Source organism: Telmatherina bonti (assembly GCF_933228915.1).
Source record: "Telmatherina bonti genome assembly, chromosome: 4".
In the NCBI taxonomy this organism is placed as follows: Eukaryota; Metazoa; Chordata; class Actinopteri; order Atheriniformes; family Telmatherinidae; genus Telmatherina; species Telmatherina bonti.
In genome coordinates this window covers 37,814,040-37,882,588 of record NC_136622.1, presented here as the reverse complement: position 1 = coordinate 37,882,588, position 68,549 = coordinate 37,814,040, and the positions used below count along the sequence as shown (strand labels likewise).

At 50.6% G+C, this 68,549-nt stretch overlaps 1 protein-coding gene across 1 annotated transcript; it reads left to right on the top strand.

The window, feature by feature from the left end:
* Positions 1–21,240: 21,240 nt before the first annotated feature.
* LOC306754591 (A-type voltage-gated potassium channel KCND1-like) lies at positions 21,241–44,225 on the top strand (the record flags this gene model as incomplete). The annotated part of the gene is made up of 6 exons (XM_079238608.1): positions 21,241–21,308; positions 23,865–24,027; positions 25,903–25,986; positions 30,624–30,719; positions 38,950–39,200; positions 44,018–44,225. 6 exons carry the CDS (start codon positions 21,241–21,243, stop codon positions 44,223–44,225), a joined length of 870 nt encoding a protein of 289 aa, XP_079094734.1.
* Positions 44,226–68,549: the final 24,324 nt, after the last annotated feature.

Below are 68,549 nucleotides of genomic sequence, written 5' to 3'. Positions count from 1 at the left end.
ACCAGGAAGGAAAACCTCCATCAGGACCAGAACCAGGAGGGAAAACCTGCATCAGAACCAGAACCAGGAGGGAAAACCTGCATCAGAACCAGAACCAGGAGGGAAAACCTCCATCAGAACCAGAACCAGGAGGGAAAACCTCCATCAGAACCAGAACCAGGAAGGAAAACCTCCATCAGAACCAGAACCAGGAGGGAAAACCTGCATCAGAACCAGAACCAGGAGGGAAAACCTGCATCAGAACCAGAACCAGGAGGGAAAACCTGCATCAGAACCAGAACCAGGAAGGAAAACCTCCATCAGAACCAGAACCAGGAGGGAAAACCTGCATCAGGACCAGAACCAGGAGGGAAAACCTGCATCAGAACCAGAACCAGGAGGGAAAACCTGCATCAGGACCAGAACCAGGAGGGAAAACCTGCATCAGAACCAGAACCAGGAGGGAAAACCTCCATCTGGACCAGAACCAGGAGGGAAAACCTCCATCAGGACCAGAACCAGGAAGGAAAACCTGCATCAGAACAAGAACCAGGAGGGAAAACCTCCATCTGGACCAGAACCAGGAGGGAAAACCTGCATCAGAACCAGAACCAGGAGGGAAAACCTGCATCAGAACCAGAACCAGGAGGGAAAACCTCCATCTGACCAGAACCAGGAGGGAAAACCTCCATCAGGACCAGAACCAGGAAGGAAAACCTCCATCAGGACCAGAACCAGGAGGGAAAACCTGCATCAGAACCAGAACCAGGAGGGAAAACCTGCATCAGAACCAGAACCAGGAGGGAAAACCTGCATCAGAACCAGAACCAGGAAGGAAAACCTCCATCAGGACCAGAACCAGGAGGGAAAACCTGCATCAGAACCAGAACCAGGAGGGAAAACCTGCATCAGAACCAGAACCAGGAGGGAAAACCTCCATCAGAACCAGAACCAGGAAGGAAAACCTCCATCAGAACCAGAACCAGGAGGGAAAACCTCCATCAGGACCAGAACCAGGAAGGAAAACCTCCATCAGGACCAGAACCAGGAGGGAAAACCTGCATCAGAACCAGAACCAGGAGGGAAAACCTGCATCAGAACCAGAACCAGGAGGGAAAACCTGCATCAGAACCAGAACCAGGAGGGAAAACCTCCATCAGAACCAGAACCAGGAGGGAAAACCTGCATCAGAACCAGAACCAGGAGGGAAAACCTGCATCAGAACCAGAACCAGGAGGGAAAACCTGCATCAGAACCAGAACCAGGAAGGAAAACCTCCATCAGAACCAGAACCAGGAGGGAAAACCTCCATCAGGACCAGAACCAGGAAGGAAAACCTCCATCAGAACCAGAACCAGGAGGGAAGACCTCCATCAGAACCAGAACCAGGAAGGAAAACCTCCATCAGAACCAGAACCAGGAGGGAAAACCTCCATCAGGACCAGAACCAGGAAGGAAAACCTCCATCAGGACCAGAACCAGGAGGGGAAACCTGCATCAGAACCAGAACCAGGAGGGAAAACCTGCATCAGAACCAGAACCAGGAGGGAAAACCTGCATCAGAACCAGAACCAGGAAGGAAAACCTCCATCAGAACCAGAACCAGGAGGGAAAACCTCCAACAGGACCAGAACCAGGAAGGAAAACCTCCATCAGGACCAGAACCAGGAGGGAAAACCTCCATCAGGACCAGAACCAGGAGGGAAAACCTGCATCAGAACCAGAACCAGGAGGGAAAACCTGCATCAGAACCAGAACCAGGAGGGAAAACCTCCATCTGGACCAGAACCAGGAGGGAAAACCTCCATCAGGACCAGAACCAGGAAGGAAAACCTCCATCAGGACCAGAACCAGGAGGGAAAACCTGCATCAGAACCAGAACCAGGAGGGAAAACCTCCATCTGGACCAGAACCAGGAGGGAAAACCTCCATCAGGACCAGAACCAGGAAGGAAAACCTCCATCAGGACCAGAACCAGGAGGGAAAACCTGCATCAGAACCAGAACCAGGAGGGAAAACCTGCATCAGAACCAGAACCAGGAGGGAAAACCTCCATCAGAACCAGAACCAGGAGGGAAAACCTGCATCAGAACCAGAACCAGGAGGGAAAACCTCCATCTGGACCAGAACCAGGAGGGAAAACCTCCATCAGGACCAGAACCAGGAAGGAAAACCTCCATCAGGACCAGAACCAGGAGGGAAAACCTGCATCAGAACCAGAACCAGGAGGGAAAACCTGCATCAGAACCAGAACCAGGAGGGAAAACCTCCATCAGGACCAGAACCAGGAAGGAAAACCTCCATCAGGACCAGAACCAGGAGGGAAAACCTCCATCAGAACCAGAACCAGGAGGGAAAACCTGCATCAGAACCAGAACCAGGAGGGAAAACCTCCATCTGGACCAGAACCAGGAGGGAAAACCTCCATCAGGACCAGAACCAGGAAGGAAAACCTCCACCAGGACCAGAACCAGGAGGGAAAACCTCCATCAGAACCAGAACCAGGAGGGAAAACCTGCATCAGAACCAGAACCAGGAGGGAAAACCTCCATCAGAACCAGAACCAGGAAGGAAAACCTCCATCAGAACCAGAACCAGGAGGGAAAACCTCCATCAGGACCAGAACCAGGAAGGAAAACCTCCATCAGGACCAGAACCAGGAGGGAAAACCTCCATCTGGACCAGAACCAGGAGGGAAAACCTCCATCTGGACCAGAACCAGGAGGGAAAACCTCCATCAGGACCAGAACCAGGAAGGAAAATCTCCATCAGGACCAGAACCAGGAGGGAAAACCTGCATCAGAACCAGAACCAGGAGGGAAAACCTCCATCAGAACCAGAACCAGGAGGGAAAACCTGCATCAGAACCAGAACAAGGAGGGAAAACCTCCATCTGGACCAGAACCAGGAGGGAAAACCTCCATCAGGACCAGAACCAGGAAGGAAAACCTCCATCAGGACCAGAACCAGGAGGGAAAACCTGCATCAGAACCAGAACCAGGAGGGAAAACCTGCATCAGAACCAGAACCAGGAGGGAAAACCTCCATCAGAACCAGAACCAGGAGGGAAAACCTGCATCAGAACCAGAACCAGGAGGGAAAACCACCATCTGGACCAGAACCAGGAGGGAAAACCTCCATCAGGACCAGAACCAGGAAGGAAAACCTCCATCAGGACCAGAACCAGGAGGGAAAACCTGCATCAGAACCAGAACCAGGAGGGAAAACCTGCATCAGAACCAGAACCAGGAGGGAAAACCACCATCTGGACCAGAACCAGGAGGGAAAACCTGCATCAGAACCAGAACCAGGAGGGAAAACCTGCATCAGAACCAGAACCAGGAGGGAAAACCTGCATCAGAACCAGAACCAGGAGGGAAAACCTGCATCAGAACCAGAACCAGGAGGGAAAACCTGCATCAGAACCAGAACCAGGAGGGAAAACCTCCATCAGGACCAGAACCAGGAAGGAAAACCTCCATCAGGACCAGAACCAGGAAGGAAAACCTCCATCAGAACCAGAACCAGGAGGGAAAACCTCCATCAGAACCAGAACCAGGAAGGAAAACCTCCATCAGGACCAGAACCAGGAGGGAAAACCTGCATCAGAACCAGAACCAGGAGGGAAAACCTGCATCAGAACCAGAACCAGGAGGGAAAACCTCCATCAGAACCAGAACCAGGAAGGAAAACCTCCATCAGAACCAGAACCAGGAGGGAAAACCTCCATCAGGACCAGAACCAGGAAGGAAAACCTCCATCAGGACCAGAACCAGGAGGGAAAACCTGCATCAGAACCAGAACCAGGAGGGAAAACCTCCATCTGGACCAGAACCAGGAGGGAAAACCTCCATCAGGACCAGAACCAGGAGGGAAAACCTGCATCAGAACCAGAACCAGGAGGGAAAACCTGCATCAGAACCAGAACCAGGAGGGAAAACCTCCATCAGAACCAGAACCAGGAGGGAAAACCTGCATCAGAACCAGAACCAGGAGGGAAAACCTGCATCAGAACCAGAACCAGGAGGGAAAACCTCCATCAGAACCAGAACCAGGAGGGAAAACCTGCATCAGAACCAGAACCAGGAGGGAAAACCTCCATCTGGACCAGAACCAGGAGGGAAAACCTCCATCAGGACCAGAACCAGGAAGGAAAACCTCCATCAGGACCAGAACCAGGAGGGAAAACCTGCATCAGAACAAGAACCAGGAGGGAAAACCTGCATCAGAACCAGAACCAGGAGGGAAAACCTCCATCAGAACCAGAACCAGGAGGGAAAACCTGCATCAGAACCAGAACCAGGAGGGAAAACCTCCATCTGGACCAGAACCAGGAGGGAAAACCTCCATCAGGACCAGAACCAGGAAGGAAAACCTCCACCAGGACCAGAACCAGGAGGGAAAACCTCCATCAGAACCAGAACCAGGAGGGAAAACCTGCATCAGAACCAGAACCAGGAGGGAAAACCTCCATCAGAACCAGAACCAGGAAGGAAAACCTCCATCAGAACCAGAACCAGGAGGGAAAACCTCCATCAGGACCAGAACCAGGAAGGAAAACCTCCATCAGGACCAGAACCAGGAGGGAAAACCTGCATCAGAACCAGAACCAGGAGGGAAAACCTCCATCTGGACCAGAACCAGGAGGGAAAACCTCCATCAGGACCAGAACCAGGAAGGAAAACCTCCATCAGGACCAGAACCAGGAGGGAAAACCTGCATCAGAACCAGAACCAGGAGGGAAAACCTCCATCAGAACCAGAACCAGGAGGGAAAACCTGCATCAGAACCAGAACCAGGAGGGAAAACCTCCATCTGGACCAGAACCAGGAGGGAAAACCTCCATCAGGACCAGAACCAGGAAGGAAAACCTCCATCAGGACCAGAACCAGGAGGGAAAACCTGCATCAGAACCAGAACCAGGAGGGAAAACCTGCATCAGAACCAGAACCAGGAGGGAAAACCTCCATCAGAACCAGAACCAGGAGGGAAAACCTGCATCAGAACCAGAACCAGGAGGGAAAACCTCCATCTGGACCAGAACCAGGAGGGAAAACCTCCATCAGGACCAGAACCAGGAAGGAAAACCTCCATCAGGACCAGAACCAGGAGGGAAAACCTGCATCAGAACCAGAACCAGGAGGGAAAACCTGCATCAGAACCAGAACCAGGAGGGAAAACCTCCATCAGAACCAGAACCAGGAGGGAAAACCTGCATCAGAACCAGAACCAGGAGGGAAAACCTCCATCTGGACCAGAACCAGGAGGGAAAACCTCCATCAGGACCAGAACCAGGAGGGAAAACCTGCATCAGAACCAGAACCAGGAGGGAAAACCTCCATCAGAACCAGAACCAGGAGGGAAAACCTGCATCAGAACCAGAACCAGGAGGGAAAACCTGCATCAGAACCAGAACCAGGAGGGAAAACCTCCATCAGAACCAGAACCAGGAGGGAAAACCTGCATCAGAACCAGAACCAGGAGGGAAAACCTCCATCTGGACCAGAACCAGGAGGGAAAACCTCCATCAGGACCAGAACCAGGAAGGAAAACCTCCATCAGGACCAGAACCAGGAGGGAAAACCTGCATCAGAACAAGAACCAGGAGGGAAAACCTGCATCAGAACCAGAACCAGGAGGGAAAACCTCCATCAGAACCAGAACCAGGAGGGAAAACCTGCATCAGAACCAGAACCAGGAGGGAAAACCTCCATCTGGACCAGAACCAGGAGGGAAAACCTCCATCAGGACCAGAACCAGGAAGGAAAACCTCCACCAGGACCAGAACCAGGAGGGAAAACCTCCATCAGAACCAGAACCAGGAGGGAAAACCTGCATCAGAACCAGAACCAGGAGGGAAAACCTCCATCAGAACCAGAACCAGGAAGGAAAACCTCCATCAGAACCAGAACCAGGAGGGAAAACCTCCATCAGGACCAGAACCAGGAAGGAAAACCTCCATCAGGACCAGAACCAGGAGGGAAAACCTGCATCAGAACCAGAACCAGGAGGGAAAACCTCCATCTGGACCAGAACCAGGAGGGAAAACCTCCATCAGGACCAGAACCAGGAAGGAAAACCTCCATCAGGACCAGAACCAGGAGGGAAAACCTGCATCAGAACCAGAACCAGGAGGGAAAACCTCCATCAGAACCAGAACCAGGAGGGAAAACCTGCATCAGAACCAGAACCAGGAGGGAAAACCTCCATCTGGACCAGAACCAGGAGGGAAAACCTCCATCAGGACCAGAACCAGGAAGGAAAACCTCCATCAGGACCAGAACCAGGAGGGAAAACCTGCATCAGAACCAGAACCAGGAGGGAAAACCTGCATCAGAACCAGAACCAGGAGGGAAAACCTCCATCAGAACCAGAACCAGGAGGGAAAACCTGCATCAGAACCAGAACCAGGAGGGAAAACCTCCATCTGGACCAGAACCAGGAGGGAAAACCTCCATCAGGACCAGAACCAGGAAGGAAAACCTCCATCAGGACCAGAACCAGGAGGGAAAACCTGCATCAGAACCAGAACCAGGAGGGAAAACCTGCATCAGAACCAGAACCAGGAGGGAAAACCTCCATCAGAACCAGAACCAGGAGGGAAAACCTGCATCAGAACCAGAACCAGGAGGGAAAACCTCCATCTGGACCAGAACCAGGAGGGAAAACCTCCATCAGGACCAGAACCAGGAAGGAAAACCTCCATCAGGACCAGAACCAGGAGGGAAAACCTCCATCTGGACCAGAACCAGGAGGGAAAACCTCCATCTGGACCAGAACCAGGAAGGAAAACCTCCATCAGGACCAGAACCAGGAGGGAAAACCTCCATCTGGACCAGAACCAGGAGGGAAAACCTCCATCTGGACCAGAACCAGGAGGGAAAACCTCCATCAGGACCAGAACCAGGAAGGAAAACCTCCATCAGGACCAGAACCAGGAGGGAAAACCTCCATCAGAACCAGAACCAGGAGGGAAAACCTCCATCTGGACCAGAACCAGGAGGGAAAACCTCCATCAGGACCAGAACCAGGAAGGAAAACCTCCATCAGGACCAGAACCAGGAGGGAAGACCTGCATCAGAACCAGAACCAGGAGGGAAAACCTGCATCAGAACCAGAACCAGGAGGGAAAACCTCCATCAGAACCAGAACCAGGAGGGAAAACCTGCATCAGGACCAGAACCAGGAAGGAAAACCTCCATCAGGACCAGAACCAGGAGGGAAAACCTGCATCAGAACCAGAACCAGGAGGGAAAACCTGCATCAGAACCAGAACCAGGAGGGAAAACCTCCATCAGAACCAGAACCAGGAGGGAAAACCTGCATCAGAACCAGAACCAGGAGGGAAAACCTCCATCTGGACCAGAACCAGGAGGGAAAACCTCCATCAGGGCCAGAACCAGGAAGGAAAACCTCCATCAGGACCAGAACCAGGAGGGAAAACCTGCATCAGAACCAGAACCAGGAGGGAAAACCTCCATCTGGACCAGAACCAGGAGGGAAAACCTCCATCAGAACCAGAACCAGGAGGGAAAACCTGCATCAGAACCAGAACCAGGAGGGAAAACCTCCATCTGGACCAGAACCAGGAGGGAAAACCTCCATCAGGACCAGAACCAGGAAGGAAAACCTCCATCAGGACCAGAACCAGGAGGGAAAACCTCCATCTGGACCAGAACCAGGAGGGAAAACCTCCATCTGGACCAGAACCAGGAAGGAAAACCTCCATCAGGACCAGAACCAGGAAGGAAAACCTCCATCTGGACCAGAACCAGGAGGGAAAACCTCCATCTGGACCAGAACCAGGAGGGAAAACCTGCATCAGAACCAGAACCAGGAGGGAAAACCTCCATCAGAACCAGAACCAGGAGGGAAAACCTCCATCAGAACCAGAACCAGGAGGGAAAACCTCCATCTGGACCAGAACCAGGAGGGAAAACCTCCATCAGGACCAGAACCAGGAAGGAAAACCTCCATCAGGACCAGAACCAGGAGGGAAAACCTGCATCAGAACCAGAACCAGGAGGGAAAACCTCCATCAGGACCAGAACCAGGAAGGAAAACCTCCATCAGGACCAGAACCAGGAAGGAAAACCTCCATCAGGACCAGAACCGGGAAGGTAAACCTCCATCAGGACCAGAACCGGGAAGGAAAACCTCCATCAGGACCAGAACCGGGAGGGAAAACCTCCATCTGGACCAGAACCAGGAGGGAAAACCTGCATCAGAACCAGAACCAGGAGGGAAAACCTGCATCAGAACCAGAAACAGGAGGGAAAACCTCCATCTGGACCAGAACCAGGAGGGAAAACCTGCATCAGAACCAGAACCAGGAGGGAAAACCTGCATCAGAACCAGAACCAGGAGGGAAAACCTCCATCTGGACCAGAACCAGGAGGGAAAACCTCCATCAGGACCAGAACCAGGAAGGAAAACCTCCATCAGGACCAGAACCAGGAGGGAAAACCTGCATCAGAACCAGAACCAGGAGGGAAAACCTCCATCAGGACCAGAACCAGGAGGGAAAACCTCCATCTGGACCAGAACCAGGAAGGAAAACCTCCATCAGGACCAGAACCAGGAAGGAAAACCTCCATCAGGACCAGAACCAGGAAGGAAAACCTCCATCAGGACCAGAACCGGGAAGGAAAACCTCCATCAGGACCAGAACCGGGAGGGAAAACCTCCATCTGGACCAGAACCAGGAGGGAAAACCTGCATCAGAACCAGAACCAGGAGGGAAAACCTGCATCAGAACCAGAACCAGGAGGGAAAACCTCCATCTGGACCAGAACCAGGAGGGAAAACCTCCATCAGGACCAGAACCAGGAAGGAAAACCTCCATCAGGACCAGAACCAGGAAGGAAAACCTCCATCAGGACCAGAACCAGGAAGGAAAACCTCCATCAGGACCAGAACCGGGAGGGAAAACCTCCATCTGGACCAGAACCAGGAGGGAAAACCTGCATCAGAACCAGAACCAGGAGGGAAAACCTGCATCAGAACCAGAAACAGGAGGGAAAACCTCCATCTGGACCAGAACCAGGAGGGAAAACCTGCATCAGAACCAGAACCAGGAGGGAAAACCTGCATCAGAACCAGAACCAGGAGGGAAAACCTCCATCTGGACCAGAACCAGGAGGGAAAACCTCCATCAGGACCAGAACCAGGAAGGAAAACCTCCATCAGGACCAGAACCAGGAAGGAAAACCTCCATCTGGACCAGAACCAGGAAGATAAAACTCCATCAGGACCAGAACCAGGAAGGAAAACCTCCATCAGGACCAGAACCAGGAGGGAAAACCTCCATCAGGATCTTTATATTTCTGCTTTTCTGATTGATTGTTGATCTTTGGCGATTTAAACTCTCTTATTGGTGGAAAGTTTCTGTGATTGGTGGAAAGTTTCTGTGATTGGTGGAAAGTTTCTCTGATTGGTGGAAAGTTTCTGTGATTGGTGGAAAGTTTCTCTGATTGGTGGAAAGTTTCTGTGATTGGTGGAAAGTTTCTCTTATTGGTGGAAAGTTTCTGTGATTGGTGGAAAGTTTCTCTGATTGGTGGAAAGTTTCTGTGATTGGTGGAAAGTTTCTGTGATTGGTGGAAAGTTTCTCTGATTGGTGGAAAGTTTCTCTGATTGGTGGAAAGTTTCTGTGATTGGTGGAAAGTTTCTGTGATTGGTGGAAAGTTTCTGTGATTGGTGGAAAGTTTCTGTGATTGGTGGAAAGTTTATCTGATTGGTGGAAAGTTTCTGTGATTGGTGGAAAGTTTCTGTGATTGGTGGAAAGTTTCTCTGATTGGTGGAAAGTTTCTGTGATTGGTGGAAAGTTCCTTTGATTGGTGGAAAGTTTCTGTGATTGGTGGAAAGTTTCTCTGATTGGTGGAAAGTTTCTCTGATTGGTGGAAAGTTTCTGTTATTGGTGGATAGTTTCTGTGATTGGTGGAAAGTTTCTCTGATTGGTGGAAAGTTTCTCTGATTGGTGGAAAGTTTCTGTGATTGGTGGAAAGTTTCTCTGATTGGTGGAAAGTTTCTGTGATTGGTGGAAAGTTTCTCTGATTGGTGGAAAGTTTCTCTGATTGGTGGAAAGTTTCTGTGATTGGTGGAAAGTTTCTGTGATTGGTGGAAAGTTTCTGTGATTGGTGGAAAGTTTCTCTGATTGGTGGAAAGTTTCTGTGATTGGTGGAAAGTTTCTCTGATTGGTGGAAAGTTTCTGTGATTGGTGGAAAGTTTCTCTGATTGGTGGAAAGTTTCTGTGATTGGTGGATAGTTTCTGTGATTGGTGGAAAGTTTCTGTGATTGGTGGAAAGTTTCTGTGATTGGTGGAAAGTTTCTGTGATTGGTGGAAAGTTTCTCTGATTGGTGGAAAGTTTCTGTGATTGGTGGAAAGTTTCTGTGATTGGTGGAAAGTTTCTGTGATTGGTGGAAAGTTTCTCTGATTGGTGGAAAGTTTCTGTGATTGGTGGAAAGTTTCTCTGATTGGTGGAAAGTTTCTGTGATTGGTGGAAAGTTTCTGTGATTGGTGGAAAGTTTCTGTGATTGGTGGAAAGTTTCTGTGATTGGTGGAAAGTTTCTCTGATTGGTGGAAAGTTTCTGTGATTGGTGGAAAGTTTCTCTGATTGGTGGAAAGTTTCTGTGATTGGTGGAAAGTTTCTGTGATTGGTGGAAAGTTTCTCTGATTGGTGGAAAGTTTCTCTGATTGGTGGAAAGTTTCTGTGATTGGTGGAAAGTTTCTCTGATTGGTGGAAAGTTTCTGTGATTGGTGGAAAGTTTCTCTGATTGGTGTTTGACAGGATGTGAGGTCTCTTAGCAACATAGTGATGATATTGATCCTATTTTAGGATAGAAATGTGATGATTGGATCATCATGGATATCAGCTGCAGTGTAAAACATTCGTGGTTAGTTCAGTGTCCTTCATAAGTGTGGGAGATTGGAGTGTTATGGTTGGACCTGAGCTTCAGCAAGAGGAGGCTCCTCATCCAGTTCAGGTGACAGCTGGATCCGGTTTCTTCCCACCGGAAACCATTTTCATATCTGATACGAGAAGACAGTAATGGCCCGTGTGTGTGTGTGTGTGTGTGTGTGGGTGTGTGTGTATGTGTGTGTGTGCATGTGTGTGTGTGTGTGCTGCTTTTAAATATTTATGCTGGGTCCGACTGTGTGTAGACAGAAATAGAAAGGATGAGGAGAGGATTCAGAGAGGAAGAGGAAATTTAAGCTTTCTAAAAAAAACGCTGCTCCTGGAGCCAGCGCTGACTATTATCTGGATAACCGAGTTATCGCCATGGAAACCAGTTTACAGGGTGTTTTGGGGGGTGTCTAAATGTAGTTTGTGGTTAAAAACCTTGTAAACCTGCTGAACACTGCAGAAACAGTTTTGTGATGGAGTCCCTGTAGGTACCGTCCATCGTTATGTTGCAGATGTGATGAAACCAACAACCACCATCTTCCAGTCACTCATGAATTTCCTGAACATCAATCTGAAAACTTTATGAAAACTAACGTCACTAAAATCCTCTTCGTCCCTCCGACCGTTTTAACGCTTCGCCCTGAGAGGATGAGTCGCAGAAAACGTCTGGAAACTACTGATAGAAGGGACCAGGAACCATCCTGGACCGGACCGAATCGGACAGAACCGGACCAAACTAAAAACCAAAACTTCTCTGAGGTGGTCTATGTTCATGGATTACATCAACAAGTTTTATATGTAAAAATTCCTCTTCGTGTTTAAAATGATCCTGATGTCCCGAGATCTACGGAGAACCGAAGATTCAACACCTGTTTTCTCACAGATGTTCCCCCTGCTGATACAGAACCCAGTTCTGACGGGACGGACAGAACCCGGTTCTCTGACGGGACGGACAGAACCCGGTTCTCTGACGGGACGGACAGAACCCGGTTCTGACGGGACGGACAGAACCGGGTTCTGACGGAACGGACAGAACCCGGTTCTCTGACGGGACGGACAGAACCCGGTTCTGACGGGACGGACAGAACCCGGTTCTCTGACGGGACGGACAGAACCCGGTTCTGACGGGACGGACAATACCCGGTTCTCTGACGGGACGGACAGAACCCGGTTCTGACGGGACGGACAGAACCGGGTTCTCTGACGGGACGGACAGAACCCGGTTCTGACGGGACGGACAGAACCCGGTTCTCTGACGGGACGGACAGAACCCGGTTCTCTGAAGGGACGGACAGAACCCGGTTCTCTGAAGGGACGGACAGAACCCGGTTCTCTGACGGGACGGACAGAACCGGGTTCTCTGACGGGACGGACAGAACCCGGTTCTGACGGGACGGACAGAACCCGGTTCTCTGACGGGACGGACAGAACCCGGTTCTCTGACGGGACGGACAGAACCCGGTTCTCTGACGGGACGGACAGAACCCGGTTCTGACGGGACGGACAATACCCGGTTCTCTGACGGGACGGACAGAACCCGGTTCTGACGGGACGGACAGAACCGGGTTCTCTGACGGGACGGACAGAACCCGGTTCTGACGGGACGGACAGAACCCGGTTCTCTGACGGGACGGACAGAACCGGGTTCTCTGACGGGACGGACAGAACCCGGTTCTGACGGGACGGACAGAACCCGGTTCTCTGACGGGACGGACAGAACCCGGTTCTCTGACGGGACGGACAGAACCCGGTTCTCTGACGGGACGGACAGAACCCGGTTCTGACGGGACGGACAGAACCCGGTTCTCTGACGGGACGGACAGAACCCGGTTCTGACGGGACGGACAGAACCCGGTTCTCTGAAGGGACGGACAGAACCCGGTTCTCTGAAGGGACGGACAGAACCCGGTTCTCTGACGGGACGGACAGAACCCGGTTCTGACGGGACGGACAGAACCGGGTTCTCTGACGGGACGGACAGAACCCGGTTCTGACGGGACGGACAGAACCCGGTTCTCTGACGGGACGGACAGAACCCGGTTCTGACGGGACGGACAGAACCCGGTTCTCTGAAGGGACGGACAGAACCGGGTTCTCTGAAGGGACGGACAGAACCCGGTTCTCTGACGGGACGGACAGAACCCGGTTCTCTGACGGGACGGACAGAACCCGGTTCTCTGACGGGACGGACAGAACCGTTTGATCTGAAGCTGTAAATCAGGAGCCAGAAGCTGAAAATAACTTTTCTTCGTCCTGACGGGGATCCTCTGACTCAGCAGATTTTTATATTTTATGTTTAATTTGTTTTGATCAATCTGAGTATAAAACATGAACACCGACGGTGGGACACGATGAAATAATGTGCAGCCGGCTCCTGAAGCCGGACTGGGAGCCGGTTCTTGAAGCCGGACTGGGAGCCAGTTCCGGTTCCTGAAGCCGGACTGGGAGCCAGTTCCGGTTCCTGTAGCCGGACTGGGAGCCAGTTCTGGTTCCTGAAGCCGGACTGGGAGCCGGTTCCTGTAGCCGGACTGGGAGCCAGTTCCGGTTCCTGTAGCCGGACTGGGAGCCAGTTCTGGTTCCTGAAGCCGGACTGGGAGCCGGTTCCTGTAGCCGGACTGGGAGCCAGTTCCAGTTCCTGAAGCCGGACTGGGAGCCAGTTCCGGTTCCTGAAGCCAGACTGGGAGCCAGTTCCGGTTCCTGAAGCCGGACTGGGAGCCGGTTCCTGAAGCCGGACTGGGAGCCAGTTCCGGTTCCTGAAGCCGGACTGGGAGCCGGTTCCTGAAGCCGGACTGGGAGCCAGTTCTGGTTCCTGAAGCCGGACTGGGAGCCGGTTCCTGAAGCCAGACTGGGAGCCGGTTCCTGTAGCCGGACTGGGAGCCAGTTCCGGTTCCTGAAGCCGGACTGGGAGCCAGTTCCGGTTCCTGAAGCCGGACTGGGAGCCAGTTCCGGTTCCTGAAGCCAGACTGGGAGCCAGTTCCGGTTCCTGAAGCCGGACTGGGAGCCAGTTCCGGTTCCTGAACCCGGACTGGGAGCCGGTTCCTGAGATCTGGTCCCACAGAAAGGGGTTTCCAGGAGTTCTCCGACAGGAAGGTTTTATTAGACAACAGCAGGACAGAATCAGGAAGGCTGTTGTGATGCTGTCAGCGCGGAGGAACCTCCCACACTGACCTTTCTGCTCACCGCTCTAAACTAATTTCTATTGGGTAACTGTCCCTCTATTAGATTGTGATTGGCTGGCTGCTCTATTCCAGGTGGGAGATACAGATCGGGCTGCTGGCTGAATTTGCTGACTCAGCGCCACCAGATCGGTATCTGTTCTGGTCGGAGACGGCTCGTCTCTTCCGTCTTCGTTTCCCAGCTCTGAGACAAACTCCCGAATCCATCTGTAACTTTCCGGTCGTCGTTGATCCTCGTCTGCCTTCGACTCCGATAGATTTCCTGTCTGTCTGCTTTTCCGTATCGCAGCTCAACGCAGGATGATGAAATATTTAACTCTGAGTAGCTCAGAATAACCGGGCTGACTTGAGACTTCCTGTATTTCCACAGATGACTGCAGGGCTGCAGTACTGCAGGGTGAGTGCCTTGCTCAAAGGCTTGGCTTAGGTTTCTGGTTCAGAGGATCAGATGCTTCAACATCCGTTTCCGTGTCATCAGACACTGAAGTTTCAGCCATGTTGGTTTTATGTTTTACACGGTCATGTGATGATTTCTTTTCACACTGACAAACAAAGTTATTCTGTCCAGATCAGAATTTTCATTTATCCTAATTCAACGTTTTATTTTATCAGGAAAAGCAACTTCCTGATACTTATTTGGAAGTAATTATCAACAGAAAGCACAAGTTATGGTTTTATTCTGGTTAATTCCATCATGTTTGCTGGATATTTTACCAGGTAAACCATTTTAAAACCATCCATCCATCTTCTGCCGCTTATCCGGGGTCGGGTCGCGGGGGCAGCAGCCGAAGCAGGGAAGCCCAGACTTCCCTCTCCCCAGCCACATTTGCTAACTCTGCGGGGGGGATCCCGAGGCGTTCCCAGGCCAGCCGAGAGATATAATCCCTCCAGCGTGTCCTGGGTCTTCCCCGGGGTCTCCTCCCAGAGGGACGTGCCTGGAACACCTCACCAGGGAGGTCCAGGAGGCATCCTGACCAGATGCCCGAGCCACCTCAACTGGTTCCTCTCGATGTGGAGGAGCAGTGGCTCTACTCTGATCTCCTCCCGGATGACCGAGTTCCTCACCCTCTCTCTAAGGGAGAGCCCGGCCACCCTGCGGAGGAAACCCATTTCAGCCGCCTGTATACGAGATCTTGTTCTTTTGGTCACGACCCACAGGGGTCCGGTACCCCATACTCCTGGAGTACCCCTCACAGGAGCCCCCGGGGGACACGGTCGAACGCCTTCTCCAGGTCCACAAGGCACATGTAGACTGGTTGGGCAAACTCCCATGCCCCCTCCAGGACCCCAAAGAGGGTATAGAGCTGGTCCACTGTTCCACAACCAGGACGAAAACCACACTGCTCCTCCTCAATCCGGGATTCGACTATCCGGTGGACCCTCCTCTCCAGGACCCCTGAATAGACCTTACCAGGGAGGCTGAGGAGTGTGATTCCCCTGTAATTGGAACACACCCTCCGGTCCCCCTTCTTAAAAAGGGGGACCACCACCCGATGCCATCTGATGCCAGGTGTACATATAGACACTCTTATGTTGGAACATGGTGTTCGTTATGGACAATCCATGACGAGCACAGAAGTCCGATAACAAAACACCATTTGGGTTCACGGGGGTGGGGGGGGACCATGCCTCCCAATCCCTCCCCTCCAGGTGAGGGGAGGGATTGGGATTGCTTGGGATTGCTCATCACATGAGCATTGAAATCCCCCAGCAGAACAATGGAGTCCCCAGAAGGAGCACCCTCCAGCATATATATATATATATATATATATATATATATATATACACACATTGTGTGTGTTTTCTTTTTCCTCTGCCAGCTTGGGGACTTCGGAGTTCCTCTGTGAGGACGTTTCGGATCGACCTGCGACAACCATGAGTTCAAACGAAGCTCCAAACTGCAGAAAAACATAATTAAAGTGTTAAACGGATCAATAATGAGACACTTTACCTTCCGTCTGATCTCTGGAGATTTACAGACACAGATTGTCGCTTTGCAAACATCCGTCTTTTCTCACACTTTGCTCCTGACCTTCTCTCCTCCTCCTCCTCCTCCTCCTCCTCCTCCTCCTCCTCGCCACTGGCTCGGTGTCAAGCCTCCACTCCATGCTTTGTCCTCTTCCTGCTGCAGGACAGTCTTGGCTCCAGCAGCTGCAGATAATGACCCCAGAGGAAGAGGAGGATGAAACAGGAGATGAGAGAGGAATGGAGGAGAGAACAGAAAGGGCAGGAGAGTGGAAGGAAATGGAGTGAACGTAGAGAAGGAGGAGGGAGTTAGGAGGAGAAAGACAATATGAACTTTGTAATGCCTCGCTCGGCTAACCAGCTACAAGCCCTCTAATGCTGCCATCCATTATTCAACATTAGTAGCTCCCAGCGCGCACACACACACACACACACACACACACACACACACCTCAGCTGGTTTAATCGTGTCTCTTCAGACACGTCAACATTTAAACACAGAAAAGTTGATTTTTACCGACCTCTGCTGTCAGGTTTACCTCCTACAGCTATACTGGTCCCAACATCCCCATAATGCCCCCCCAGTTCCCCCAGTTCCCTCCCAACATCCCCATAATGCCCCCCCAGTTCCCCCAGTTCCCTCCCAACATCCCCATAATGCCCCCCCAGTTCCCCCAGTTCCCTCCCAACATCCCCATAATGCCCCCCCAGTTCCCCCAGTTCCCTCCCAACATCCCCATAATGCCCCCCCAGTTCCCCCAGTTCCCTCCCAACATCCCCATAATGCCCCCCCAGTTCCCCCAGTTCCCTCCCAACATCCCCATAATGCCCCCCCAGTTCCCCCAGTTCCCTCCCAACATCCCCATAATGCCCCCCCAGTTCCCCCAGTTCCCTCCCAACATCCCCATAATGCCCCCCCAGTTCCCCCAGTTCCCTCCCAACATCCCCATAATGCCCCCCCAGTTCCCCCAGTTCCCTCCCAACATCCCCATAATGCCCCCCCAGTTCCCCCAGTTCCCTCCCAACATCCCCATAATGCCCCCCCAGTTCCCCCAGTTCCCTCCCAACATCCCCATAATGCCCCCCCGGCACAAGTACCGGACCCTCTGCAGGTACCAGACCCTCTGCGGATACCGGACCCTCTGTGGGTCCTCGACCCTCTGCAGGTACCGGACCCTCTGCGGGTCCTGGACCCTGAGTAGGTACCGGACCCTCTGCGGGTACCGGACCCTCTGTGGGTCCTGGACCCTCTGCAGGTACCGGACCCTCTGCGGGTCCTGGACCCTGAGTAGGTACCGGACCCTCTGCGGGTACTGGACCCTCTGTGGGTCCTGGACCCTCTGCAGGTACCGGACCCTCTCTCAGTTTGCAGACCAGTTTGGGACTGGACCATCTGGACCACAAGGCCAGGTTGAGGTCCATTAAAGCTGCAGTGTGTTGGTTCTGATTCTGGACTCAGAGCTCCTGGAGGTTTTATGTGAGCGTATCTTATATCAGAACCGTTCAACTGGTCGGTCAGACTGCCATCCCTCCAGCGGAACCGGAGTCTCCTGGTCTGGCCTCTGAGCCTGAAGACGTCCAACAGAGTCTGCGGGAGTCAGACAGTGTCCAGGAAACTTTGCTCTGATCAATAATTCTGCTTTTCTCTGCTGATGTTCTTCTCAGTGCGGCTCTGAACTCCGCCGTCACTCAGGCCGCAGGAACAACTGCAGCACAAGCAGGCGCCATCATTCTTTCTGCGTCCGTCCGAGTCTCGACTTCTCCAGGAAACCGGTTCATCGTCTGGAGTCTGGCTGACTGAAATGATCCACAACAGAACCAAAAAAGTTCAAATCCACCAGAAAGTTAACCAGTAACCCTCAAAGCCACAAGAATCTCATCTGATACGGACATTTTTCATCACGTCACGGTAAAAGCTTGGGTTGAACGCAATAAGAACCGCGTCTGCTGCCTCCTGGTGGCCACATGTAGCACTGCAGTAGTTTTAACGGTGATGAAATAAAATTTACTTTTGTTTATACAGCTTAAATATTCGTTAAAAGGGCCCAAAATAGGCCTCGGATACAAAGAAAAGTCTTAAAATTCACTTTTAAAGAATTCAGTTTTTGATTTTTTTTTTTTTTACTGTAAAATTAATTAAATTAAAATTAGTTTGTGAGTTTTCTGAAGAAAATCTAAAATATTTTTCTCATTAGAATATTTAATCATCAGTGAAACTGAACTTATTTATTTAACTTGCTGTTGGTTTGAATGACTTATAACTTTTCATTATTACTAGTAATATGCAACATATTTAAGAAATAATCATTTCTTTTATTTGTTCATTTTTCTATATCGCTAAGTCCAGTTCAGTCTCATTGATGGGGGGTGGGCATAGCGTCAAAAATTATTTAAAAAATAATAATAATGTCCCTCTTAGGACTAATTCAATATTTATATTGTTTTATTATTCATAAAGACATATATGTATATTTCATTGTGAATAAAATCTTATAAATATTTAATCTGTCCTCTGAGGGAAAATATGTTTTTTGCCTGATTAAAAGTCAATGATTATAATTTAAATTACAATTTGTTGTATTTTTATTTTGGTTGAAAAACAAAAAAAATTTCTCATGAAAATGAAAGAAACAAACTACAGTTTTCTGCAAGTGTTCCACCAATCAGGGAGCTTAAATGGATGGAAATAGCCAATCAAGAGCAGCCATAGATAAAAGTAGCAGCTAAGTTGGAGTTGGTTTTATCAGGATAGCAGGTAAACAGTGGCCTGAAGAACTGGAAATGACAATTTTATCTTGAGAATCTGATAAACTGGAAACTTTGTGTCTGACTGGGATGAAAAGGCTTCAGATTCTACAGAATAGTTTAGAACTAGGAACTATAAACTAGGAACTCTAAAGTAGGAAGTAAGAACGACTCCATGTGAATTAAAAACTAGAAGTTGTGTCCTGTGGGTCCCTGATGCTGTTTCTCACATCCTGACTCTGAATAAACTGAATAAATCTGTCAAGTAAACTTGACGAGTCTGTGAACCTGCTGGGTGTTGGTCTCTTTAGAAACCACCTCATTCTTCAATCTTTACACATCCCCGTCAATTACTGGTTCCATAAACGGAAGCTTGTAAGAAACGAATTCCAGATGTTATCAACAAGGTAAACAGCTGGCAGATGTTCTGCTCGGCTTGGATGTCAACCCGACACGGTTCTGCTTTTACATCCATTTTGCAATCCCAGGTCTGAGACAATGGAGAAGTCTCTTCCAACTTCACAGTCTCCTCCCACCTCATAGTCTCCTCCCACTTCACAGTGTCCTCCCACCTCATAGTCTCCTCCCACTTCAGAGTCTCCTCCCACCTCATAGTCTCCTCCCACTTCACAGTGTCCTCCCACCTCATAGTCTCCTCCCACTTCAGAGTCTCCTCCCACCTCATAGTCTCCTCCCACTTCACAGTGTCCTCCCACCTCATAGTCTCCTCCCACTTCAGAGTCCCCTCCCACCTCATAGTCTCCTCCCACTTCACAGTGTCCTCCCACCTCATAGTCTCCTCCCACTTCAGAGTCTCCTCCCACCTCATAGTCTCCTCCCACTTCAGAGTCTCCTCCCACCTCATAGTCTCCTCCCACTTCACAGTGTCCTCCCACCTCATAGTCTCCTCCCACTTCACAGTCTCCTCCCACCTCATAGTCTCCTCCCACTTCACAGTCTCCTCCCACCTCATAGTCTCCTCCCACTTCACAGTCTCCTCCCACCTCATAGTCTCCTCCCACTTCACAGTCTCCTCCCACCTCATAGTCTCCTCCCACTTCACAGTCTCCTCCCACCTCATACTCTCCTCCCACTTCACAGTCTCCTCCCACCTCATGGTCTCCTCCCACTTTGAGTCTGGTAGTTTGCTCGTCCTGGAGCCTTGGAGGTGCCCGGACCCACTCCGAGTCTGGTAGTCTGCTCGTCCTGGAGCCTTGGAGGTGCCCGGACCCACTCCGAGTCTGGTAGTTTGCTCGTCCTGGAGCCTTGGAGGTGCCCGGACCCACTCCGAGTCTGGTAGTCTGCTCGTCCTGGAGCCTTGGAGGTGCCCGGACCCACTCCGAGTCTGGTAGTCTGCTCGTCCTGGAGCCTTGGAGGTGCCCGGACCCACTCCGAGTCTGGTAGTCTGCTCGTCCTGGAGCCTTGGAGGTGCCCGGACCCACTCCGAGTCTGGTAGTCTGCTCGTCCTGGAGCCTTGGAGGTGCCCGGACCCACTCCGAGTCTGGTAGTCTGCTCATCCTGGAGCCTTGGAGGTGCCCGGACCCACTCCGAGTCTGGTAGTCTGCTCGTCCTGGAGCCTTGGAGGTGCCGTTGCAGTTCTTGAAAAGGAGCTGAAAATGTCTTTCAGCCGTTTCATGTCTGATGTTTGGTGTGGTGTAGTATTCATGTTGGGTAAGAGAGGAGACATGTTGCTGGAGTTTTGGGGGAGGAATGTTGTCCCATTCTGGTCTGATGGAGGATTCTAGCTGCTCATGTCAGTAATTTTCATCCGTTCCCATCCCATGCATACAGAGATTCCTCCAGAATCATCTTTCTGACGTGTCCGATTTGCCTAAATAGTTGTTATTTGTACCAGTTGCTTTTCCAGTGTTTTGTTGCTTCTGTTCCAGTTTTACAGACATAGAACAGAATAAATGCATTTTAAACTCCGAAGGCGATATCCAGGCGAGCGGTCGGGACTTCATAAAAAGCTGAAATGAACTTGTGGTTTTAAAGCTGAATGACGAGATATGAGATGAGGTCGTGACCTTTTCTTGTAAAGGATTCAGATGTAATCCAGCAGCTCGTATCTGATTTACTGCAGCTGCTGCGGATTTGCATATCAAGGAAATAAAGAGGAGAAATGGAGGAAAATTTAAACTCTTCATTAAAGACTCAATAAAAGTAATAATAAGTCTGGAAGTTGTTGCAGAGCAGTAATCACCTCAAACAGACGTTCAGCCTTTCAGGCTTCTGACTGGAAACTGGAACGGTTTTAAAACTAGTCGTTGGATTTACTGCTGCGAGGACGTGAAGGTTCCCAGGATGGACGTCTCACTTGACAGCTGATGACGGGGACTGAAAGGACAAGTCCAACAAAGACCTGAAGCCACCGACGATGATGTCAGGGTGACAACGTCCAAACCAGGACCTGAGATGCAGCTGGACCTTCAGTTGATCAATCAGCCGACGTCTCTTCACACATGGTCTCCATGGAAACGTGGCTGTCAGGGGGAAAGGCTGAGGCCACTGAACCCAGAACTGGACCTCGACGGCTCTTGTGGGTCTGGCCCATAGACTGTATATAAAAGATGGGCGGAGCCTCCGTGACCTCACCCGTAGGTTTCTGAAGAGCTGAACTGAAGCTCGGTGGGCGGTTCCTACCATCGCCATCATGGCAGGGGCATGCGTGTTGTCTCACCCGGAAAATACAAATATGGGCAAAGAGGTGGAGCTGAGAGGGGGCTGTGAGCGTCATGGTGGATGATTGACATCAAGCGAACTCAGAGCTTTCTGTAGCTAAGAGCTAATCGTGCTAACCCGGAGATAACAGGAGCTAACCAGCTAACGGAGGTAAGCGGGCTAAAGCTAAGTCATGTTGTTAACCGGCTAAAAACCGCGGTTGTTCTACGTTCTTCTGACTTGAAGCGAGAGATCAGGTATCTGTCAATCAAAAGGACACGCCCCTAAATATGCCGAACTTTGAGGTTAAATTACTTTTAAACGGGCGAGTTAGAAAAGAATTCACTCCCCCCACAGTTGTCATGAAGGTAAACCTGACCTACTAAACCTAAAATGGATTTTTGTACCAGGCTGTAAACATGTTTATTCCTGCTGTAAACATGTTTATTCCTGCTGTGAAGTTGGTCTTTTTAACATGGGAGTCTGTGGGGATTTGCGCTGTTTCTGAGCCCCTAGTGGATGAAGGGAGAACTGCAGTTTTATGCACTTCTGCATAGGCTTCACTTTTAACCGCCGGAGGTTGCCGCTTGGCCTGGTCTCCAGAGCCAGGACCAAAATAAATGTGCAAATCATTTACTTAATTTCCTGTAATAATGTAGAAGCGACTCGTGACCCCCTTCAACCTTCTGAACCACTTCATTAAACTAACTGTTCATAATCCAGGTAATTAAAAGCTGCTTGACTCTGCAGACACGTCCGGAGGAATTATCTAATAAAGTCCTGCAGAGTAAATCAGCTAAACGGCAGAACGATAAAGATTCTTCATGGTCTGATCTGAACTGAAGGAGACTGGACGAGCTCTTTGTACAGTAAAATACGGAGGTTTGAACTCTCTGTGTGTCTGAGCTGAATCATATAAACCCTCCTGGCTTCCTGCCTACTCGCTAATCTCCTCCTCCTCCTCGTCTTCCTCGTCTCAGTACCTGTGATTTATGGCTCAGTACAATGAAAGGTGAAGGCCATGTGAGGCAGCGAGCAGCTGCGAGACAGTAAAACTCTGCAGCGTCCGTCTGTTTAATGATTCCTACATCTGAACATGAGACCAACACGGATGTCTCTGATCTCCTGCTTCTGTTGTGTGAAGGCTGAGTTGGAAATGATAAATATCGGGTGATTTATCAGCAGCATATCCACCGTTGGCTGCTTCTGGACTCGGACAGAAATTATTTTCCAGGGTTTTCTGAGAAATCCAACCTCATGGACTCCTGTAGGAACACCGTATCATGATCCTCTGATTCTGTATGCAACGCTAAACATGAAACTTTTTAAAATCCATTTCTTAAAATGGTTTTGCGCCTTTTTCATACATATGTGTGAACATTTCTTTTGTGAATAATGAAGTCAAATAGATCTTTAACTATGTCAAGCTGGTATTTCTTCTGTTTCTGTTCCCAGATGTTAGCTGCTGATTTTCCCAGATGTTAGCTGCTGTTGTTACAGATGTTAGCTGATAATGCTACAGATGTTAGCTGCTAATGATACAGATGTTAGCTACTGTTGTTACAGATGTTAGCTGCTGTTATTACAGATGTTAGCTGCTAATGTTACAGATGTTAGCTGCTAATGCAACAGATGTTATCTGCTGATGTTACAGATGTTAGCTGCGAATGTTACACATGTTAGCTTCTGATGTTACAGATGTTAGCTTCTGTTGTTACATATGTTAGCTGCTAATGCTACAGATGTTATCTACTGATGTTACAGATGTTAGCTGTTAATGTTACAGATGTTAGCTGCTGATGTTACAGATGTTAGCTGCTAATGTTACAGATGTTAGCTGCTGATGTTACAGATGTTAGTTGCTAATGATACAGATGTTAGCTGCTGTTGTTACAGATGTTAGCTGTTAATGTTACAGATGTTAGCTGCTGATGTTACAGATGTTAGCTGCTGTTGTTACAGATGTTAGCTGCTGTTGTTCCAGATGTTAGCTGCTAATGTTCCAGATGTTAGCTGCTGATGATACAGATGTTAGCTGCTGTTGTTACAGATGTTAGCTGCTGATGCTACGGATGTTAGCGGCTGATGTTGGAGATGTTAGCTGCTGATGTTGGAGATGTTAGCTGCAGATGCTACAGATGTTAGCTGCTGATGCTACGGATGTTAGCTGCTGATGTTGGACCTGTTAGTTGCAGATGCTATAGATATTAGCTGCTGCTGTTGGAGATGTTAGCTGCTGATGCTACAGCTGTTAGCTGGTGATGTTGATCTGCATGTAGTATCTGTAAATGTTTTCCAGTAACATAACTGGACCAGACTTTGGGCCTGAAGTTGAGCATGTTAGAGTCCGTTTGGTTTGGCTTTTGATTCTGAGATGCCGACAGACCATCAAAGGAACAGATGTTTAGAAGTTTGTTTATTCTTTTCTCTGCAGGTATGGTGACATGGTTCCAAACACCATCGCAGGGAAGATCTTCGGTTCCATCTGCTCTCTCAGTGGTGTCTTGGTGATTGCTCTGCCGGTGCCCGTCATCGTGTCCAACTTCAGTCGGATCTACCACCAGAACCAGCGAGCAGACAAGATGAGAGCACAACAGGTTCCATTCTTACACTTTCTTACAGAAACTTGTTTCTTACAGAAACCGAGTCCAGGTCAGGGTTAGTAGAACCAATCACAGCTGGTTCAGCCTAAAGGGGCAAACAGAAGTCAGGATGGTGAACTTGGACCAGCTGGTACCTGACCACCATAAAAAAAACACTTTGACTCGGTCCATCGACCCAAACCTCGATGACTGAGTTTTCCTTGTCGTTGAAACTGTCTCTGACGGCAGTGACATTAAAGACGAACAGAATGAGTCCAAGCTGGCGACTGATGTTCGGTACCAGATGTTTCAGCAGACCTAAAGAGGTCTGATGGGGTCCAGGGGTCATTGGGTCAGGTCTGGTGGAACCTGACCTATGTGGGAGGTGATACCTCCGGACCTTCGAGACCAATGTCCTGCCAGTTTTAGATGTTTCCCTGCTGCAACACACCTGTTGGACCTCCAAAGACAAAGTTTTGCACAAGCCTGTAAAAGAACCGTTCATCTGAAACAGGTCTTCGCAGCAGGGAAACATCTAAAACCTGCAGGACACCAGTCCAGTTCTACAGTCAGACTGTAAATAAAAGATCTCCAGACGGGACTTAAACCTGCGTTATGACGATATTACTGTAAACTTCAACAAGTTACAAAGAGTTTCATGTCTGAGGTTTGTCTAGAAACAGAAAATGTGTCTGAATTCATCTGTAAATGTTTTAAATTAATAATAAATCTGATTTTTAACAAATAAACACAGAAACCAACATTTCCAGCAGACATGCTGATTCCATGGTGGTTTAATGCGGCCTGAAGGCAACATCAGCAATCGCCAGCATTTTAACTACTGTTTTACCATTCATTTATTCTTTGTTGTTAATGTTTATTTCATACAACAAAATAAAATACTTTTAATTTTTTGACACAAACAAAAGGAAACAGGAAGAAGAATAATCTTGAATAACCTGCATATTTTCTGGCTCAAACAAAGAAAAACATCAACCAGTCCATGTAGTTCATCGCAGTGCCGACCATAAACCCCGAACATCAGCTGAAATATTCAGCAATCTGCTCATGTCTGACTTTTTTTTTAACTACGTTCACAAATCTTTGTTTTCTAATCTTTATTGCACGATGGTATTTAGTCTTGCCGTAATATTTGCACAGCGTTTAAACACAGTGTCTGATCGTCGACAGAAACACACTTTAGTTTGAGCACAATCTGTTAAATGTGCCGATAAGGCATTATCTTCTGAAACAAGAGTAAATCATGTTGTCAGAGCTTTGGGTAAAGCTCTTTGTCAGCTTTCCATAATACCAGTAAGATCCACGTAAATTTTGGCCACTAGAGGCGCTAAGCAGGAAACGTCCCACACGCCACGTCCCAAACTTAAACCATGCGTGACTTTCACAAGAAAAAAAACATGAATCATAAACTGCTAAAAACTGCACATCTCTCCTGTACCTCCGTTATCTCGGAAGAAAAAGGTGGTGTCATCTGCGAAGAACAGAAACGGGGACATTTAGGATCCTTCACTGACGGTATTAATAAGTAAAACGTAGCGAAAACGGAGCCGTGTGGAATCGCACATTTGACTTTTATTTTCAGAATTTTGTCCATTGAAATAATCCAAAAGTCCAAAAAAGGCTTTAGTCATGTGACAAATTCAAGTGTTGTGATTGGTTTGTTGTGATTTCTGTCCTTTTCAAAATAAAACCTGACTGAAATGTGAAGCATGTTAGAAACGTCATGTGTTCAGCGAAGGGTTAAGATGTCGGGAGACGCTGCAAACCTGGAGGTCTGCTGTAAATTCACCTGACAGATGATGAGATGAGGCTTCGCTGCATGTGTGTGATGTGCTGACGCTGCTGTTCTCCTGCCTTCCTGTCTGACAGAAAGTGCGTTTGGCTCGGATCCGCATGGCGAAGAAAGGAACAACCAACGCCTTCCTCCAATACAAAGAGGACCGCGCCATCGGGGTGAGACATCCTGACAGCTGATTGTCTCTCAGGATTCAGCAGGACAGACATGTTAGCTGCTGCACAGAGATGGAGGGATGGAAGAGAAAGGGAGACAAACGTCTCCGTCGCCGTGGGAACATGTGAACATGTCTCCAGTCAGACGTGTTTACATGAACCTGGAAGAAGAGTTTATGTGCATCACGTTTGAACTAAATAAGTCAGGAAATAGTAGAAGAAGAACTGTGACATAAACAAACATGGCTGTGTGTGTTTTTATCACCAAGATACTGACTGGAGTTGCTGCTTTTAAAAGCATGATGTATTTGTGTCGCACACGGAGATCTTCTCTGTTGCTCCTGCAACGATTTGCATGAGATGTAACGTTTTTTTTTAATCAACTTTATTGATGAAAGCGAAGAGGACAACAGAAGCCATAGCATAAAGTGCAGCATTATGACAACAGACGTGACCAGGCAGGACCAGGAATGCATGAAGTAGTTCCAGAAATCCTGGGAATGAGTCCAAACGAAGCGACAAAAACTGCTCTGACTGAAGCAACGTCGTTGGGGGATAAAGAACTTCATGGAAATCTCCGCTGTTTCTAATATAACGGAAAAATAAACATCGCAAGCTGTGTTACCGTTAGAAAGTTTAGCAAAATAATCTGGAGGTTAACCTAACCTGAATAACCTGACGAGGTTTGATGAGAACTGGTGGTTCTGCAAGGTGTGGAGGGGTCGTCCTCCAGTTGAATGATCCACGGTGGTCTTTTCTTTCCCCCAACAACCCGCGGGGGTTCACTGCTAGCTAACAGCTAACAACTTTGCTACGTTTTTAGCGTGACGAAGTTCATTACATCTTCTCTGACTTGTAGATAAACGGTTTCTTCTTCATCAGATGAAGAGGATGATTAGAAAAGAGATGCTTTTACGCTTTGGACACGTTTCCAGCGTCACGTCGGTCTTCCTCAGGAACGTCATCCATGTGGAACCTGCTGGACTTCTGCTGGCTGTACCGCCACCTGTGTCTTTATAAAAAAACTCCCTTGAGTCACGCTTTCGTTTGGATGCGGTGCGGGACCCAATTTTGGTAAAATACGTATTTATGGAGGCAATATTTGATTTTTGCTGATAAAAAGTCAGATAATTTGCATTCCGTAGCTTTAATGCGCTTTTTAAACAAAGTTTGCTGAAGCGTGATCGGACCATGGAAGTTATATTATCAGGATAATAAACATAAAATCTGAAAGTCACCAGATGTTTTTCTTTCATCACTTTCTGCTTCAACATTTTACACTCAACCCGAGATGGTTTGCAGAAGTTTTCCGATCTGACCGACGGTCTTCACGATGTTCCTGCCGAAGCGGCTGTGAAGCAAACAGACGTTTAAATCTGACGAGCTTTTCCAGAATCTCTCCGAGGACGAGACAGGAAAAGGGGATTACGCTCCAGGTGGAGAGAATAGATTTCACACACAGACCTCCATTGGTATTGTTGAGCCTTAATCCCTCTGAAACAGGACCGGGGGACGAGGCTGGATTACAGAGTGCATGATGAGGGTGAGGAAGAGGAGAGAGAGGAAGAGGAGGAAGGCAAAACTAAGAGGATGAAGAACGTAGATGAGACAACGCAGCAAGGAAAAGTGACAGAAACTCAGATTAAATCCAGACGGGGAAACTTGAGAAACAATTAAACACCGAAAATAGTCTCAGGTTACTTTCATCATTCCCATCACAGTCTTCATCATTCCCATCACAGTCTTCATCATTCCCATCACAGTCTTCATCATTCCCATCACAGTCTTCCTCATTCCCATCACAGTCTTCATCATTCCCATCACAGTCTTCATCATTCCCATCACAGTCTTCCTCATTCCCATCACAGTCTTCCTCATTCCCATCACAGTCTTCATCATTCCCATCACAGTCTTCCTCATTCCCATCACAGTCTTCCTCATTCCCATCACAGTCTTCATCATTCCCGTCACAGTCTTCATCATTCCCATCACAGTCTTCATCATTCCCGTCACAGTCTTCATCATTCCCATCACAGTCTTCCTCATTCCCATCACAGTCTTCATCATTCCCATCACAGTCTTCCTCATTCCCATCACAGTCTTCCTCATTCCCATCACAGTCTTCCTCATTCCCATCACAGTCTTCATCATTCCCATCACAGTCTTCCTCATTCCCATCACAGTCTTCATCATTCCCGTCACAGTCTTCATCATTCCCATCACAGTCTTCATCATTCCCGTCACAGTCTTCATCATTCCCATCACAGTCTTCCTCATTCCCATCACAGTCTTCATCATTCCCATCACAGTCTTCATCATTCCCATCACAGTCTTCCTCATTCCCATCACAGTCTTCATCATTCCCATCACAGTCTTCATCATTCCCGTCACAGTCTTCATCATTCCCATCACAGTCTTCATCATTCCCGTCACAGTCTTCCTCATTCCCGTCACAGTCTTCATCATTCCCGTCACAGTCTTCATCATTCCCATCACAGTCTTCCTCATTCCCGTCACAGTCTTCCTCATTCCCGTCACAGTCTTCATCATTCCCGTCACAGTCTTCATCATTCCCATCACAGTCTTCATCATTCCCATCACAGTCTTCATCATTCCCATCACAGTCTTCATCATTCCCGTCACAGTCTTCATCATTCCCGTCACAGTCTTCATCATTCCCGTCACAGTCTTCCTCATTCCCATCACAGTCTTCATCATTCCCGTCACAGTCTTCCTCATTCCCATCACAGTCTTCATCATTCCCATCACAGTCTTCATCATTCCCATCACAGTCTTCCTCATTCCCATCACAGTCTTCATCATTCCCATCACAGTCTTCCTCATTCCCATCACAGTCTTCATCATTCCCATCACAGTCTTCATCATTCCCATCACAGTCTTCATCATTCCCATCACAGTCTTCATCATTCCCATCACAGTCTTCATCATTCCCGTCACAGTCTTCATCATTCCCGTCACAGTCTTCATCATTCCCGTCACAGTCTTCATCATTCCCATCACAGTCTTCATCATTCCCGTCACAGTCTTCATCATTCCCATCACAGTCTTCCTCATTCCCATCACAGTCTTCCTCATTCCCATCACAGTCTTCATCATTCCCGTCACAGTCTTCATCATTCCCGTCACAGTCTTCATCATTCCCGTCACAGTCTTCCTCATTCCCATCACAGTCTTCATCATTCCCGTCACAGTCTTCCTCATTCCCATCACAGTCTTCATCATTCCCATCACAGTCTTCATCATTCCCATCACAGTCTTCATCATTCCCGTCACAGTCTTCATCATTCCCATCACAGTCTTCATCATTCCCATCACAGTCTTCATCATTCCCATCACAGTCTTCATCATTCCCGTCACAGTCTTCATCATTCCCGTCACAGTCTTCATCATTCCCATCACAGTCTTCATCATTCCCGTCACAGTCTTCATCATTCCCATCACAGTCTTCATCATTCCCATCACAGTCTTCCTCATTCCCATCACAGTCTTCCTCATTCCCATCACAGTCTTCATCATTCCCGTCACAGTCTTCATCATTCCCGTCACAGTCTTCATCATTCCCATCACAGTCTTCATCATTCCCGTCACAGTCTTCATCATTCCCGTCAGTCTTCCTCATTCCCATCACAGTCTTCATCATTCCCGTCACAGTCTTCATCATTCCCGTCACAGTCTTCATCATTCCCGTCAGTCTTCCTCATTCCCATCACAGTCTTCATCATTCCCGTCACAGTCTTCATCATTCCCGTCACAGTCTTCATCATTCCCATCACAGTCTTCATCATTCCCGTCACAGTCTTCATCATTCCCGTCACAGTCTTCATCATTCCCGTCACAGTCTTCCTCATTCCCATCACAGTCTTCATCATTCCCATCACAGTCTTCATCAGTCCCGTCACAGTCTTCATCATTCCCGTCACAGTCTTCATCATTCCCGTCACAGTCTTCATCAGTCCCATCACAGTCTTCATCATTCCCATCACAGTCTTCCTCATTCCCGTCACAGTCTTCATCATTCCCGTCACAGTCTTCATCATTCCCGTCACAGTCTTCCTCATTCCCATCACAGTCTTCATCATTCCCATCACAGTCTTCATCATTCCCGTCACAGTCTTCATCATTCCCGTCACAGTCTTCATCATTCCCATCACAGTCTTCATCATTCCCGTCACAGTCTTCATCATTCCCATCACAGTCTTCATCATTCCCATCACAGTCTTCCTCATTCCCATCACAGTCTTCATCATTCCCATCACAGTCTTCATCAGTCCCGTCACAGTCTTCATCATTCCCGTCACAGTCTTCATCATTCCCATCACAGTCTTCATCAGTCCCATCACAGTCTTCATCATTCCCATCACAGTCTTCATCAGTCCCGTCACAGTCTTCATCATTCCCATCACAGTCTTCATCATTCCCATCACAGTCTTCCTCATTCCCGTCAGATTTCCTCATTCCCATTCATGGAGAATATGGAAAACACGTGCACAACATCCATGTTGCACATTTTCTGGAGAAATAAGCTTTTTTCAGAACTGCATGACAAAGCAGAAGTGGTTGTTTAGGATGTGAAATCGTCTCCATCAGGACGTGAAATGATTGATTTGTTGTGTTTTCAGGACCGGGACAGTGACAGCACGGCTCTGTGTGTGAAGAACCGGTCCGCTTTCGAACACCAGCACCACCACCTGCTGCACTGCCTGGAGAAGACCACGGTGAGCTGCTGTCTGGAACATCTTTAATCTCACGGAAACATTCCGTTGTGAGGCGTTCAGGTTTAACCAAGCTGAGCATCCATGTTTACGCTCATATCCTGATAAACTTCCAGTCAAACAGGGAAATACTCCAGCTGGCTTAGGCTTGGTTTGGTGAGGTGCAATGAGAAATTCTTAAACGGCAGCAGGAGGGTTTGCTGAACACAGACTTAGGTTTTATTATTCTGCTCTCCCTGAGCCGTCACCTTATCGTGGTGGAGGGGTTTGTGCGTCCCGAAGATCCTAGCAGCTATGTTGTCGGGGGCTTTATGCCCCTGGTAGGGTCACCCATGGCAAACAGGTGTCTAGGGGAGGGACCAGACCAAGCACGGCTCATAGACCCCTATGATGACGACTAACCTGGGCATGAATGTTCCCTTGCCCGGACGCGGGTTACCGTGACCCCCCTCTGGAGCCAGGCCTGGAGGCGGGGTACGAGAGCGAGCATCTGGTGGCTGGGCCTTCGCCCATGGGGCCCGGTCGGGCTCAGCCCGAAAGGGTTACATGGGCCCCACCTCCCGTGGGCTCACCATCTGCGGGAGGAGCCGTAGGGGTCGGGTGCAGTGTGAGCTGGGCGGCAGCAGGAGGCGGGGACCCTGGCGGTCCGATCCCCGGCTGCAGAAGCTGGCTCTAGGGACGTGGAACGTCACCTCTCTGGTGGGGAAGGAGCCTGAGCTTGTGCGCGAGGTTGAGCGGTTCCGACTAGATATAGTTGGACTCACCTCGACGCATGGCTTGGGCTCTGGAACCAGAACCCTCGAGAGGGGCTGGACCTTCTTCCACTCTGGAGTTGCTCATGGTGAGAGGCGCCGAGCAGGTGTGGGCATTCTCATCAGCCCCCAGCTTGGTGCCTGCACGTTGGGGTTTACCGTGGTGGATGAAAGGGTAGTTTCCCTCCGCCTCCGGGTGGTGGGACGGGTCCTGACTGTTGTCTGTGCTTATGCACCGAACAGCAGTTCAGAGTACCCACCCTTTCTGGAGTCCTTGGAGGGAGTGCTGGAGGGTGCTCCTTCTGGGGACTCCATTGTTCTGCTGGGGGACTTCAATGCTCACGTGGGCAATGACAGTGAGACCTGGAGGGGAGTGATTGGGAGGCATGGTCCCCCCCCTCTGAACCCAAATGGTGTTTTGTTGTTGGACTTCTGTGCTCGTTATGGATTGTCTATAACGAACACCATGTTCCAACATAAGAGTGTCCATATGTACACCTGGCATCAGGATTCCCTGGACCACAGTTCAATGATCGACTTTGTAGTTGTATCGTCGGACCTGCGGCCACATGCCTTGGACACTCGGGTGAAGAGGGGGGCGGAGCTTCAACTGATCACCACCTGGTCGTGAGTTGGCTCAGATGGTGGGGGAGGAAGCCGGTCAGAGCTGGCAGGCCCAAACGTGTTGTGAGGGTCTGCTGGGAACGTCTGGCTGAGTCCCCTGTCAGAGCGAGCTTCAACTCCCACCTTCAGCAGAGCTTCGAACATGTCCCGAGTGAGGCGGGGGACATTGAGTCCGAATGGGCTGTGTTCCGTGCCTCTATTGCTGAGGCGGCCAGCCGGAGCTGTGGCTGCAAGGTCGTTGGTGCCTGTCGTGGCGGTAATCCCAGGACTCGTTGGTGGACACCAGCAGTGAGGGATGCCGTCAAGCTGAAGAAGGAGTCCTATTGGGCCTTCTTGGCCTGTGGGACTCTGGAGGCAGCTGATGGGTACCGGCGGGCTAAGCGGCATGCGGCTTCGGCTGTTGCCGAGGCAAAAATTCGGGCATGGGAGGAGTTCGGCGAGGCCATGGAGAAAGACTTCCGGACGGCTTCGAGGAGATTCTGGTCCACCATCCGGTGGCTCAGGAGGGGGAAGCAGTGCTCCATCAATACTGTGTACAGTGGAGATGGGGAGCTGCTGACCTCAACTCGGGACGTTGTGGGTCGGTGGAGGGAATACTTCGAAGACCTCCTCAATCCTACCAACACGTCTTCCCATGAGGGAGCAGAGCTGGTGGACTCAGGGGTGGACTCTCCTATCTCTGGGGCTGAAGTCGCTGAGGTGGTTAAAAAGCTCCTTGGCGGCAAGGCTCCGGGGGTGGATGAGATCCGCCCGGAGTTCCTTAAGGCTCTGGATGCTGTGGGGCTGTCCTGGCTGACACACCTCTGCAGCATCGCGTGGACATCGGGGGCAGTACCGCTGGATTGGCAGACTGGGGTGGTGGTCCCCCTTTTTAAGAAGGGGGACTGGAGGGTGTGTTCCAATTACAGGGGAATCACACCCCTCAGCCTCCCTGGTAAGGTCTATTCAGGGGTCCTGGAGAGGAGGGTCCGCCGGATAGTCGAATCCCGGATTGAGGAGGAGCAGTGTGGTTTTCGTCCTGGTCGCGGAACAGTGGACCAGCTCTATACCCTCTCTGGGGTCCTGGAGGGGGCATGGGAGTTTGCCCAACCAGTCTACATGTGCTTTGTGGACCTGGAGAAGGCATTCGACCGTGTCCCCCGGGGGCTCCTGTGGGGGGTACTCCGGGAGTATGGGGTACCAGACCCCCTTGTAAGGGCTGTCTGGTCCCTGTACGACAGGTGTCAGAGCTTGGTCCGCATTGCCAGTAGTAAGTCGGATCCGTTTCCGGTGAGGGTTGGACTCCGCCAAGGCTGCCCTTTATCACCGATTCTGTTCATAACTTATATGGACAGAATTTCTAGGCGCAGCCGAGGTGTTGAGGGGATCCGACTTGGTGGCCTCAGGATTGGGTCCCTGCTTTTTGCGGATGACGTGGTCCTGTTGGCTTCATCTGGTCGTGATCTCCAGCTCTCGCTTGAGCGATTCGCGGCCGAGTGTGAAGCGGCTGGGATGAGAATCAGCACCTCCAAATCTGAGACCATGGTCCTCAGCCGGAATAGGGTGGATTGCCCTCTCCGGGTCGGGAGTCAGGTCCTGCCTCAAGTGGAGGAGTTTAAATATCTCGGGGTCTTGTTCACGAGTGAGGGAAGGATGGAGCGCGAGATCGACAGACGGATCGGTGCGGCGTCTGCAGTAATGCGGACTCTGCACCGGTCTGTCGTGGTGAAGAAGGAGCTGAGCCAGAAGGTGAAGCTCTCAATTTACCAGTCGATCTACGTTCCTACCCTCACCTATGGTCATGAGCTGTGGGTCGTGACCGAAAGAACGAGATCTCGTATACAGGCGGCTGAAATGAGTTTCCTCCGCAAGGTGGCCGGGCTCTCCCTTAGAGATAGGGTGAGGAGCTCGGTCCTCCGGGAGGAGATCAGAGTAGAGCAGCTGCTCCTCCGCATCGAGAGGAACCAGTTGAGGTGGCTCGGGCATCTGGTCAGGATGCCTCCTGGACGCCTCCCTGGTGAGGTGTTCCAGGCACGTCCCTCTGGGAGGAGACCCCGGGGAAGACCCAGGACACGCTGGAGGGATTACATCTCTCGGCTGGCCTGGGAACGCCTCGGGATCCCCCCCGCAGAGTTGGTAAATGTGGCTGGGGAGAGGGAAGTCTGGGCTTCCCTGCTTAGGCTGCTGCCCCCGCGACCCGACACCGGATAAGCGGCAGAAGATGGATGGATGGATGGATGGATATTCTGCTGTCTTCTCTGTAGTTTTTACAGAAGGTTAAAAGCTGACGGCATCTCCTGAGTTGGGCAGAAAAATACAAATAAAAAACCTTTCAGCATTTTCCTGTGGGCTGCATGCGGTCTTTTGATTGACAGGTACCTGATCTCCCGCTTCAAACAAGCAGAATGAAGGTTTTTAGCCAGTTAACAGCCGTAGCAGCATTAGCTTTAGCCCAACCCCTGTTAGCTGGTTTGATAGATGTCAATCTTACTTGGCATCACACCTCCAAGAAACCTACGGCTGACATCACGGAGGCTCCACCCATCTTTTATGTTACATAAACTCCGGTGGACCTACCCCTCATGTCCTGTCTGTGGACCAGGTGTACAAACTGATTTAAAGCAATGTGTGTTGAGCAGATGTGTGCAGAGCTTGTCCTAGTCTGAGACAAGCGTGTTGCAGCAGGGACACATGGAAAACCTGTAGGACACCGGCCCTGGAGGACCAGGCGCAGAGACCCCTGGACTCTCTGAGGGCCAGGCGAACGGGGCAAGAGCCTTGTGGAAGAGTCGGGTCAAGGCTCCGTCCAGCAGGGACTAAAACAGCACTGACGTCAGAAATGAAATGAAAAATACTTTATTGATCCCCGAAGGGAAATTCAATATTGTAGTAGATAATAATTAACTAGAGGAGGTCTTGTTCCGGAGGCTGATGGCTGCTAGCAGGAATGATCTTCTGTATCTTTCAGTCTTACATCGGACCTGAAGAAGCCTCTCACTGAACACACTTTGTTGTTTCATCACTGTGTTGTGGAGAGGGTGTGAAGAATCCTCCATCATCTTCATCAGCTTGTGCAGCATTCTTCTTTGGACAATCAGCTCCAGCGGCTCCAGAGTTACTCCAAGCACAGAAGCAGCTTTCTGGATCAGTTTGTTGATTCTCTTCAAGTCTCTGGTTCTGATGCTACTACCCCAGCAGATGCTGCAAAGCTGACTGCACTCTCCACAACAGACTTATAGAAGATATGCAACATCTTGGTGCAGACGTTAAACCATCTCAGCTTCCTTAAGAAGTACAGTCTGCTCTGACCTTTCTTGTAGATGTAGTCAGTGTTGCATTTCCAGTCCAGTTTGTTGTCCAGCTGAACTCCAAGATACTTGTATTCCTCCACCACCTCCACCTCCTCTCCCAGGATGGAAACAGTGCTTTGTTTATTCTTCTTCCTCCTGAAGTCAACAATCATCTCTTTTGTTTTGCTGCTATTTAATATGAGATGATTGTCACCGCACCATTTAACAAACTGACTGACCAGTTCTCTGTACTCTGCTTCTTGTCCATCCCTGATACACCCCACAACTGCAGAGTCATCAGAGTATTTCTGCAGACGACAGGACTCAGAGTTGTACTGGAAGTCTGAGGTGTACAGAGTGAAGAGGAATGGCCAGAGTACAGTTCCTTGTGGTGCACCAGTGCTGCTGACCTCCATCTCAGACACACAACCTTTCAGTCTCACAAACTGGGGTCTGTTTGTGAGGTAGTCATAGATCCAGGTGGTTGTGGAGGAATCCACCTGGAATTTATGGAGCTTCTCACATAACAAAGCAGGCTGAATGGTATTAAAAGCACTGAGAAATGAAAGAACATGACCCTCAGAGTGCTGCCTGAATGGTCCAGATGAGAGTGTGCTCTCTGGAGCAGGTATATGATGGCATCTTCAACCCCAAGTCCATTACGATATGCAAACTGGAATGGGTCCTGAAAGGTGTTTACTTGCTGGTTGAGGTGAGCCAGTAAGAGTCTCTCCAGGACTTTCATGATGTGAGATGTCAGGGCAACTGGTCTGTAGTCACTTGGTTCAGCTGGTTGTGTTTTTTTAGGCACTGGAACAAGGCAGGAGGTTTTCCACAGCACTGGGACTCTATTTAGTCTCAGACTGGTGTTGAAAAGGTGCTGGAGAATCGGACATAGTTGTTCTGAGCAGGTCTTGAGAACTCTGGGACTGACACCATCTGGACCTGCAGCCTTGTTCTGGTTCAGTTTCTCAAGTTGCTTCTTAACCTGATTGCAGGAGACAAACAAGGTGGAGGTCTCAGGATGTCCTGATGTGGAGGGAGATGAAGCTGTGTTCTGGTCCATGACTGAGCTGCAGGGTGACAGATTGGAGGCGTGACAGGAAAGCAGTGGGCTTATGGAGGGTGTGTGGTCTGTTGGGCTGGAGGTAGGGGGTGAACTGAACCTGTTGAAGAATATGTTCAGCTCATTAGCTCTGTCCAGACCTCCATCACGCTGGTCCCCCTTTAACTTGAAGCCGGTGATCTTCTTCATTCCAGACCACACATCCCTCAGGTTATTCTGCTGGAGCTGACTTTCTAACTTCTTCCTGTAGTCCTCCTTGCACTTCTTAGTTTGGGTTTTAAGTTGTTTTTGTGTTGCCCTCAATAACTCCCTGTCTCCATCCCTGAAGGCTTTCTTTTTGATGTTCAGCAGCTTTTTCAGGTCACTGGTGATCCAGGGTTTGTTATTGGGGAAGCACCTCACTGTTCTTGTTGGGACGATGCTGTCCACACAGAAGTTTATGTAATCTGTCACACACTCAGTCATGGCGTTGATGTCGTCTCCATGAGGTTCACAGAGGACGTTCCAGTCTGTAGCCTCAAAGCCTCCTCTAGGAGCATCTTCAGCTTCAGCAGACCAGATTTTGATAGTCTTTGTGATGACTGGTTGCTGCTGAACGATGGGCTTGTAGGTGGAGGTGAGAAGAACCAGATTATGGTCAGATCTTCCTAAAGGAGGCAGGGCAGAACAACTGTATCCATGATTCATATTTGCATAAAATAAGTCCAACATCTTATTTTCTCTGGTGGAGCAGCTGACAAACTGCTGGAATGTTGGTAGAGTTGCAGAGAGGGAGACGTTGTTGAAGTCTCCGGAGATCACCATGAATGAGTTTGGATGCTGTGTTTGTAGCCGAGCAACGACGGAGCTGATGACGTCACAGGCTGTGTCTGGTGCGGTACCAGGTATTATATAAACCGCTACCAGAATAACACAGGTAAACTCTCTGGGTAAATAATATGGACGGAAGCTCACAGCTAACAGTTCCATGTCCCTTGTGCATATCTTGTCCTTGACAGTAACATGTCCAGGATGACACCAATGCTGGTTAACCAGCACTGCAATTCCACCACCCTTTAGCTTTCCGCTGTGTTGTCTACTGCGGTCTGCACAGACCGTTTTAAAGCCCGGTACAGACACATTACAGTCAGGGATGTGTTCATGCGGCCATGTCTCGGTGAAACACATAATACTGCACTCTCTGTATTCTTTCTGAGACCTTGTTAGCATCTCCAGCTCGTCCATTTTGTTAGCTAGCGATCTCACATTACCCATGACGACGGTCGGGAGAAATGGTTTAAATCTCCATCGCTTTCTCCTCTGTCTCACTCCCGCTCTGCATCCTCTTCTCTTTCTTTTCAACTCCATCAGGATTTCATGTGTTGTTTTGCTGATAAACCTGATTTGGGAGAGGTTAAACAGTTGATCCTGATTGTAAAGTCTTTCTTTGCTATGGAGACTCATCATAACAAGTCTTGAGAGAACCAAAAATATGCAGAAAAATCTTCCTTGCAGCACACCCTCCGAACCGGCATGAAATCCTCAGAAAAAACTACCTAATTTGAGGTAATATCTATGTGAAAAGAGTTTGTACTTTTAAAAAAATCAAGATAGCAAGTCAAAGCTACTACAGTTTGCTGCCAACAGATGGCGCAATCTAGAATAGAACCTAGAAACAACTCAGAATGAGCTCAAATCCATTTTTAACAAAGTAGTTTGCTGCAGATCTCTTTCAGATCCAGACCTTTCTTCTTCTGAGCAAGCCGCTCTCCCGTTTTCCTGCTTTAGCGGTACACAGAACTGGACCCTACTTTCAGCCCTGGTGATGGGTGGAACACCATGCAGGGTATCGTTAGCTTCATCGTGTCATACTTCTTCCATTGTAACGGTTGTAAATGTCGGACTCAGAACAATGGCCATTGACAAACGGAGCGAAAGAATATCTGTAATAATGGAAATGATGCTGAAGCTCTGGGAATGGGACCATGCCAGGAAGGCCACTAAACTGAGATGACAGGATGCCAATGTGGTTTGGTCTCGGAGTAAAACAGTCATTTATAGGCTCAAGGATTCTTTGATGTTAAATTTCACTCACGATTTTACATTAAGGGGCTGGAAGGAATAAATCCCGATCCAGGTCCATATCCAGTTAGAATCAATTCCAGGAGGGGCCAGAGGCAGAGAACAGGGTCAGGGTCAGATTCAGAGTGATACAGCAGGTTATAAAAACATGCTAGAGATCAGAAGTCAAACAGGCTTACAGATGATCTGGCAGAGAACTGAGGGCTTCATGGTGCCTAAAAGAGGAGTAGAACAGGAGAAGTGGATTGTTTTGATTGATGTTCACTGCAGTCACAGGAAGTATGCCCAAATAGGGCATGAGACAGGGAGGCAGCCCGAAACCATGACACTCATCAAGACACATATATCGATGTTTTACTTTTGTTTGAGAGAAGTACAGAAAAACGTTGGCTGCAAACATTTATTACTGAATCACAACAAGAATAACGTGGACCCCCCCTACCCCGCTCTCTTCCTTACAGAACCACGAGTTCACAGACGAGATGACCTACAGCGAGGTGTGTATGACAGAATCGGTAGGCTTCAGGACCAGTCGTAGCACCTCCCTGTCCAGCCAGCCAGGAGGGCAGAACAACTCCACCGGATGCTGCCCCCGCCGAGCCAGGAGGAGAGCCGCCATGCGACTCGCCAACTCCACGGTGTCCGTAAGCCGAGGCAGCGTCCAGGAGCTGGACACCCTGCACGTCAAGACCACCGCCATCCCACCACAGACGTAAGCACACATGCTGCAAACACACACGCTGCAAACACACATGCTGCAAACACACACGCTGTAAACACACACGCTGTAAACACGCACGCTGCAAACACACACGCTGCAAACACACACGCTGCAAACACACATGCTGCAAACACACACGCTGTAAACACACACGCTGTAAACACACACGCTGTAAACACACACGCTGCAAACACACACGCTGCAAACACACACGCTGTAAACACACACGCTGCAAACACACATGCTGCAAACACACACGCTGCAAACACACATGCTGCAAACACACACGCTGCAAGCACACACGCTGCAAACACACACGCTGTAAACACACACGCTGTAAACACACACGCTGCAAACACACACGCTGCAAACACACACGCTGCAAACACACACGCTGTAAACACACACGCTGTAAACACACACGCTGCAAACACACATGCTGCAAACACACACGCTGCAAGCACACACGCTGCAAACACACACGCTGTAAACACACACGCTGTAAACACACACGCTGTAAACACACACGCTGTAAACACACACGCTGCAAACACACACGCTGTAAACACACACGCTGCAAACACACACGCTGCAAACACACACGCTGCAAACACACACGCTGCAAACACACACGCTGCAAACACACACGCTGTAAACACACACGCTGTAAACACACACGCTGCAAACACACACGCTGCAAACACACACGCTGTAAACACACACGCTGCAAACACACATGCTGCAAACACACACGCTGCAAACACACATGCTGCAAACACACACGCTGCAAGCACACACGCTGCAAACACACACGCTGTAAACACACACGCTGTAAACACACACGCTGTAAACACACACGCTGCAAACACACACGCTGTAAACACACACGCTGTAAACACACACGCTGTAAACACACACGCTGCAAACACACACGCTGTAAACACACACGCTGCAAACACACACGCTGCAAACACACACGCTGCAAACACACACGCTGCAAACACACACGCTGCAAACACACACGCTGCAAACACACATGCTGCAAACACACACGCTGCAAACACACACGCTGCAAACACACACGCTGTAAACACACACGCTGCAAACACACACGCTGTAAACACACACGCTGTAAACACACACGCTGTAAACACACACGCTGTAAACACACACGCTGCAAGCACACACGCTGTAAACACACACGCTGTAAACACACACGCTGTAAACACACACGCTGCAAACACACATGCTGCAAACACACATGCTGCAAACACACACGCTGCAAGCACACACGCTGTAAACACACACGCTGTAAACACACACGCTGTAAACACACACGCTGCAAACACGCACGCTGCAAACACGCACGCTGCAAACACGCACGCTGCAAACACACACGCTGCAAACACGCACGCTGCAAACACACACGCTGTAAACACGCACGCTGCAAACACGCGCGCTGCAAACACACACGCTGTAAACACACACGCTGCAAACACACATGCTGCAAACACACATGCTGCAAACACACACGCTGCAAGCACACACGCTGTAAACACACACGCTGTAAACACACACGCTGTAAACACACACGCTGCAAACACGCACGCTGCAAACACGCACGCTGCAAACACGCACGCTGCAAACACACACGCTGCAAACACGCACGCTGCAAACACGCACGCTGTAAACACGCACGCTGCAAACACGCGCGCTGCAAACACACATGCTGCAAACACACACGCTGTAAACACGCACGCTGCAAACACACACGCTGTAAACACACACGCTGCAAACACGCACGCTGCAAACACACACGCTGTAAACACACACGCTGCAAACACACATGCTGCAAACACACACGCTGCAAACACACACGCTGCAAACACACACGCTGCAAACACACACGCTGTAAACACACACGCTGCAAACACACACGCTGCAAACACACACGCTGCAAACACGCACGCTGCAAACACGCACGCTGTAAACACGCGCGCTGCAAACACACGCGCTGCAAACACACGCGCTGCAAACACACACGCTGCAAACACACACGCTGTAAACACACACGCTGTAAACACACACGCTGTAAACACACACGCTGTAAACACGCACGCTGCAAACACGCACGCTGCAAACACGCACGCTGCAAACACGCACGCTGCAAACACACACGCTGCAAACACACACGCTGCAAACACACACGCTGTAAACACACACGCTGCAAACACACACGCTGCAAACACACACGCTGTAAACACGCACGCTGTAAACACACACGCTGCAAACACACACGCTGCAAACACGCACGCTGCAAACACGCACGCTGCAAACACGCACGCTGCAAACACACACGCTGCAAACACACACGCTGCAAACACACACGCTGCAAACACGCACGCTGTAAACACGCACGCTGTAAACACACACGCTGCAAACACGCACGCTGCAAACACGCACGCTGTAAACACACACGCTGCAAACACGCACGCTGCAAACACACACGCTGTAAACACGCACGCTGTAAACACGCACGCTGTAAACACACACGCTGTAAACACACACGCTGCAAACACACACGCTGCAAACACGCACGCTGTAAACACGCACGCTGTAAACACACACGCTGTAAACACGCACGCTGCAAACACACACGCTGCAAACACACACGCTGCAAACACACACGCTGCAAACACACACGCTGTAAACACACACGCTGCAAACACGCACGCTGCAAACACACACGCTGTAAACACGCACGCTGTAAACACACACGCTGCAAACACACACGCTGCAAACACACACGCTGCAAACACGCACGCTGCAAACACACACGCTGCAAACACACACGCTGCAAACACGCACGCTACAAACACACACGCTGCAAACACGCACGCTGCAAACACACACGCTGCAAACACGCACGCTGCAAACACGCACGCTGCAAACACACACGCTGCAAACACACACGCTGCAAACACGCACGCTGCAAACACGCACGCTGCAAACACACACGCTGCAAACACACACGCTGCAAACACGCACGCTACAAACACACACGCTGCAAACACGCACGCTGCAAACACGCACGCTGCAAACACGCACGCTGCAAACACACACGCTGCAAACACACACGCTGCAAACACGCACGCTGCAAACACACACGCTGCAGACACGCACGCTGCAAACACGCACGCTGCAAACACGCACGCTGTAAACACACACGCTGTAAACACACACGCTGTAAACACACACGCTGCAAACACACACGCTGCAAACACGCACGCTGCAAACACGCACGCTGTAAACACACATGCTACAAACACGCACGCTGCAAACACACACGCTGTAAACACACACGCTGCAAACACACACGCTGCAAACACACACGCTGCAAGCACACACGCTGCAAACACACACGCTGTAAACACACACGCTGCAAACACGCACGCTGCAAACACACACGCTGTAAACACACACGCTGCAAACACACACGCTGCAAACACGCACGCTGTAAACACACACGCTGCAAACACACACGCTGCAAACACACACGCTGTAAACACACACGCTGCAAGCACACACGCTGCAAACACACACGCTGTAAACACACACGCTGCAAACACACACGCTGCAAACACACACGCTGCAAACACACACGCTGCAAACACACACGCTGCAAACACACACGCTGCAAACACACACGCTGCAAACACACACGCTGCAAACACACACGCTGCAAGCACACACGCTGCAAGCACACACGCTGCAAACACACACGCTGCAAACACACACGCTGCAAACACACACGCTGTAAACACACACGCTGCAAACACACACGCTGCAAACACACACGCTGCAAACACACACGCTGTAAACACACACGCTGCAAACACACACGCTGCAAACACACACGCTGTAAACACACACGCTGCAAACACACACGCTGTAAACACGCACGCTGCAAACACACACGCTGTAAACACACACGCTGCAAACACACACGCTGCAAGCACACACGCTGTAAACACGCACGCTGCAAACACACACGCTGCAAGCACACACGCTGTAAACACACACGCTGCAAACACACACGCTGCAAACACACACGCTGCAAACACACACGCTGTAAACACACACGCTGCAAACACACACGCTGCAAACACACACGCTGTAAACACACACGCTGCAAACACACACGCTGTAAACACACACGCTGCAAACACACACGCTGTAAACACACACGCTGCAAACACACACGCTGTAAACACACACGCTGTAAACACACACGCTGTAAACACACACGCTGCAAACACACACGCTGCAAACACACACGCTGCAAACACACACGCTGCAAACACACACGCTGTAAACATACACGCTGTAAACACACACGCTGCAAACACACACGCTGTAAACACACACGCTGCAAACACACACGCTGCAAACACACACGCTGCAAACACACACGCTGTAAACACACACGCTGCAAACACACACGCTGTAAACACACACGGTGTAAACACACACGCTGTAAACACACACGCTGCAAACACACACGCTGTAAACACACACGCTGTAAACACACACGCTGTAAACACACACGCTGCAAACACACACGCTGCAAACACACACGCTGTAAACACACACGCTGTAAACACACACGCTGTAAACACACACGCTGCAAACACACACGCTGCAATATACTGTAAATTTGTTTGGTTTTTGTCTCCGTTTTGGGAAAATCTGAACAATCGGAATCCGACTTTTCCCAGTGAGCTTGTTGCTTCTCTGTTTCATTCCAGACGTTCCAGTTTGAACGCCCAGTCCGGCGACCTGAAGCTGAACTGCGGGGAGCAGGACTTCACTGCTGCCATCATCAGCATCCCCACGCCGCCCGCCAACACTCCGGACGAGAGCCTTCCGCCGTCGCCCGCCCCCATCCCGGGCATCCTGCGCAACACCCGGGCCACCGCTTTCACCCACGACACCGTTAAAATCTCCTCCTTATAACCCCTGACTCTCACCCTGCCCCCACTCCCCCATCCGAACCTCTGATCCTGGACCTGCAGCACTGAGGGCCCCAACGGCCTTTTAGATGGATTCTTGGAGCTCCAGAAAGTGGTTTTCCAGTGTGGAACATGCAGGAAAATCGGACACGAACCACTGGAAGACGGAGAGCTGATGTTTAAAACATCCGTCCCCCGTGGAACTCCGTTTGATCAGAAAAATCATGCATTTCAACCCTTTCCTACGTTTCCCACCCTGCACCATTTGACCTTGTAGATGCACAAACACGAGTCAGGTCAGTCCTGGAGGGTCTGGTTCGGAGTCTTTCTTTGTGCTTCAGACGGATACATGGAAACGCCGAGCTGCTGATGTTCTCAGTGAACTCTGGATGGTTTCCTCGCACTTTACCACCAAACGAGACATTTTCTCCTCGTTTTTACCCGAACAAGGAGGCTGAATTCGAAAACTTCTGCGTTAGATGTGGAACATTTATGAGGTGAAGACCAGAAGGATCTCAGGCTTTAATCCAGGTGGAAGAGAAAATGATCGGAGCAAATTTCACCTTAAAGGAACTGAAATGAGCTCCTGAAGGTTTACATGAAGGACCTGTGGACAGACGAGACAGAGTCTCCTACCGGATTGGTCCGGTCTGATAAGAACTGGTCCGTAGCTCCGAAATCTTCGTCCCAGACTGGGACCGAAAGCCTTTTATCTTCAAAATATGCAACATAACAACAAGCAGGAAATTAGCATCAACAGTCGAGCAGAATTATATCCGCAACAATAATAACGTGTTAAAACGAAACAATCGCAGAAACTACGAACTACGATGGTGAGATGATCCGAACAGGAAGGGAAACGTTCAAACCAAGAGCTCCTCTGTGGTTGCGTCACACTTTCACGATGACGTGCACTTTTCACTTCCACGTGTTCATAGCGGCGGTACCGTCCTGCTAGCTTAGCCGCTATGTTGCTTTATTTGTCGAGTTTTCTTTTTTACAAAAAACAACAAATCTGGTGACTTTTTCTGACTTATGCATTCTGACGTAAAAAAACCGCATCGTTTACGTCTCAATGAGCAGCAGACGCTGTCAGAGACGCCACGCCCCCGTTTAAAAGCGCTAACATGAAGCTTCATCCTGGCGCCGAAGTCCTTCCCAAATATGTTCACCTCTGCTCAGTGACCAGACTGAAAATGAATAGAGCATGATTGGCAGCTTTCAGATCCGTCAATACGTCCAACCATCGATCCATCGATCTGTCGATCAACAGATATGCCTCGGCTAACAGTCAGATATTATATGCAAATGAGACGTTGATGTCATTTAGCTTGTAGCCAGTAGCTCCTTTCTACTGTCTGCATTACAGCAGCAGTATGTGATATAAAGAAGGTATTTTTATACATCACATCTTGTTTACAGGACAAATCCAAGGGTTTTCCATAAAACATTAAAAGCTTTACAATTAAATAATAATTCATTAAAAAACGCGAATATAAACTTTTGAAAGAAATGTTTATAAAACACATTATTGAGTAAATTAGAAAAAAAGAATAAACTTCAGTATAATGGATGTTTTAGTTGTCCTGATGTGCGGTTTCATGGTAATATAATAAAGCATAAAACACATGAACTTTAATTAAACCAGTAAATCATCATCATCAATGCTATCAAAAGCACCATCATGACGTTTAGTCGTCTACAGTCGGGGCCGGCACAAGACTCCCACATCTCAGCACTGCTGCAGTTTTACTGATGACTTACTTTCCTTTCTAAGTTGCAGCTGAAAACAGATTCACCACAGAGCACTGGGCCGTACTGGGCCGTACTGGGTGGCACTGGGCCGTACTGGGCGGCACTGGGCCGTACTGGGCGGCACTGGGCCGTACTGGGCGGCATTGGGCCGTACTGGGCGGCACTGGGCCGTACTGGGCGGCACTGGGCCGTACTGGGCGGCATTGGGCCGTACTGGGCGGCACTGGGCCGTACTGGGCGGCACTGGGCCGTACTGGGCGGCACTGGGCCGTACTGGGCGGCACTGGGCGGCACTGGGCCGTACTGGGCGGCACTGGGCCGTACTGGGCGGCATTGGGCCGTACTGGGCCGTACTGGGCGGCACTGGGCCGTACTGGGCCGTACTGGGCGGCATTGGGCCGTACTGGGCGGCATTGGGCCGTACTGGGCGGCATTGGGCCGTACTGGGCCGTACTGGGCGGCACTGGGCCGTACTGGGCCGTACTGGGCGGCATTGGGCATATTCATTTAAATTATTTCATACTCTGTTTTTTTACCTGTTAAAAGTCAGAAAAATCGTTTCTTTTTTTTTTTGCATATTTAATTAATAGTGTGATGTATGATGCAACATTCTGGATTTAGGTCTGAGAGTATCGATGGACCGATGTCTTGATGTATCGACGTACTGACATACCGACTTATCAATGATGTATCGACGCATCGACGCATCGACGCATCGAAGCATCGAAGCATCGAAGCATCGACGCGTTGAAGCATCGACGCATCGACGCATCGAAGCATCGACGCATCGACGCATCGACGCATCGACGCATCGACGCATCGAAGCATCGACGCATCGACGCATCGACGCATCGACGCATCGACGCATCGAAGCATCGACGCATCGAGGCATCGACGCATCGACGCATCGACGCATCGACGCATCGACGCATCGAGGCATCGACGCATCGACGCATCGACGCATCGACGCATCGACGCATCGACGCATCGAAGCATCGACGCATCGACGCATCGACGCATCGACGCATCGACGCATCGACGCATCGACGCATCGACGCATCGAGGCATCGACGCATCGACGCATCGACGCATCGACGCATCGACGCATCGACGCATCGACGCATCGACGCATCGACGCATCGAAGCATCGAAGCATCGACGCATCGACGCATCGACGCATCGACGCATCGAAGCATCGACGCATCGACGCATCGACGCATCGAGGCATCGACGCATCGACGCATCGACGCATCGAAGCATCGACGTATCGACGTGTCCATTCTGCCCACCCCGAGCCACCATGAGCGTTAGAAACGAGGCGTCCAGAAGAGTGCACGGCTTCGGGAACAGGAGCTCAAGGAAACGTTTTCTCCGTCCGTTCAGAGGCGAGACGTACTGTAACATATTCTGTATCATAAACTTCACCTGCATCGTCCAATCAAATCCTCCAACCAGAAAAAAAGAAGAGAAACCAGACGAACGCCGTCGCCTCCTGCCCGGCGTCCCCCCGTGCATGAGCCTCTACGGTAGAAGTAGCACTACTGATCCTAGGAATTTATCAGCATTATCCCAGAAAAGAGATGAAAAAGACACTGAAGGAGGAGAAGATTCCATCATCCCTTCTTTTGCATGACAACGCTGATTTGTTGGTCTGCCCCCCCCCCATCCTGAAACTTTTCCAGAAGACTGTTTGCACCACCGAGCAGGCGTCCGGGCATGTTCCTTGCCAGTGTGTGTGTGTGTGTATGTGTGTGTGACAATGGCAGGTGTGTGTGTGTGTGTGTGTGATGAGCTGTCACAAATATGCATGGATACCGTTGTAGGTATTTTCCCCGTTTCCTCCTGCAGCCTGACTGACGAGCCTGAAGCAGCCTCCATTCACAGAGTCTTCATGAGGGTTGTGGATGTTCTCGCTCCATTCTGCCCAGTCTGAATGATTCACCCCCCCTCTGCAGGATGTTTAATAGTTTGATCTGCTCATTCATTTATATATGAAACTTATTTATTCATGGAACTATTTCTGACCAACGACTGCACATTCTAGCACATTTCTAAAGAGCACTTCAATGAATTTTATGCCCACATGCACCAAGTCTTCGATTCTGAAGGTATTTTTTAATTAAATTTACCTTTTCATAACAGAAACCAAGGATTTCCAAACCACATCAAGCCATATTTTATTCCCAGTAGAAGACGAACATGTCAGATGATGAAATGGAGACATTTTATCGTTTAATGGAAAATATGATCTGATTGTGAATCTGATGCAGCAAAACATCGGTAGAAAGCTGGACAGGAGCAACTCAAGGCTGGAAAGGTCACTGGTACCAAGCAGGTTCATTGTCAGCAGGTCAGTCACATGACTGAGGATTCTGGAGGAATCTCTGTATGCATAGGACAAGGCTTATATAAAAGGAGCCTTTCATAGAGGCAGAGTCTCTCAGATGGAAAGATGGACAGAGGGTCACCAGTCGGAGACAAACTGGATCTAAAAGTTGTGGAACAATATCAGATGGAAGTGAAGATCCCACCATCATCAGAAACTTCTGAGAATCAGAAGGAATCTCTGTATGCTGGTGATCTTCTACATTAAAGGCTGACATCTAATGGAAACAACTGCTTGGAATCAGAACGATTCCAGAAATCACTGTTCAGCCTGAAACCCAAACATGCAGGTTTAAAGCTCCAGAGAAAATTCTACGCCTCAGTTTCAACATCTGATACGTTTTTGTTCTATTTGGAATCAACTATGGAAATAATAACATTTTATTTTTACTTACACTTTTTTTTTTAAGTGGGGTCATGAAGAAAATACGTTGAACAAGATTCAGACAATAAGAAGGAATCTCTGTAGGCTGGGACAAGGCTGGATGCTGGTGAGGCATAAAAAATGGCCATGAAAGAAACAAATAATGTCTGGATGAGTTTATTTAGTTCAGCAAAGTTATTATTTCTATTTAAATTTAAATGGAGCTTTTATTTACATACTGATTTCATAAACTTATTTCTTATTTCCATCGTATATTTGAGAGAAACATTTCTCCCTGTTTTGTGTCCCTTCCAGGCTTCCATACAGCGTGTTTCTGCAGCTTTGCAGTAACTACGACAGCCACAATCCTGCGTGACGTCTTCAGGTGTCCCTGTCGGGACAGAAAACTTTCCGTTTTACTGATCACGGAGACAAACCTTTTTATTAAGTAGTTTTAACATTTTAATGTGAAGCTGGTTGAGTTCCACCAATAACGTCATGACGACCAATAAATACAGCCAATCATGTAACAGCATCCAAATAATGTAATATGTTTTTATGCTTTCTGTTGGTTGATTAAATACGACTGAATTTCTTTTTTGAGCAGTTATACTCATCAGAATCAGACATGAACATGTGATTGACAAGCTTCTATGTTTTCTTACATTTAAAAGACACAAAAATATTGACGGTTTTGGCTTTATTTCGTTAAAAATTAATAAAATGATAACATTTGCTTTATGAACAGAAATTACTCCAATTATAACATAACCAGCTTCATTACCTTTAAAATAACCAAAACTATTTATGTTTTTTGGGTTTTTATTGTCTTAAAAAAGAAGAAAATGGGATTACGGTGATGGTTAATGTGGTCTCTCCGAGACCTCCGACAGCTGGACGGAGACGTGGACGGTCTCTGTGAGGGAGGACTGCTGAGTGGATGGATGAATGGATGAATGATGGAGAAAACAGCATTAAAGCACAGACGTGTATATTCCATTCCACTAATAAAGACAACAGAAACCAGAATGTGTGTCCTGTCTCCGTCTTCTGGGGTTAAACTGTATGACTCCGCCCATCACGCCTTGGCTCCTCCCACCAGAAACAGGAGGAACGAGTTGATGTAAAACATTTCATGTTGTGAATTCGGCGGATACTTTAAAACTAAAGCTGATAGATGCTGAATTCTAATGTATTTAAAGATGCATTGAAAACAATGTTGTGTGTTGTTTTAAAACTTTAAGAGTCATTTTTGCATCGCAGGTCCAAATTCCAGGTTTTGTTTCCAAATTGCAAGTTTTGTTTCAAATTCCAGGTTTTGTTTTTAAATTCCAGGCTTTGTTTTTAAATTCCAGGTTTTGTTTTTAAATTCCAGGTTTTTTTTTTAAATTCCAGGTTTTGTTTTTAAATAGGACAAAACTAATTAAATTCAATGAAGTCATGTAAAATATTCATCCTTTCATTCATTCATTTTCTGAACCACTTAATCCAATTCAGGGTCGCGGGGAAGCTGGAGCCTATCCCAGCTGGCTTTGGGCGACAGGCAGGGTACACCCTGGACAGCTCGCCAGTCCATCGCAGTCATGTAAAATAATTTTTGTTAATTTGATTATCTTTTGTCATTATTTGCCTCTGGGATGGTCAATGACTGTACACAAACGTGTATGTGTGTGTGTAAATATATATATATATATATATATATATATATATATATATATATATATATATATATATATATATATATATATATATATATGTGTGTGTGTGTGTGTGTGTGTATAATGTTTTATGATTGCAGGGTCGTGAAGAGGAAGACAGAAGAATGTGAAACTGAGGAGACGGTGACCTCTAGTGTCCATCTGCCGTCTTACAGCAGATGAAGTGATGAAACTGATTCCTGTTTCTGTCTGTCGTTTATTAAAACACATTTAAGCTTATCTGTAAATCTCTAGCGTTCCAGGAATAGTTCTCTCTCTCTCTTTATATATATATATATATATATATATATATATATATATATATATATATATATATATATATATATATATATATATATATATATATATATATATATATATATATATACATATATATATATATATACATATATATATATATATACATATATATATATATATATATATATATATATATATATATATATATATATATATATATATATATATATACATATATATATATATATACATATATATATATATATATATATATATATATATATATATATATATATATATATATATATATATATATATATATATATATATGTGTGTGTGTGTGTGTGTGTGTGTGTGTGTGTGTGATGTACAAAACCACTCAGTTTGCCTCAGTAATTACCGGTAGAAGATTTTTCAGCCATATTTTCAACAGCAAAATTATATTAAAGCAACATAAGGTTTTTGTTTTTTATTCTTTTGAGGATTTTTTTAATTTATCTACATAAATCTTTTAATAAGAAGTGAATAATGATAGAGAAATGAAAAGCATGATATAGAAGTGCTGTCACTCTCCATCAGTATTAAATGTGACAGACCCTGAGCAGGAAGCAGATCAGATATCGTGCGGAGAGTTTAAAGCGAATGTGGAAGCAGAGAAAGAAGAAGCAGCATCACCTGAACTTCCTCAGGAACTTCTAGACCTTTAAAGGTTAGAATCACTTTTCACTCTTTCTTTTACTTCCTGGTTTAAAGTGTTAAAACAAAAGATTTGACCAAGTGAAGCAGGATGGTGAAGGCGGTCTCCAAGCAACCGATCTCAGTGACATCCTTTGTTAAGCCGCCATGTTGGGTGGCTAAAAGCTAGCTGTCCTCACCAAATAACTGCTAACTAGCTGTAAATGTGTCACCAAGGCTGGTTCTGGCTAACTTCACCAGCCTGTCCTGCTTCTATGTGCTCATGTCAGACATTAAACACTGCCTTATGGATAGCAGTTAGCATTTAGCTAACACAGCATTAGCTCCTGTGCATGTGGGGAGTTACGTCTGGATTAGCAGGCTCTCTGCTCGCGACATCAGCGGTACTGCTCGCTCTAGACATGTTTATGGTTGTCCACATGTGTGATTTATGTCTCTTCTCTTTCAGGACGACCGTTGCTTCACTCTGCAGTGACTCCTCGCCGCAACCTGAAGTCTAACCCGACACGCGATGAACACGTTACGTTATGAACTCTGCGCCACATATTTAGTCAGCCGTTTGAGATCCTTCACAACAAATCTTCTGTAGACCTCCTCCCTCCATCTGTAGACCTCCTCCCTCCATCTGTAGACCTCCTCCCTCCACCTGTAGACCTCCTCCCTCCATCTGTAGACCTCCTCCCTCCACTTGTAGACCTCCTTCCTCCATCTGTAGACCTCCTTCCTCCATCTGTAGACCACCTCCCTCCATCTGTAGACCTCCTTCCTCCATCTGTAGACCACCTCCCTCCATCTGTAGACCTCCTTCCTCCATCTGTAGACCTCCTCCCTCCACCTGTAGACCTCCTTCCTCCATCTGTAGACCTCCTTCCTCCATCTGTAGACCTCCTTCCTCCATCTGTAGACCTCCTCCCTCCACCTGTAGACCTCCTTCCTCCATCTGTAGACCTCCTCCCTCCATCTGTAGACCTCCTTCCTCCATCTGTAGACCTCCTCCCTCCACCTGTAGACCTCCTTCCTCCATCTGTAGACCTCCTCCCTCCACCTGTAGACCTCCTTCCTCCATCTGTAGACCTCCTCCCTCCACCTGTAGACCTCCTTCCTCCATCTGTAGACCTCCTTCCTCCATCTGTAGACCTCCTTCCTCCATCTGTAGACCTCCTCCCTCCATCTGTAGACCTCCTTCCTCCACCTGTAGACCTCCTTCCTCCATTTGTAGACCTCCTCCCTCCATCTGTAGACCTCCTCCCTCCATCTGTAGACCTCCTCCCTCCATCCGTAGACCATCTCCCTCCATCCGTAGACCATCTCCCTCCATCCGTAGACCACCTCCCTCCATCTGTAGACCTCCTCCCTCCATCTGTAGACCTCCTCCCTCCATCTGAAGACCTCCTTCCTCCATCTGTAGACCATCTCCCTCCATCTGTAGACCTCCTCCCTCCATCTGTAGACCTCCTCCCTCCATCCGTAGACCTCCTCCCTCCATCTGTAGACCTCCTCCCTCCATCTGTAGACCATCTCCCTCCATCTGTAGACCACCTCCCTCCATCTGTAGACCTCCTCCTTCAGTTCGTAGACCTCCTCCCTCCATCTGTAGACCTCCTCCTTCCATCCGTAGACCTCCTCCTTCCATCCGTAGACCTCCTCCCTCCATCTGTAGACCTCCTTCCCTCCATCTGAAGACCTCCTCCCTCCACCTGTAGACCTCCTTCCTCCATCTGTAGACCTCCTTCCTCCATCTGTAGACCACCTCCCTCCATCTGTAGACCTCCTTCCTCCATCTGTAGACCACCTCCCTCCATCTGTAGACCTCCTTCCTCCATCTGTAGACCTCCTCCCTCCACCTGTAGACCTCCTTCCTCCATCTGTAGACCTCCTTCCTCCATCTGTAGACCTCCTTCCTCCATCTGTAGACCTCCTCCCTCCACCTGTAGACCTCCTTCCTCCATCTGTAGACCTCCTCCCTCCATCTGTAGACCTCCTTCCTCCATCTGTAGACCTCCTCCCTCCACCTGTAGACCTCCTTCCTCCATCTGTAGACCTCCTCCCTCCACCTGTAGACCTCCTTCCTCCATCTGTAGACCTCCTTCCTCCATCTGTAGACCTCCTTCCTCCATCTGTAGACCTCCTCCCTCCATCTGTAGACCTCCTTCCTCCACCTGTAGACCTCCTTCCTCCATTTGTAGACCTCCTCCCTCCATCTGTAGACCTCCTCCCTCCATCTGTAGACCTCCTCCCTCCATCCGTAGACCATCTCCCTCCATCCGTAGACCATCTCCCTCCATCCGTAGACCACCTCCCTCCATCTGTAGACCTCCTCCCTCCATCTGTAGACCTCCTCCCTCCATCTGAAGACCTCCTTCCTCCATCTGTAGACCATCTCCCTCCATCTGTAGACCTCCTCCCTCCATCTGTAGACCTCCTCCCTCCATCCGTAGACCTCCTCCCTCCATCTGTAGACCTCCTCCCTCCATCTGTAGACCATCTCCCTCCATCTGTAGACCACCTCCCTCCATCTGTAGACCTCCTCCTTCAGTTCGTAGACCTCCTCCCTCCATCTGTAGACCTCCTCCTTCCATCCGTAGACCTCCTCCTTCCATCCGTAGACCTCCTCCCTCCATCTGTAGACCTCCTTCCTCCATCTGAAGACCTCCTCCCTCCATCTGAAGACCTCCTCCCTCCATCTGTAGACCTCCTTCCTCCATCTGAAGACCACCTCCCTCCATCTGTAGACCACCTCCTTCCATCCGTAGACCTCCTCCCTCCATCTGTAGACCTCCTCCTTCCATCCGTAGACCTCCTCCCTCCATCTGTAGACCACCTCCTTCCATCCGTAGACCTCCTCCCTCCATCCGTACACCTCCTCCCTCCATCTGTAGACCACCTCCCTCCATCTGTAGACCACCTCCTTCCATCCGTAGACCTCCTCCCTCCATCTGTAGACCACCTCCTTCCATCCGTAGACCTCCTCCCTCCATCCGTAGACCTCCTCCCTCCATCCGTAGACCACCTCCTTCCATCCGTAGACCTCCTCCCTCCATCCGTAGATCTCCTCCCTCCATCTGTAGACCTCCTCCCTCCATCTGTGGACCACCTCCTTCCATCCGTACACCTCCTCCCTCCATCTGTAGACCTCCTCCCTCCATCTGTAGACCTCCTCCCTCCACCTGTAGACCTCCTTCCTCCATCTGTAGACCTCCTTCCTCCATCTGTAGACCACCTCCCTCCATCTGTAGACCTCCTTCCTCCATCTGTAGACCACCTCCCTCCATCTGTAGACCTCCTTCCTCCATCTGTAGACCTCCTCCCTCCACCTGTAGACCTCCTTCCTCCATCTGTAGACCTCCTTCCTCCATCTGTAGACCTCCTTCCTCCATCTGTAGACCTCCTCCCTCCACCTGTAGACCTCCTTCCTCCATCTGTAGACCTCCTCCCTCCATCTGTAGACCTCCTTCCTCCATCTGTAGACCTCCTCCCTCCACCTGTAGACCTCCTTCCTCCATCTGTAGACCTCCTCCCTCCACCTGTAGACCTCCTTCCTCCATCTGTAGACCTCCTTCCTCCATCTGTAGACCTCCTCCCTCCATCTGTAGACCTCCTTCCTCCACCTGTAGACCTCCTTCCTCCATTTGTAGACCTCCTCCCTCCATCTGTAGACCTCCTCCCTCCATCTGTAGACCTCCTCCCTCCATCCGTAGACCATCTCCCTCCATCCGTAGACCATCTCCCTCCATCCGTAGACCACCTCCCTCCATCTGTAGACCTCCTCCCTCCATCTGTAGACCTCCTCCCTCCATCTGAAGACCTCCTTCCTCCATCTGTAGACCATCTCCCTCCATCTGTAGACCTCCTCCCTCCATCTGTAGACCTCCTCCCTCCATCCGTAGACCTCCTCCCTCCATCTGTAGACCTCCTCCCTCCATCTGTAGACCATCTCCCTCCATCTGTAGACCACCTCCCTCCATCTGTAGACCTCCTCCTTCAGTTCGTAGACCTCCTCCCTCCATCTGTAGACCTCCTCCTTCCATCCGTAGACCTCCTCCTTCCATCCGTAGACCTCCTCCCTCCATCTGTAGACCTCCTTCCTCCATCTGAAGACCTCCTCCCTCCATCTGAAGACCTCCTCCCTCCATCTGTAGACCTCCTCCCTCCATCTGTAGACCTCCTTCCTCCATCTGAAGACCACCTCCCTCCATCTGTAGACCACCTCCTTCCATCCGTAGACCTCCTCCCTCCATCTGTAGACCTCCTCCTTCCATCCGTAGACCTCCTCCCTCCATCTGTAGACCACCTCCTTCCATCCGTAGACCTCCTCCCTCCATCCGTACACCTCCTCCCTCCATCTGTAGACCACCTCCCTCCATCTGTAGACCACCTCCTTCCATCCGTAGACCTCCTCCCTCCATCTGTAGACCACCTCCTTCCATCCGTAGACCTCCTCCCTCCATCCGTAGACCTCCTCCCTCCATCCGTAGACCACCTCCTTCCATCCGTAGACCTCCTCCCTCCATCCGTAGATCTCCTCCCTCCATCTGTAGACCTCCTCCCTCCATCTGTGGACCACCTCCTTCCATCCGTACACCTCCTCCCTCCATCTGTAGACCTCCTCCCTCCATCTGTAGACCTCCTCCCTCCACCTGTAGACCTCCTTCCTCCATCTGTAGACCTCCTTCCTCCATCTGTAGACCACCTCCCTCCATCTGTAGACCTCCTTCCTCCATCTGTAGACCACCTCCCTCCATCTGTAGACCTCCTTCCTCCATCTGTAGACCTCCTCCCTCCACCTGTAGACCTCCTTCCTCCATCTGTAGACCTCCTTCCTCCATCTGTAGACCTCCTTCCTCCATCTGTAGACCTCCTCCCTCCACCTGTAGACCTCCTTCCTCCATCTGTAGACCTCCTCCCTCCATCTGTAGACCTCCTTCCTCCATCTGTAGACCTCCTCCCTCCACCTGTAGACCTCCTTCCTCCATCTGTAGACCTCCTCCCTCCACCTGTAGACCTCCTTCCTCCATCTGTAGACCTCCTTCCTCCATCTGTAGACCTCCTCCCTCCATCTGTAGACCTCCTTCCTCCACCTGTAGACCTCCTTCCTCCATTTGTAGACCTCCTCCCTCCATCTGTAGACCTCCTCCCTCCATCTGTAGACCTCCTCCCTCCATCCGTAGACCATCTCCCTCCATCCGTAGACCATCTCCCTCCATCCGTAGACCACCTCCCTCCATCTGTAGACCTCCTCCCTCCATCTGTAGACCTCCTCCCTCCATCTGAAGACCTCCTTCCTCCATCTGTAGACCATCTCCCTCCATCTGTAGACCTCCTCCCTCCATCTGTAGACCTCCTCCCTCCATCCGTAGACCTCCTCCCTCCATCTGTAGACCTCCTCCCTCCATCTGTAGACCATCTCCCTCCATCTGTAGACCACCTCCCTCCATCTGTAGACCTCCTCCTTCAGTTCGTAGACCTCCTCCCTCCATCTGTAGACCTCCTCCTTCCATCCGTAGACCTCCTCCTTCCATCCGTAGACCTCCTCCCTCCATCTGTAGACCTCCTTCCTCCATCTGAAGACCTCCTCCCTCCATCTGAAGACCTCCTCCCTCCATCTGTAGACCTCCTTCCTCCATCTGAAGACCACCTCCCTCCATCTGTAGACCACCTCCTTCCATCCGTAGACCTCCTCCCTCCATCTGTAGACCTCCTCCTTCCATCCGTAGACCTCCTCCCTCCATCTGTAGACCACCTCCTTCCATCCGTAGACCTCCTCCCTCCATCCGTACACCTCCTCCCTCCATCTGTAGACCACCTCCCTCCATCTGTAGACCACCTCCTTCCATCCGTAGACCTCCTCCCTCCATCTGTAGACCACCTCCTTCCATCCGTAGACCTCCTCCCTCCATCCGTAGACCTCCTCCCTCCATCCGTAGACCACCTCCTTCCATCCGTAGACCTCCTCCCTCCATCCGTAGATCTCCTCCCTCCATCTGTAGACCTCCTCCCTCCATCTGTAGACCACCTCCTTCCATCCGTACACCTCCTCCCTCCATCTGTAGACCTCCTCCCTCCATCTGTAGACCTCCTCCCTCCATCTGTAGACCTCCTCCCTCCATCTGAAGACCTCCTCCCTCCATCTGTAGACCTCCTCCCTCCATCTGTAGACCTCCTCCCTCCATCTGAAGACCATCTCCCTCCATCTGTAGACCTCCTCCCTCCATCTGAAGACCATGTCCCTCCATCTGTAGACCTCCTCCCTCCATCTGTAGACCTCCTCCCTCCATCTGTAGACCTCCTCCCTCCATCTGAAGACCTCCTCCCTCCATCTGTAGACCACCTCCCTCCATCTGTAGACCACCTCCCTCCATCTGTAGACCACCTCCCTCCATCTGAAGACCTCCTCCCTCCATCTGAAGACCTCCTTCCTCCATCTGTAGACCACCTCCCTCCATCTGTAGATCACCTCCCTCCATCTGTAGACCATCTCCCTCCATCTGTAGACCACCTCCCTCCATCTGTAGACCACCTCCTTCCATCCGTAGACCTCCTCCCTCCATCCGTAGACCTCCTCCCTCCATCTGTAGACCTCCTTCCTCCATCTGAAGACCTCCTTCCTCCATCTGTGGACCACCTCCCTCCATCTGTAGACCATCTCCCTCCATCTGTAGACCACCTCCCTCCATCTGTAGACCTCCTCCTTCAGTTCGTAGACCTCCTCCCTCCATCTTTAGACCTCCTCCTTCCATCCGTAGACCTCCTCCTTCCATCCGTAGACCTCCTCCCTCCATCTGTAGACCTCCTTCCTCCATCTGAAGTCCTCCTCCCTCCATCTGAAGACCTCCTCCCTCCATCTGTAGACCTCCTTCCTCCATCTGAAGACCACCTCCATCCATCTGTAGACCTCCTTCCTCCATCTGTAGACCATCTCCCTCCATCTGTAGACCTCCTCCTTCCATCCGTAGACCTCCTCCCTCCATCTGTAGACCACCTCCTTCCATCCGTAGACCTCCTCCCTCCATCCGTACACCTCCTCCCTCCATCTGTAGACCACTTCCCTCCATCTGTAGACCACCTCCTTCCATCCGTAGACCTCCTCCCTCCATCTGTAGACCACCTCCTTCCATCCGTAGACCTCCTCCCTCCATCCGTAGACCTCCTCCCTCCATCTGTAGACCACCTCCCTCCATCTGTAGACCTCCTCCCTCCATCTGTAGACCTCCTCCCTCCATCTGTAGACCACCTCCCTCCATCTGTAGACCATCTCCCTCCATCTGTAGACCTCCTCCCTCCATCCTTAGACCTCCTCCCTCCATCCGTAGACCACCTCCCTCCATCTGTAGACCTCCTCCCTCCATCCGTAGACCTCCTCCTTCCATCCGTAGACCTCCTCCCTCCATCCGTAGACCACCTCCCTCCATCTGTAGACCTCCTCCCTCCATCTGTAGACCTCCTCCTTCCATCTGTAGACCTCCTTCCTCCATCTGTAGACCTCCTCCCTCCATCCGTAGACCACCTCCCTCCATCCGTAGACCTCCTCCTTCCATCCGTAGACCACCTCACTCCATTTGTAGACCTCCTCCCTCCATCCGTAGACCTCCTCCCTCTATCGGTAGACCATCTTCCTCCATCTGTAGACCTCCTCCCTCCATCTGTAGACCACCTCCTCCATCTGTAGACCACCTCCCTCCATCTGTAGACCTCCTTCCTCCATCTGTATACCTCCTCCTTCCATCCGTAGACCATCTCCCTCCATCTGTAGACCACCTCCCTCCATCTGTAGACCACCTCCCTCCATCTGTAGACCTCCTTCCTCCATCTCTAGACCTCCTCCCTCCATCTGCAGACCTCCTCCCTCCATCTGTAGACCTCCTCCTTCCATCTGTAGACCTCCTCCTTCCATCCGTAGACCTCCTCCCTCCATCCGTAGACCACCTCCCTCCATCTGTAGACCACTTCCCTCCATCTGTAGACCACCTCCTTCCATCCGTAGACCTCCTCCCTCCATCCGTACACCTCCTCCCTCCATCTGTAGACCTCCTCCTTCCATCCGTAGACCTCCTCCCTCCATCCGTAGACCACCTCCCTCCATCTGTAGACCACCTCCTTCCATCCGTAGACCTCCTCCCTCCATCCGTAGACCTCCTCCCTCCATCTGTAGACCACCTCCCTCCATCTGTAGACCTCCTCCCTCCATCTGTAGACCTCCTCCCTCCATCTGTAGACCACCTCCCTCCATCTGTAGACCATCTCCCTCCATCTGTAGACCTCCTCCCTCCATCCTTAGACCTCCTCCCTCCATCCGTAGACCACCTCCCTCCATCTGTAGACCTCCTCCCTCCATCCGTAGACCTCCTCCTTCCATCCGTAGACCTCCTCCCTCCATCCGTAGACCACCTCCCTCCATCTGTAGACCTCCTCCCTCCATCTGTAGACCTCCTCCTTCCATCTGTAGACCTCCTTCCTCCATCTGTAGACCTCCTCCCTCCATCCGTAGACCACCTCCCTCCATCCGTAGACCTCCTCCTTCCATCCGTAGACCACCTCACTCCATTTGTAGACCTCCTCCCTCCATCCGTAGACCTCCTCCCTCTATCGGTAGACCATCTTCCTCCATCTGTAGACCTCCTCCCTCCATCTGTAGACCACCTCCTCCATCTGTAGACCACCTCCCTCCATCTGTAGACCTCCTTCCTCCATCTGTATACCTCCTCCTTCCATCCGTAGACCATCTCCCTCCATCTGTAGACCACCTCCCTCCATCTGTAGACCACCTCCCTCCATCTGTAGACCTCCTTCCTCCATCTCTAGACCTCCTCCCTCCATCTGCAGACCTCCTCCCTCCATCTGTAGACCTCCTCCTTCCATCTGTAGACCTCCTCCTTCCATCTGTAGACCTCCTTCCTCCATCTGTAGACCTCCTCCCTCCATCCGTAGACCACCTCCCTCCATCCGTAGACCTCCTCCTTCCATCCGTAGACCACCTCACTCCATTTGTAGACCTCCTCCCTCCATCCGTAGACCTCCTCCCTCTATCGGTAGACCATCTTCCTCCATCTGTAGACCTCCTCCCTCCATCTGTAGACCACCTCCTCCATCTGTAGACCACCTCCCTCCATCTGTAGACCTCCTTCCTCCATCTGTATACCTCCTCCTTCCATCCGTAGACCATCTCCCTCCATCTGTAGACCACCTCCCTCCATCTGTAGACCACCTCCCTCCATCTGTAGACCTCCTTCCTCCATCTCTAGACCTCCTCCCTCCATCTGCAGACCTCCTCCCTCCATCTGTAGACCTCCTCCTTCCATCTGTAGACCTCCTCCTTCCATCCGTAGACCTCCTCCCTCCATCCGTAGACCACCTCCCTCCATCTGTAGACCACTTCCCTCCATCTGTAGACCACCTCCTTCCATCCGTAGACCTCCTCCCTCCATCCGTACACCTCCTCCCTCCATCTGTAGACCTCCTCCTTCCATCCGTAGACCTCCTCCCTCCATCCGTAGACCACCTCCCTCCATCTGTAGACCACCTCCTTCCATCCGTAGACCTCCTCCCTCCATCCGTAGACCTCCTCCCTCCATCTGTAGACCACCTCCCTCCATCTGTAGACCTCCTCCCTCCATCTGTAGACCTCCTCCCTCCATCTGTAGACCACCTCCCTCCATCTGTAGACCATCTCCCTCCATCTGTAGACCTCCTCCCTCCATCCTTAGACCTCCTCCCTCCATCCGTAGACCACCTCCCTCCATCTGTAGACCTCCTCCCTCCATCCGTAGACCTCCTCCTTCCATCCGTAGACCTCCTCCCTCCATCCGTAGACCACCTCCCTCCATCTGTAGACCTCCTCCCTCCATCTGTAGACCTCCTCCTTCCATCTGTAGACCTCCTTCCTCCATCTGTAGACCTCCTCCCTCCATCCGTAGACCACCTCCCTCCATCCGTAGACCTCCTCCTTCCATCCGTAGACCACCTCACTCCATTTGTAGACCTCCTCCCTCCATCCGTAGACCTCCTCCCTCTATCGGTAGACCATCTTCCTCCATCTGTAGACCTCCTCCCTCCATCTGTAGACCACCTCCTCCATCTGTAGACCACCTCCCTCCATCTGTAGACCTCCTTCCTCCATCTGTATACCTCCTCCTTCCATCCGTAGACCATCTCCCTCCATCTGTAGACCACCTCCCTCCATCTGTAGACCACCTCCCTCCATCTGTAGACCTCCTTCCTCCATCTCTAGACCTCCTCCCTCCATCTGCAGACCTCCTCCCTCCATCTGTAGACCTCCTCCTTCCATCTGTAGACCTCCTCCTTCCATCCGTAGACCTCCTCTCTCCATCCGTAGACCACCTCCCTCCATCTGTAGACCACTTCCCTCCATCTGTAGACCACCTCCTTCCATCCGTAGACCTCCTCCCTCCATCCGTACACCTCCTCCCTCCATCTGTAGACCTCCTCCTTCCATCCGTAGACCTCCTCCCTCCATCCGTAGACCACCTCCCTCCATCTGTAGACCTCCTCCTTCCATCCGTAGACCTCCTCCCTCCATCCGTAGACCACCTCCCTCCATCCGTAGACCTCCTCCCTCCATCTGTAGACCTCCTCCTTCCATCTGTAGACCTCCTCCCTCCATCTGTAGACCACCTCCCTCCATCTGTAGACCTCCTCCTTCCATCCGTAGACCTCCTCCCTCCATCCGTAGATCTCCTCCCTCCATCTGTAGACCTCCTCCTTCCATCCGTAGACCTCCTCCCTCCATCCGTAGACCACCTCCTTCCATCCGTAGACCTCCTCCCTCCATCTGTAGACCTCCTTCCTCCATCTGTAGACCTCCTCCTTCCATCCGTAGACCTCCTCCCTCCATCTGTAGACCTCCTCCCTCCATCTGTAGACCACCTCCTCCATCTGTAGACCTCCTCCCTCCATCTGTAGACCTCCTTCCTCCATCTGAAGACCTCCTCCCTCCATCTGAAGACCTCCTCCCTCCATCTGTAGAACACCTCCCTCCATCTGTAGACCTCCTTCCTCCATCTGTAGACCTCCTCCCTCTATCCGTAGACCTCCTCCCTCCATCTGTAGAACACCTCCCTCCATCTGTAGACCTCCTTCCTCCATTTGTAGACCTCCTCCCTCCATCCGTAGACCTCCTCCCTCTATCCGTAGACCATCTTCCTCCATCTGTAGACCTCCTCCCTCCATCTGTAGACCACCTCCTCCATCTGCAGACCACCTCCCTCCATCTGTAGACCTCCTTCCTCCATCTGTAGACCTCCTCCTTCCATCCGTAGACCACCTCCCTCCATCTGTAGACCTCCTTCCTCCATCTGTAGACCATCTCCCTCCATCTGTAGACCTCCTCCCTCCATCTGTAGACCTCCTCCCTCCATCTGTAGACCTCCTCCTTCCATCCGTAGACCTCCTCCCTCCATCTGTAGACCACCTCCTTCCATCCGTAGACCTCCTCCCTCCATCCGTACACCTCCTCCCTCCATCTATAGACCACCTCCTTCCATCCGTAGACCTCCTCCCTCCATCTGTAGACCACCTCCCTCTCTCTGTAGACCACCTCCTTCCATCCGTAGACCTCCTCCCTCCATCCGTAGACCTCCTCCCTCCATCTGTAGACCACCTCCTTCCATCCGTAAACCTCCTCCCTCCATCCGTAGACCTCCTCCCTCCATCTGTAGACCTCCTCCCTCCATCCGTAGACCTCCTCCCTCCATCCGTAGACCACTTCCCTCCATCTGTAGACCTCCTCCCTCCATCTGTAGACCTCCTCCCTCCATCTGTAGACCACCTCCCTCCATCTGTAGACCATCTCCCTCCATCTGTAGACCTCCTCACTCCATCCGTAGACCTCCTCCCTCCATCCGTAGACCACCTCCCTCCATCCGTAGACCTCCTCCCTCCATCCGTAGACCTCCTCCTTCCATCCGTAGACCTCCTTCCTCCATCTGTAGACCTCCTCCTTCCATCCGTAGACCTCCTCCCTCCATCTGTAGACTTCCTCCCTCCATCTGTAGACCACCTCCTCCATCTGTAGACCTCCTCCCTCCATCTGTAGACCTCCTCCTTCCATCTGTAGACCTCCTTCCTCCATCTGTAGACCTCCTCCCTCCATCCGTAGACCACCTCCCTCCATCCGTAGACCTCCTCCTTCCATCCGTAGACCACCTCACTCCATTTGTAGACCTCCTCCCTCCATTCGTAGACCTCCTCCCTCTATCGGTAGACCATCTTCCTCCATCTGTAGACCTCCTCCCTCCATCTGTAGACCACCTCCTCCATCTGTAGACCACCTCCCTCCATCTGTAGACCTCCTTCCTCCATCTGTATACCTCCTCCTTCCATCCGTAGACCATCTCCCTCCATCTGTAGACCACCTCCCTCCATCTGTAGACCACCTCCCTCCATCTGTAGACCTCCTTCCTCCATCTCTAGACCTCCTCCCTCCATCTGCAGACCTCCTCCCTCCATCTGTAGACCTCCTCCTTCCATCTGTAGACCTCCTCCTTCCATCCGTAGACCTCCTCCCTCCATCCGTAGACCACCTCCCTCCATCTGTAGACCACTTCCCTCCATCTGTAGACCACCTCCTTCCATCCGTAGACCTCCTCCCTCCATCCGTACACCTCCTCCCTCCATCTGTAGACCTCCTCCTTCCATCCGTAGACCTCCTCCCTCCATCCGTAGACCACCTCCCTCCATCTGTAGACCTCCTCCTTCCATCCGTAGACCTCCTCCCTCCATCCGTAGACCACCTCCCTCCATCCGTAGACCTCCTCCCTCCATCTGTAGACCTCCTCCTTCCATCTGTAGACCTCCTCCCTCCATCTGTAGACCACCTCCCTCCATCTGTAGACCTCCTCCTTCCATCCGTAGACCTCCTCCCTCCATCCGTAGATCTCCTCCCTCCATCTGTAGACCTCCTCCTTCCATCCGTAGACCTCCTCCCTCCATCCGTAGACCACCTCCTTCCATCCGTAGACCTCCTCCCTCCATCTGTAGACCTCCTTCCTCCATCTGTAGACCTCCTCCTTCCATCCGTAGACCTCCTCCCTCCATCTGTAGACCTCCTCCCTCCATCTGTAGACCACCTCCTCCATCTGTAGACCTCCTCCCTCCATCTGTAGACCTCCTTCCTCCATCTGAAGACCTCCTCCCTCCATCTGAAGACCTCCTCCCTCCATCTGTAGAACACCTCCCTCCATCTGTAGACCTCCTTCCTCCATCTGTAGACCTCCTCCCTCTATCCGTAGACCTCCTCCCTCCATCTGTAGAACACCTCCCTCCATCTGTAGACCTCCTTCCTCCATTTGTAGACCTCCTCCCTCCATCCGTAGACCTCCTCCCTCTATCCGTAGACCATCTTCCTCCATCTGTAGACCTCCTCCCTCCATCTGTAGACCACCTCCTCCATCTGCAGACCACCTCCCTCCATCTGTAGACCTCCTTCCTCCATCTGTAGACCTCCTCCTTCCATCCGTAGACCACCTCCCTCCATCTGTAGACCTCCTTCCTCCATCTGTAGACCATCTCCCTCCATCTGTAGACCTCCTCCCTCCATCTGTAGACCTCCTCCCTCCATCTGTAGACCTCCTCCTTCCATCCGTAGACCTCCTCCCTCCATCTGTAGACCACCTCCTTCCATCCGTAGACCTCCTCCCTCCATCCGTACACCTCCTCCCTCCATCTATAGACCACCTCCTTCCATCCGTAGACCTCCTTCCTCCATCTGTAGACCTCCTCCTTCCATCCGTAGACCTCCTCCCTCCATCTGTAGACCTCCTCCCTCCATCTGTAGACCACCTCCTCCATCTGTAGACCACCTCCCTCCATCTGTAGACCTCCTTCCTCCATCTGTAGACCTCCTCCTTCCATCCGTAGACCACCTCCCTCCATCTGTAGACCTCCTCCCTCCATCTGTAGACCACCTCCCTCCATTCGTAGACCACCTCCCTCCATCTGTAGACCTCCTCCCTCCATCTGTAGACCACCTCCCTCCATCCGTAGACCTCCCTCCATCTGTAGACCTCCTCCCTCCATCTGTAGACCACCTCCCTCCATCGGTAGACCACCTCCCACCATCTGTAGACCTCCTCCCTGCATCTGTAGACCACCTCCCTCCATCCGTAGACCTCCTCCTTCCATCCGTAGACCTCCTCCCTCCATCCGTAGACCACCTCCCTCCATCTGTAAACCTCCTCCTTCCATCTGTAGACCACCTCCCTCCATCTGTAGACCTCCTCCTTCCATCTGTAGACCTCGTCCCTCCATCTGTAGACCACCTCCTTCCATCCGTAGACCTCCTCCCTCCATCCGTAGACCACCTCCCTCCATCCGTACATCTCCTCCCTCCATCCGTAGACCTCCTCCTTCCATCCGTAGACCACCTCCTTCCATCCGTAGACCTCCTCCCTCCATCCGTAGATCTCCTCCCTCCATCTGTAGACCTCCTCCCTCCATCCGTAGACCACCTCCTTCCATCCGTAGACCTCCTCCCTCCATCCGTAGACCTCCTCCCTCCATCTGTAGACCTCCTTCCTCCATCTGTAGACCTCCTCCCTCCATCTGTAGAACACCTCCCTCCATCTTTAGACCTCCTTCCTCCATCTGTAGACCTCCTACCTCTATCCGTAGACCTCCTTCCTCCATTTGTAGACCTCCTCCCTCCATCCGTAGACCTCCTCCCTCTATCCGTAGACCATCTTCCTCCATCTGTAGACCTCCTCCCTCCATCTGTAGACCACCTCCCTCCATCTGTAGACCACCTCCCACCATCTGTAGACCTCCTCCCTGCATCTGTAGACCACCTCCCTCCATCCGTAGACCTCCTCCCTCCATCTGTAGGCCTCCTCCCTCCATCCGTAGACCTCCTCCCTCCATCCGTAGACCACCTCCCTCCATCTGTAGACCTCCTCCCTCCATCTGTAGACCTCCTCCCTCCATCTGTAGACCACCTCCCTCCATCTGTAGACCATCTCCCTCCATCTGTAGACCTCCTCCTTCCATCCGTAGACCTCCTCCCTCCATCCGTACATCTCCTCCCTCCATCCGTAGACCTCCTCCTTCCATCCGTAGACCACCTCCTTCCATCCGTAGACCTCCTCCCTCCATCCGTAGATCTCCTCCCTCCATCTGTAGACCTCCTCCCTCCATCCGTAGACCACCTCCTTCCATCCGTAGACCTCCTCCCTCCATCCGTAGACCTCCTCCCTCCATCTGTAGACCTCCTTCCTCCATCTGTAGACCTCCTCCCTCCATCTGTAGAACACCTCCCTCCATCTTTAGACCTCCTTCCTCCATCTGTAGACCTCCTACCTCTATCCGTAGACCTCCTTCCTCCATTTGTAGACCTCCTCCCTCCATCCGTAGACCTCCTCCCTCTATCCGTAGACCATCTTCCTCCATCTGTAGACCTCCTCCCTCCATCTGTAGACCACCTCCTCCATCTGTAGACCACCTCCCTCCATCTGTAGACCTCCTTCCTCCATCTGTAGACCTCCTCCTTCCATCCGTAGACCATCTCCCTCCATCTGTAGACCACCTCCCTCCATCTGTAGACCTCCTTCCTCCATCTGTAGACCTCCTCCCTCCATCTGTAGACCTCCTCCCTCCATCTGTAGACAAACTCCCTCCATCCGTAGATCTCCTCCTTCCATCCGTAGACCTCCTCCCTCCATCCGTAGACCACCTCCCTCCATCTGTAGACCACTTCCCTCCATCTGTAGACCACCTCCTTCCATCCGTAGACCTCCTCCCTCCATCCGTACACCTCCTCCCTCCATCTGTAGACCTCCTCCCTCCATCCGTTGACCTCCTCCCTCCATCCGTACACCTCCTCCCTCCATCTGTAGACCTCCTCCCTCCATCCGTAGACCTCCTCCCTCCATCCGTAGACCACCTCCCTCCATCTGTAGACCTCCTCCTTCCATCTGTAGACCTCCTCCCTCCATCTGTAGACCATCTCCCTCCATCTGTAGACCTCCTCCTTCCATCCGTAGACCTCCTCCCTCCATCTGTGGACCTCCTCCTTCTATCCGTAGACCTCCTCCCTCCATCCGTAGACCACCTCCTTCCATCCGTAGACCACCTCCTTCCATCCGTAGACCTCCTCCCTCCATCCGTAGATCTCCTCCCTCCATCTGTAGACCTCCTCCCTCCATCCGTAGACCACCTCCTTCCATCCGTAGACCTCCTCCCTCCATCCGTAGACCTCCTCCCTCCATCTGTAGACCTCCTTCCTCCATCTGTAGACCTCCTTCCTCCATCTGTAGACCTCCTCCCTCCATCTGTAGAACACCTCCCTCCATCTGTAGACCTCCTTCCTCCATCTGTAGACCTCCTCCCTCTATCTGTAGACCTCCTTCCTCCATTTGTAGACCTCCTCCGTCCATCCGTAGACCTCCTCCCTCTATCCGTAGACCATCTTCCTCCATCTGTAGACCTCCTCCCTCCATCTGTAGACCACCTCCTCCATCTGTAGACCTCCCTCCATCTGTAGACCTCCTTCCTCCATCTGTAGACCTCCTCCTTCCATCCGTAGACCACCTCCCTCCATCTGTAGACCACCTCCCTCCATCTGTAGACCACCTCCCTCCATCTGTAGACCTCCTTCCTCCATCTGTAGACCACCTCCTCCATCTGTAGACCACCTCCCTCCATCTGTAGACCTCCTTCCTCCATCTGTAGACCTCCTCCCTCCATCTGTAGACCTCCTCCCTCCATCTGTAGACAAACTCCCTCCATCCGTAGATCTCCTCCTTCCATCCGTAGACCTCCTCCCTCCATCCGTAGACCACCTCCCTCCATCTGTAGACCACTTCCCTCCATCTGTAGACCACCTCCTTCCATCCGTAGACCACCTCCTTCCATCCGTAGACCTCCTCCCTCCATCCGTAGATCTCCTCCCTCCATCTGTAGACCTCCTCCCTCCATCCGTAGACCACCTCCTTCCATCCGTAGACCTCCTCCCTCCATCCGTAGACCTCCTCCCTCCATCTGTAGACCTCCTTCCTCCATCTGTAGACCTCCTTCCTCCATCTGTAGACCTCCTCCCTCCATCTGTAGAACACCTCCCTCCATCTGTAGACCTCCTTCCTCCATCTGTAGACCTCCTCCCTCTATCTGTAGACCTCCTTCCTCCATTTGTAGACCTCCTCCGTCCATCCGTAGACCTCCTCCC